General features: G+C 34.9%; 3 protein-coding genes across 5 annotated transcripts in view; all 3 read left to right on the top strand.

Moving 5' to 3' along the window:
* The first annotated feature begins 965 nt into the window (after positions 1–965).
* On the top strand, positions 966–15,244 carry LOC113767994. Of its 2 annotated transcripts, XM_027312240.1 has the most exons (14): positions 966–1,274; positions 1,668–2,342; positions 2,733–2,939; positions 3,035–3,346; positions 3,555–3,676; positions 4,013–5,200; positions 7,041–7,182; positions 7,294–7,453; positions 7,591–7,754; positions 9,693–9,778; positions 10,910–11,009; positions 12,704–12,765; positions 14,249–14,402; positions 14,625–15,244. In XM_027312240.1, the coding sequence occupies exons 1-14, from the start codon at positions 1,095–1,097 to the stop codon at positions 14,799–14,801; spliced, it is 3,729 nt and encodes a 1,242-aa protein (XP_027168041.1). In that variant the 5' UTR covers positions 966–1,094; the 3' UTR covers positions 14,802–15,244. The 2 variants fall into 2 exon arrangements, with proteins under 2 accessions (XP_027168041.1, XP_027168118.1); XM_027312317.1 differs by lacking the exons at positions 12,704–12,765; positions 14,249–14,402; positions 14,625–15,244 and adding an exon at positions 11,489–12,361.
* A 6,867-nt stretch (positions 15,245–22,111) lies between these two features.
* LOC113776726 (indole-3-acetaldehyde oxidase-like) lies at positions 22,112–31,511 on the top strand. 2 transcript variants are annotated; one of them, XM_027321793.1, is made up of 10 exons: positions 22,112–22,555; positions 23,904–25,592; positions 26,170–26,429; positions 26,536–26,745; positions 26,887–27,105; positions 28,139–29,104; positions 29,835–29,930; positions 30,153–30,251; positions 30,407–30,596; positions 31,081–31,511. In XM_027321793.1, the coding sequence occupies exons 1-10, from the start codon at positions 22,360–22,362 to the stop codon at positions 31,290–31,292; spliced, it is 4,137 nt and encodes a 1,378-aa protein (XP_027177594.1). In that variant the 5' UTR covers positions 22,112–22,359; the 3' UTR covers positions 31,293–31,511. The 2 variants fall into 2 exon arrangements, with proteins under 2 accessions (XP_027177594.1, XP_027177600.1); XM_027321799.1 differs by lacking the exon at positions 31,081–31,511 and adding an exon at positions 30,711–31,071.
* A 25,299-nt stretch (positions 31,512–56,810) lies between these two features.
* Positions 56,811–60,948, top strand: part of LOC113773388 (indole-3-acetaldehyde oxidase-like) — a 9,707-nt gene continuing 5,569 nt past the window's right edge. The window contains exons 1-2 of the mRNA XM_027318063.1: positions 56,811–56,982; positions 58,824–60,518. Coding sequence (XP_027173864.1) covers positions 56,811–56,982; positions 58,824–60,518 — 1,867 coding nt within the window. The remainder of the gene's footprint in view (positions 56,983–58,823; positions 60,519–60,948) is intronic.

Here is a 60,948-nt window from a genome sequence, read left to right as displayed (position 1 = left end):
TTTTACTATTTATTAGGGAAAATGAATATTTTATTTATTTTTAAAAATAATTATTTTTATATTTTAAAACTCTAGTAGACTTGAATTCAAGTTCTGCTGGATTCAAATTTGAGGTTCAAACTCGAATTTTATATTGAAAGTTTATTGAGTTTGAGATTGATAAAATTGAGATGATGTTCGGTTCGGTTAATGTCACCGCAAGAATCTGTGGCAGAAGAGTTCTTTGATTTGATTGACTTGAGGAAGGATCGAAGATTGTCTATTTGACTAGCATAATTGAAGCTAAAGAGCATGAAAAGATTGAAAAACAAGAGTAGTAAAACATGAAATAAAAATTTCGTCATCTCTGTCTAGCACAGAAAACCTAGACAAATTCTGCATCCTTTTTTTTTTTTCTCTAAACTCTGACCTCGATATTTAGACGCTTCATCTCAAACTATCTGTCCATTCAATCCACTGATGATATTGGACCCTAACTTGGCTTTTCTTTAAAGTATCAAGAAATTTTCTTTCAAAGATTATAAATTTATTCCGGACAAAGTCCAACAGAAAATGCAATGTTGGAAAGCCAAACTCCTGTCGTTGGCTGATTAAACAAGCCATCGTTCAACAATCTTTAGCAGCAATAACTGCTTACGTTACTCAATATCTCCCCTTCCCCCAAGAAACTTTGTTAGGTCTTAATAGAGTTGAAAGGGATTTCTTGCAGTCCAAAGAGAATCTTCGAAGGCAAATTCTTAACCAACATTTTAATTTTGATTATTCTAAAACAATTTGCTAAGCAAAATAGAATTTATCGAATTTTCTAACTTCATTGGCCAAAATTGTTTAAATATAATTTTTGGAGGGAAAATCAACAAAGTTAAAAACATACAAGTACTAATAATACAATACACCCCCTTCACTTTTCCATTCTTCTCTTTTTCCGCCACTGGCCTGAGCAGCAGATTTTTTTACTTTCCCAAAATTGAAACTTTTTGGTACCTTTTTCTTTTCTATAACAAATTGTTGGAAATGTAAATCAAAATTGAGCTGAATTTCGAGTGTGGTAGTATCTTGGTTAGCAATTAGCACCACCACCACCACCGGAGGCCATGTCAATGGCGGTGGAGGCGAATATGGTGGCGGCATTGTTGGAGAAGCTCAAGGTCGATGATCCATGGGTGCAACCACAACCATGGGAATCAATCCCTTCCGAGAGCGGCCGCCGCCAAAATCCTTCGACTTCTCGTTCTCAGTCCTCCCATGGCCTCTATCCCATTTCCAATCTCTCCGTATGTCTACATCCAAATTGTAAATGTATTTGGTTTCATTTTTTATGTGATGTAGAATATTGTATGGATTGTGGGATTGATTAGTTGAAAGTAATAGGTTTTAAGTTTTAGTTTTCATTTTGATTTCAGGCATTTCTTTTGAATTATCATTATTTTGCGAAATCATGTAGGTTTAGGTGGTAAATTATGTGTTTTTGCTTTCGTGTATTGATTGGTTTGAAATGTAGGTGATTGATTGGTAAAACTAGAGAAATTCTTGGCCTTGTTTGTTTACTTGGAAATATGGGCCTTTTAAAACTGGGATTATATGGAATTACAGACATGTAGTGTATTTTTGTTGTTTGGTATTTTTGATCTTTCTGATAATCTAAGTTTTCGATCAAATGGTTGCAGGAGTCTAGTTTAGTGAGGTTGGTACTGACTGCTCTGCAGGGGTTAGAATCGGCTTTGATTGCTGTTGACCAACTCTCTGCACTGTTTTGTTCAGTTTCAGCAGATAGAACTTTCCATAGAATCTCAAGTTTGTGGAGTCGGTCTTCGAGCACTCGTTCTTTGGGAAATTTACTAAAATCCATTGGCCAATTTGGCTGCATTGTTTTCCTCCTCCACAAATTTGTTGCATATTTTTCTCATTTAAATGCTGATGGAGATTCAGGATTACAAACAACTCCGAAGGAGGTTAATGGAGAGAATAAAGCACAGTCGGAATTTAAAGGCAGTGTTGTCAATCAGGCATTTGCAGTTGCTGTGAAAAAGATCTTAGATGGCTATATCTCTGCCCTGAATACAGTACACACTTCAGTGAGTTTGAGGCGTAATTTGAAGAACTCTAATGGTGGCTGTCTAACAAGTGTTGGTGATACTGAAGTTACAGTATTGGAGGTTTATTTGCATACAAAAGGGCTAAGAACCCAGATAGAAGCCCTTGGAAATATTTGTCAGATATGTGATACAGCTTATAGTTTCTCGCTATCATCTTTTGAAGATTTAAGTGCTAAAGCAAACCTGGAATTTGCCAATTTTCCAATAGGTGGTACTTTGTTGACCTTTCTGTATACACAACTAAAGGTCAGCGGTGTGTAACAATTGCATTAGTTTACCTTTCAGTGAAAGTTTTAATGCTTAAAGAGTTAGTCTTAGTTGGCCTAGTCCTTTATATCTGTTCTTGCTTTTTGATTGCTCTCTTTTGGTATGAAATAGGCTTTCACACTCCATTCTAGCTTATATATCAACTGCCAGACTACTTGAGATGGTTTTTACTATTCCAATGATCATGACATAATAGATATTTTGAAGCCCATTGATATTCTGGAGATTGCTGTTGTATTGATGATGGTGCTGTGACACTGGCATTTTGTACACTTACCATGATGCAGTAACAGAATTATCATGCATGATCTTGCTTCAATTTCATGTTTGCTGCAATGCTGCTTCATCTGATTGATATTTATATTGCAGGTTGTTGATCCAGCTCAGATTGTTCTACTCAAGTTTCTTTTTCTCCAGGCATTTGAACCATACTATCATTTTATTAGGTCATGGATTTATGGAGGCAGAATGAGTGATCCATACAAAGAGTTTGCGATGGAATATGTTGATTATCTACCGGGTTATGGATGGGCTAATGCTGGAATTTCTATAGAATTCCCATTAAGCACTGTCAGGGTAATGCTGACATTTGTTATTAAGAACCTTAAGATCCTGGGGCTTCCTTTTGTACTACCTCAAATTGATTGATGGTCTGTATCTTATTATATCAGGTCCGGGATGGAGTTACTTTACCATGTTTTCTTGAAGATTTTTTGATTCCACTTCTCAGAGCTGGTCAGCAGCTTCAAGTCGTAATGAAGCTGCTTGACTTGTGTTACAGTCTTGGCACATATAACAATGCTCAAGAGGAGATTCTTCCTTTCTTGGATGAGTTTTCAAATGAATATCCATTTTTTGCTTCCCCATTGACATTTGACAAAGAAACCATGGGAAGAATGGCACTTGCAAGAAGCAGTTACTACCAAAGGATGCTTGAAAAAGTGGACAATGTTCTAACTAGATTTGGATTTAGATCTCAAAAGGTATACATGTAGTCCTTCTTACATTTCCTTGCTTTCTGGTTATGGCACCATCTAAGTAGTTGCTTGTGTTGAACATCTTTTTACTTTTATACGGTATCATCTCATTCCTATTGTCATCTCAAATGCTCTGTTCAAGTAGGTTCTTGTGTTTCTATGTATCAGCCCTTTTTCAGGAAAATGATCTTCATGTAATTCGTTCCTTATTCAGGAATCTCCCTACACTATTCAGTTCTTTTTTTCGAAAAACCATGGAAGAAATCCAAAGCATGCAGAGGCTACGCTGGATGATAACTTGGTTCCTGCTGTAATGGAAGAGCGAGATTCAAATCTGTTAGTTTTCACCACGCTACATATGTGCATGCACATATACATATCTGTGTGAAACTTGTTTTTTTCTTCTCCTACCGTTCATCTGTTCAGTTTTTTTGCATGCACACATCCCTGCAAACAGTTCATTTTTTTTCAAAGGGTGAGATGCTTTGAATGTGAGTCTGATGCATTTACAAGCAATATTTTTTCCAATTATTTATTTATTTATTATTATTAGTATTATTTTTTAATTGATATTCTACTCCTTTAAGTGATAATGCTTGAGGTTTTCTGGAGCTGTAGCTTTTGCTTTGAGACATATTTCAGTTTTTAAAGGTAGATATATCTGATGCTCAGGGATGCCGGCATTTTTCAAAATGAGGCTTCTAGCACTGCAGACGAGTTGTCGTGTGCGGAGGATCTGTTGGAATCATCTGAATCATCATCTCTTAACAGTTTTGACGAGCACAATGATTCTGAACAGATGCCTAATGATAATATGGGATTTCAACCAAGTTATTTATCTTCTGTGAGCTTCAGCTTTGGTTTATCTGCTGAGAATTCAGTATGGAAGCCTTTCAAAAGTGAAATTTCATGCTTCTCAGAGAATTTTTCCAAAGTAGGTGAAAAAACACAGGAAGCTTGTCATGGCATGGATTCCTATTATGAAGGATCCAATATGAACAGAAATTCTTCCACTCTTCAATTTGCAGAGCAGAACTTGTTACTGAGTGCTGAGTCCAAAATTATCAACATTGAACCTGATGAATGCCTGCGAGCTGGCTGCATGGCTGACAGTCTCTCCTATTTGAATGGAGGAAACAATAGTGGTACATGGTTTGATATGACTGGTTCAGCACTGGAAGTGAGAAAGAGCATGCTTGGAGAGTGCAAGGCAAGCATGTTAAATTGTAGCAACACTACACTCCCAAGAATTGCTATCACAGAAATGACCAAAAATAGGCACCAGCATGGAGATGGAAATTGTGCTTCATCAAATTCGTTATGTGTGCAGCCATGGACCTCTAAATACAATACGAGTTTGCTGAGTATGAACCCAACTTTGATGAAAGGCTCTTTCATTAATAACAGTGACATGCTTGAAGAGAGAGGGTTGAAGTATAAAGATCCTTTATCTTACTTTGATTTCACATCTGTGAGAGATCCTTGTCAAGTTTGTCAGGAAAAGTTGGCTTCCACTTCTGGACGTGAGTGCGGATTCGGAAATTCAATACCAACTGAGACTACAGCTGATGCTGCAATCATTACAAGTGATTACTATTGTAAAGACTGCATTAACAAGGACAAAGAGGAAAGGATGAAAAGATCCCTGGTTTATCTCTCATCACATTCAGTGATGGATAGGGGGAAAGATGCCTTATGTGCCGACCTTACTGGTGGAAGTGACTGGGAAACTATACTTGCTTGTTTTGGCACCAACACTAATGTTACTGAAAAAGGTTACAGGACAAGTTCATCGGCTGTCTTTGATATGCCGCTGGATTATGTTATTGAAAAATGCCTCTGGGAGGAGATTTTGCTTCAGTATCCTCATGTTTATGCATCATACATTTTTTTTCTAACCAATGTCTCTCCTTATACTGCCAAAATGATTTATTGCTTTATAATTGTGTCCCCTTTTTGCTAATTTTAGGAGCTGCTGCTTCAGACATGCATAGAGTCAAATGTGCTTAAATGTTAGCAATGCTAGATTAATGACCTTATGTGGCATTGAAGTTTATAGAATGTTGCTATTATATGTTTGTGCTGTCAGGAGATCATTAACTCCATAACTCAACATAATAATAAGTAGAAAAATTGATTTTATTGGCTAGGTGCTCCCACTTATTCTCACAGATGAAATATGACTCCTAAACTTTAATTTTTAACTGTCCTCATTCCATATGGGCTACTGTATGCTATAAATTGAGATTTGATTATAATCACTTAATGGTGCATATTTCAGCTTCTTACACTAGGTGCATGAAATTAACTATGAATAGTAGTAATGTTTGCTCAAACATTCTAACATGTTGGGTTGCGATTCCAAAATTAGAAAATTATATACATATCTAGTGGTGTATACTCTATTTACCACTAGAAGTGACTGTTTCCATTTTTATTAATAGTAAATGAAAGAAATTCAACGAGTAATTTACTCTTATGGAGTAGATTAACCACATAGGGAGTCAGATTTGTAAACTGATTCTGTGCATAACTGTTCTTTGTATTCATGAAATCCAAGCAACTGAACAAGTGTCAAGTACCTTGTAGTTTGCATTGATTGCATTCATAACTGGAGCTGGTAGCAGGTTACATATTAGCCTTTTGAAATGAAGAGGGAAAGTTATGCTAATGATATCAAAAATATCTCCCCAGGTCTCAAAAGTGCTTCTTCATTATTCTCTTATACAGAAAGTTTGAATCTTTTTGCATAGAATGGTTAGTACATTATATGTTCTGATATATGAAGCATATATATTTCAGCATAATGGCCCTTTTAGAGTTTCAAGATTGATGATTTAGATAGCAGTAACTTAATATGGCCCCTGTACTCGAATATCAAGCCATAGGAGGCATTTTGATGTGGTAAAGTACTTTGCGTGAAGGTTTTCAGAGATTGCCCCTTTTTCCTTCCACGTTTTATCTACAATATTTGTTTAGTTGTTCCTCATTCACAACTGGTTTCTCCTTTTTCCTGTTAAGTATCCACTATAGAATTGCTATATACAGGCTCTCAAGTTTTTGTGCTTTGCTGAATCATACTTGCCAAACACTAAAAAGGAAGAAAAAAAGAGGGAAGAGGGAGCTTGGATGTTTTGTGGGAATATCTTCTTTTAACGTGCTAGAATTTGAATGAACGCAATTCATGGATTATAGAGCACAACATAGACCATAAGGCTGCAAATTTTTTGCAATACATAAAGAATCGTAGTCCACATGCAATGGATGTGCATTACAGAATGATTTGTTTGTCACTTGTTTAAAACTTTGAGAAGACCCTCTCACTTCTACCACAAAAGGATGAATACAAAGAAATGACCCATATAAAGAAGAAAAAGGTAAAGGACATCAACTTAGGAATGGGACTACTCCAATGTGCAGATTTGAGTGTTGTTTAAATTAATTGAACATGTCTGGATAGAATTTTCACAGAATTTATTCTGATCCGTCTTCAGTTCTTTGGAGGATTAAACAATCTTGGGGTAGGAAACTAAAGAAAGGAAGTAGATGTATCATTAAGGTCAACCTATTTTTCTATATCATTTATCACATCTTTCTTGTTACCCTGTCAATTTTAAATTCTGCCATCATTTTCAATTCCTGCAAGCATGGTGTTTCCGAGTCAGCTTGTTGTACCTGGTCTCTTCCTTTACATTACTAGGTATAAGTATGTAAGCAGGCTAACACTCAAGTTGCTTGAAGAAGGATTTGATTTGCAAGAGCATCTGTTAGCACTGCGGCGATATCACTTTATGGAACTAGCAGACTGGGCAGATTTGTTTATCATGTCTCTGTGGCATCATGTATATCCTTTTTATTGTACATTTAACATTCTGCTTATATCCTTTTTATTGTACATTTAACATTCTGCTTTATTATTTTCCCTTTCTAATTCCTTCTCTTTTACAAACCAGAAGTGGCATGTCATGGAAGTTGATAAAAGAATTCTAGAAATCCAGGGGATACTCGAGTTGTCAGTTCAGAGGTCTTCATGTGAAGGAGACTTTAACAAGGACCGTTTATATGTTTATATCAAAGGAGATTGTGTGATGCCACTTTCAGCTTCTGCCAAAGGTAAATGCCCTACATCCTGTATCAGTCATACTAGCATAGTTTCAGTTTTTTGCTTTTGCAAATCTTTATAAGTTTCTCCATGTTTCCTTGGTCATGGCTAACTTATATAGTGTTTTAATTATTTCTGTTTTGTGCAGGAATACGGTCATTTGATTTTTTAGGTTTGGGGTACAGAGTGGATTGGCCTGTTAGTATCATTTTGACGCCAGATGCATTGAAGATTTATTCCAACATTTTCAATTTTCTGATACAAGTCAAGCTTGCTGTTTTCTCTTTAAGTGATGCATGGTGCTCATTAAAGGTATGGGTTTCATAAATGACATTGTTCTGCATGCCTCGAAGTATACACTTAATGCTTCTTTTACTGTATCAATTGAAAACTTTGTTGTGTTACACCAAGTACCATTGCTCCACTTATTGAATACATTTGAATAGGCATAATTTCTGCTACTTTCTGTAAATTGAAGTTAGCCAAAGAGTGCACCTATCTATTTCAATTGGTTCATAATGTATATATCTGCTTGACTCGTTCTCGGCCAAGCTAAAGATCTTTAGATAGATTTCTTCTCTAAGCATAACAAGCCTAGCAAACTGCTTTTGCTCGGTCATGAAAATAAATTCTTATTTTCTCGTCTGATTTTTATTTCAAAACATTGTTTCTGGTGAATCTCAAATAGTTAGATTGGAATTGTTTACTACTCTTTGAAGAACAAGTAAGAATGTGGAAATGTACTGTGTATCCTCTAAGAAATTTCTGTGCGACCCTATCATAATCATTATAATGTCTCTATATATATAAAGCATCAGCCTGATGTTAAAAAAAGTTGTCACTTTATGTTTTGCCTGTGTTTTACCCTCCATTCAATGAATCGCTAAGAAACTACCATGACCCATGGCTGCTCACAATTATATTTATTAAAAAAAAAAAGAAAAACATCCATAGTCATATTTTCAAAATCATTACTACCAATAACTTCCATACATTTTTAAAATATTCATCAAATTTTCTTTAAATATGCATGCACATAGGGTGCGCCTTTAATACTAGTAGAAAATAAATACTCTACGTGTTGCATTATCAGTTATATAATGATCGCAAGTACGCTGGATGTCAATATAATTTGGTCAGACTTGATGGTCCACAATTAGTTGTCAATAATTCTGTCAGAATTTGGTCAGGCATGCAAATAGGGATGTGACTGCTAGTTTGGCATTATGGCCTGCAAAGTGATCAGTTCAGCAATTTAGGCCTAACTTTGCCAAAGTTGTGGAATATTTTAGCATTCAGGACAAAATTAGGAATGTGACATGCTATCCTTGATGGAATGCTGAACAGTAGAGTTCGGCTTCTCTCGAGCACTTAGGGAACAGAGTTTGATCACCCAGAATATGGAAATGTTTCTTTGCTACCATTTCGAATGAATATGAATAACCTTGTGCGTTAGTAAAGCTCTGTACATATGAAGTAGATAAATTAATTTTCTGATTGCTGGGATTTGTGTGCTATCATTTACTGATAGAATAAATGAAAACCACAGACTCTCTATGTGTAATTTAGTTTCAACTTTAGAATGCCAAGAGTAGCACTCGAAGTAGCAATGGTAAAAAATTTTCTGATTGTGCAACTCCAATTTGCTAACGCACTTAAGGATTTCTGGTAACATGCTTGAGGTACACACTTGAAGCAATGGATGGAAAATTGAGCAGGGGCACCTTTCTTGTCTTTGGTTAAGCCACAAATGGATTTTTTTAGGTTTTCTTAAATGTGAACCAGTTTCTCTACTGCCAAGTGGTTATTTCTTGCCCTACTTTAACAGTTGGTTCCAGATTTGGATCACAAGACAGCTCTGCCTAAGGGAATATGCAAAATACCACTTATCTCCAATTCGGAAACCCAAAAAAAAAAGGGTTTTGGAAAACCTTTTGGCATTTGTGTCAAAGTTAGCAGGAGGCGGAACACATGTAATGTTACGGAATTTTGGGTGACTCTAAGAGACTGCCAACAAAATGTCTGAAGCAACTGACAATCTGCATTACTGACTGTTTGGATGCATTGATGTGATCCTGGTTTGATAGATTTCATTGGATACTTGCGATTTTTGCAGCAGTTTTTGAACATTGAAAACTGTAAATGACATTAATAAAAGTACTTTTATGTCCATTAACAGATGTCACTGCAATCTAATGCTAGAGGTATTGATCATATGATCCTTAATGTTGTTATGAAATTGATTTGCAGGACATAGTAAAGTTGACTAGGCTGAGTGAACCTTCTGATCGGCTTAAGCCTACTCTTCAACATATTTCTGCTTTGACTGAAACCAGGTAAAACAGCTTTTAATTTGAATTTTGTATCTGCTTTAACATCTTTCAGAATAAGAAAATTTGTGGTATTGGAAAAACAAATTATCTGCATTATCAAAAGAGATACTCAAAAGAAGAAATAAGTGGGGGCAACTTCTATCCTAATCAATCTGTGGAAAAGATTCTGAGATTGAGCTTCATGCTTTTCCCTATCCTTGTTTACACTGATTGGATTGCTGTATGGTTGGCTTTCTAAATTTGTAGTTTTGAAAATTAAGCTGACAATAATGACTTCAGTTGGTGGCTTTTAGTTTTCTAGAGTCTTGTGATTATGAGGCTTCACAATTTGGATTTGGGACTGATGTTTTGGTGTAACCTGTAATTGACAGATTTCTCCAGCATAAAGTTTGCTTGCAAAATTCAATTTTGCTTTGTATCAAGCTGTAATTTTGTTTTCAAACGAGTATCATTCAATGAGGAAGACTGTTCTAAAGCAAGATTAGGCTTTTCTAGGCTAGAATTGTGAAGAGAATTTGATGTGATGCTATGTGTCTCTTTCTTTGGCATGGATGTTTCTTTAAGAAGTTCTGTTGTACTACAAAACAGATTCAGATGAAAGGGTTTTGCCTTACCCAATTGACTGGCCTCTTATTTGCACTCCTTTTCTTTTTGGTACCTTGAGTGTTTCTGTGGTTAAATAAGATGGTGGAAGGCTTCTGCTTCTCCTGTGGTCAAATTGGGGAGGTATCTTGATCATTCTTCTTCTCAGAGACCGGAAAATATGAGGCCTGTTTGTTGGGGCTATTCTGTTTAATTAGACTCTGGAGTGCAAAGTTACAAAGTTAGATAGTCATTGATACATTTTGCATTGATTCAGAGGAGTTAACATCTCTATTTTCTGCAGCCTGTCCAATTTATTGTTGATTGAGTTCAACGTGTGGAACAAAGAGGGCATTAATAAACAAATTAATCTGGTGACTTGTCACATATAATTGTTTATTTTAACCAAAGATTGAAAAAGGAGAAACAAAATTCTCAATCATGTTCTAGTGTCTACAAGAAATATGTTCATAATGAAATTTGAACTTATAAATGTGGTCATTTACTGTTATTTGCCATGCCTACTTATGTATATATTCTATTTCATTTCAGATATCAAGTTTTTCATTTCATAACCACACTGCAGCAATATGTTCAATCAAAATTATCCCATGTATCTTGGCGCAAGTTTTCAGACTCTCTTAAGCACAAGGTTTGTCTTAAGTTATTGTCCCTAAGTCTGAAATACACACATGTGCGTGTGCGCATGGATGTATGTATCTATTATGTTTTCAGTCATTAGATCTCCCTCTCACTGTCCATCTCTGTGTGTGACTGCAGTTACCTATGCATGCATACATTTTTAGTTTTCTGAGTGTATCAGAATCTAGTTATATACGTTTATAAAGTCATATGCTGTATTCATATACTTAAATGATTTACATGAAGTCTCTTCTATCTTTTCTGGAATGGCGTATAATAACAACTGAATTCTTCTGCATAATATGGACTTCTAGAAGGAATGGTACTCCAATATTTAGCTCTGCTTTCTTCTTTTTCTTGATGATTTTAATTTATTCCATCTTTGTTCTAACAGACATTTTTCATATATCTTATGAAATGTTATTAATTAATAGTAGATTATTCTTACAATGAATTGGCTCAGTTGGCTCAACAATGTGTCATGGGCAGGGCTTTTTTTCCGTCTTGGTACTTTAGAACAGTTTCAATTAAATGCTGGAATTTCTGCTAAGAATTTTGGAGACACTAGTTGTTGGAAATGGCAATCAATGCCAACCTCCGTGTAAACTGAATGTGCTGGTTGAGTTCTTTATTGTGTGAGTGGATACCAACATAAGGTGACGACAGCTATGAATTGGGTAAAAAGTTCAGTCTGGGCATGTATACAGTGCTATTTTACATGACATTAATGTGGCATGAGGTTGCTCAGAATGTTTAAGTCTTGAAGGGGGATTGGTTTTGTGCTTTGACCAAGGGTCTTTGGTCATGCATTTTTGTGGGTTTGACCAGCTTAGTCACCAGGAGCATAGGTGCAAATTATGATGAGCAACAATCAGTGACATGTGCAAGGTCTCAGTGGCTCAAGACTGGAGGAAATGGATTAGGCAGTTCATTCCATAGTGCCATTGCGGTTGTAAATATTATCTCAGATGTAATCCTCATAATTATTGGCAGGAAAATGAAATATAAGGCTGGTGGCTGTGTCCATGCTTCTTGCTGTATGTTGCCTTTTAAATCCTGTCTTGTTTGGTTTCTTGCTTTTGCTAAGTGCTGAAAAGCTAAGGCTCTGCATGTGTTTTAACCGTGTAGTTCATGATGAATCAGGTAGTCACTAGAGAATGTTGTTTGGGACATGTTGTAACAACTCTCATGTGTTTGACATCTTATGATAAACATTGACAAAGAAATATCATTAGCATAATAAGCCTCTCAAGAAAAAGGTCACTGAATGGAAGTTAGTCAATCTATTTTACCCCTTGTGTTTTCTTGGTTAATTTCAGATTTTTCTTTTTCTTTCTTTTCTTTTCTTTTGAGGTAAAATGGACTTTAAACTTTTAGAAAACAGTATGGAGCAATTGATTTCCACCGTATGTCTCTTTTCCTTTCCAACTCATAGAAAAGGTATATTTTATCTGACTGGTACCTGATACAAGTAGAAGCTTGTCATTTATCTGGTAAGATGTCCCTTCTTGTATATGAGCAACTTGATGGGGGCACAGCATGATGATATTCTGATAGTGGAAAACCTCTATTTTCTTTTTTGCACAAATTGTGCTGTCTGATTCTTATAGCAGCATGCTTTGACGTCAGTCTTCTTCTTGAATCATGGATGACTTTTATTTGGTCCATCTGTTGTCTATCTTATAGGATGCTTTGTTCAAACAGGTCAAAGATATTATCGACCTTGAGGCAGTGCATATGGAATATCTCACTGAATCACTGCATATGTAAGTTCACACAATCACACACCCCAAACACACATGCACCATTTATTGAATGTGCATGAAAGTATGTTTCTGTCTTGTCTTGTATTGCTAAAGCAGTAAAGCTTTGTTTACGGATGACATATAAAGCTTCTGGCAATAGTTCTTGCTTGTTCTTAGATGCTTAAACTCAAGTTAATTTTCTAGTTCTATTACATGCAGTTGTTTTGAGATAATGTCCTATGCCTCTTAACTTATGTTCTTAACTTTATTTAATCTTAGAAAAGATTACTTTGACAAGCTGCCTAGAGGTGCTATTGCAAAAGAATTTTTTGCTTGCTAAAATTTAAACAGAAAAATGCCTTTTAGTGGTTCAAATAATGTTTACAGAATCAGTTTTATCTGAGGAACTTTGAAAAACAGAGATATACAGGACACCACCCTTCTTTTTGTGCATAAGATGTTAGATTATAGTACATGGTTGGTTAATCAAGTGAGCTTGCTTTGACTGGTAGTTTTCATTCAATGAGTTTCCTGCTTTGAAGTTATTGCCTACTAGACGTGCAAAAGTGTATGTAGCACATCCTTACAATAAACAAGAATTAATACAAATAATGCTGTGTGCTTCCTCGGCAGACTCCATACTTCACCTCCTCGTACCCCCTCTGCTGTGCGCTCTCCCTCTCCCACTGCCCTTCTTTCTCCTCCATTTCCCTGAAGCCTTTTCCAAGTTCCCACTCAACTTTTGCACCCCTTGCCCATCCCTCTTTCGCTAGTGTCCCTCTTCATTATCTTTTGCTCTCTTGCTGGCTAGTGTGGTGGCACTGATAATGGTGATTTATTATGGAGGTGATGTTGATTTGTGAGGATGACTGGTGAGTGTGGTGGCAGTGACTGGGCAAACAAAAAATAAAAACAAAAAAAAAGGGAGGAAAGAATAATCCTGCTGCATAAGGTGCATTGACATCTCCTATTATGTTAGGCGTATTTTCTAGCAACATCTGACTAATAATATGCTTAGTTGATGGCAAATAAGAATTAAAAGTGGGACTTGCAACCTGCCCACGTAAAATGGTTTGCAAATTTCAAGTTATAACCACGTAACATGCACCTTGTTCACTAGAAGTTTCTGGTTAGGAGTTTTTGGACCTTTTGTAGCCCAATCTGCATGCAGTTGGGAGGAGCAGTGGTGTATAAACAGTATATCTATTTTCTTGATGGACAAATTTTGAAATAAAAGTAAATAATGCAATTTGTTACTTATCACTAGGTGCCATTTGTTTTTCTTTTCTATTTTTAAGGGACTCTCGGCTCTGGTGACACTAGTAATTTTGTTGTCAGTCTTTTGTGTTTCCAAAATAACTAATGTCAGCATGCATGAATGACTTTTTAGTGCTGAAAATTCATCAGCTTAGATTTTTTGCAACTTGTGTGGAAAAAGTTGGCAGTAATTAATCTTAAGTTTTGCATAAAACGGCCTTCTGGATTCATTGCAATGATTTTGCAGATGTTTCTTATCTGATGAATTACGGTCAATTGCTAAAATCATCCAAAGCATTCTACAATGTGCTGTTGACTTTCAATCTTGTCTGAGTCGGTGCACTTTGGAGGTTGGGCCCAGCGGAAAGGACCCAGAGCTTCCTCAAATTGACATTGTACAGGTGAATTTTCTTATTTTCATCCTTGTTCTGCCAAAGATAGTGATAATAATCTATGTTCTTTCATTTAATGACTAGAGCCTAGAGTACCAATGGAACTTGAACATTTTAGGACTTTAGATTATTAAATGGAACTGTCATATCATCTGGATATGAAACCAATTCAAGATTGTTACTTGTTTTTGGTGGTGAACTATAGATGAGAATCTGGTTATGTACTTGCAGGTGCTGAATATTAAGAAAACATTTGCAAAGAACATCAACGATTTGTTTTTGTGTTACCGCAAGTCACCAAAACATGGAGAATTTGGCCTTTCACGCTTCTGGGACTATCTCAACTATAATGATTACTACACGGAGGGTAGGGGTAGACAACTAGAGCATGGTGCTCTTTACGTTTAACACACTTGGATGCAGTTCTGAGCGACTAGTACCACAAAATGTCCGCTTTGACAGTTGCTCAGCTGTTGGCTAAGATAAGGAGAATAGGACAACCACTTTGCATTAGGAGCTTGCTTGGTAGTTGGTTGAAGAGTTTGCTAACAGGCTTGGTGAGATCAGTTTGCGAAGTTCCACTCGTTTAGTTATTAAGAGATTCGATCCATCGGAGGTGGGTAGTAAATGTCTACAGAGATGGGCGAGTACATATTACTAGGAAGATGTTATACTGTATTCTTTACAAAATAGGGATGAACTTAGATGCAAACTTGGAGCTTCGGAAATCAATTTTTTTTGCTTTAGTTTAAAATTGGATATAGTTGGGTTTGACATATTGTAACTTTGTTGTATTAGTGTGGACGAGCAGGTCTTCCATGAGACTTAACAAAATGTCTTTGTTTTTCCTACTCACAGTACTTGGAAAGCAGAAGGTGTAAGCTGCATGAGTGTTTGTATGGAATGTATCGCCTGCTAACTTACCACTTCTTTGCTTCCGTTCTAGATTTTCTTCTCATGTCTTGTTTTGCCAGACTTGTACATCAAGAACTAGCATGGCATGCTTTGCTCCCTTGCATTTATGCTAATGCCTGCATCCTGTTTAGGTATAGGGCTGTGGACGTATTTAAAGAATTTGACTGTAGACTTCACTAGGGTTTTGGGTTAGCAGGGTTAAAAGTAACTTTCAGATGAAATACACATCAGGATTGGGGATGAGAGCCACTGTTACCAGATGCTTAATCTCAGATACAAATAGATTTTAAACATTTAGATTATAACATTTTCTGCAATATAATATATGTACAGTGAAATTACAGTAATATGTTGCATTCATAATAAACGAGAAGTAGAGTTTCTCTACTTCAGCCATTTTCAATTTTAATCCATCCTATAGTTCTAAATTGGATTCAATACCAATCTGTAGCAACTGTTTTTGCTTTTCTTCTTTGAATATAGCACTTTTTCCTAATTATTCCTTGAACAAATGGCTAGAAAACATTCTGACATGCATCATGCTGGAAGAAATTCGCATCTCTGGTGGAGGTGCTTTAATGTAATTGTTTGGAGTTGGATCCCTCACAGGAAAAAGAAGCAAGAAAACAACAAAGATTGTCTTCTTCTGCCGATGGATTTGTTTGGATAGGTTATTATTTGCATAATTGTATTTACTTATATCATAAAAGCTTTTTTTGCTTCTGAAAAAAAATAAACACATTTTTCAATCATTTTTTTATCTCACTTATATCACATAAAAAATATTATAATATTTTTTCGAAAAAATTATCACAAATAATTTTCTATTCAAATATATTTCTTGCTTTTTCCTTGACGGACATGTCACGTGCATAATATAATATTTGCAAAGTTTTCTTGGTGAAAAATCTCATTATACGTTTTTTCATAATATTATTTTCTTGTGTTGATTAGATCAATAACTTTTCGAGTGATTTCAATGCTTTACTTTTCTTAGTCTTGATATTTTTTTTCGAAATGTTAAGATAATTTCATTAATAGGAAAAACTTTAAAGCACGAGTAAATGTTCAAAGAACTGTACAAAATGTGTTCAACAACATTAAGAAATAACCCCTTCCACATCCAAAAGAATGCCTAAAACATAGGAGCCAATTTTTTCCACATCCAAAAGAATGCCTATAATATTTTTTCGAAAAAATTATCACAAATAATTTTCTATTCAAATATATTTCTTGCTTTTTCCTTGACGGACATGTCACGTGCATAATATAATATTTGCAAAGTTTTCTTGGTGAAAAATCTCATTATACGTTTTTTCATAATATTATTTTCTTGTGTTGATTAGATCAATAACTTTTCGAGTGATCTCAATGCTTTACTTTTCTTAGTCTTGATATTTTTTTTCGAAATGTTAAGATAATTTCATTAATAGGAAAAACTTTGAAGCACGAGTAAATGTTCGAAGAACTGTACAAAATGTGTTCAACAACATTAAGAAATAACCCCTTCCTCATCCAAAAGAATGCCTAAAACATAGGAGCCAATTTTTCCCAAGTAAAAAGGGGCACAGTCGGAACAACGTTGTTAAGCTTAGGATGTCCTCAATTACAGTTGCCATTCTGCTATCAAGAGGTCTTCGGTATTTAAGCTGTCTCAGAAGTTCTTTGTTGCGAACTTGGGCCTTGTTTGAAAGTCAAGTTTTTTATCAAGTTTGTCTGTTATAAGTTTTTTAAAAATTTTAGTTGCAGTAACCTCAAAAAACTTTTCAAAGTTTTTAAACTATACATTTCAAAATATTTAAAAAAAAAAACACTTCAAAAAATTTTTTAAAAATTTCTACAGTATGTTACAGTAAAATTTTAGACAGACACCCAAAAAACTCACATTTCAAAGGATCTTGATTCTACTCCACTGTTTTTCCACTGCGTTGCACAAAACTAGTTTGATTGCCACAGCTTCATCAATATTTTTATTTCCTGAGCTACTCTCCTTTAATGCCCAAAAGGCACACTTGTGTGGGCAGCATCGTGGCTGTAACTCCAACTCCGGGTAGTGCTCGCCTTTGTTGACTTCTTGTTGCCACTCTGAGTCTTTTATATCATGTGACCAAAATGGAGTCAGATGATGTAGACTCTTCCACTTTATTTTGCTTCTTCATCTCATTGATTTGAACCTTATCACCTTTTCCTTCAAAAAAAAAAAAAAAAAAATTTTGTCACCTTTAAGCAACACTAGATCTTGGTAATATTTCGGTATTCAATATCCAAGAAAAGTTTGTGCAAGTGAAAGTAGAAAAGATGGGACAAATAGCAAGCCAACAACACTTACTTGGATTTAAGTTATTTTAGGGAAAAAAAAAACTTACTTGGACTTAGGGTGTCTTTTACGTTTTCATGTAGGATAAACACTCCACTCAAACATTTCAAGAGAAAGATTTTTTTTTCTAAAACAAAAAAGGTTGAGGAGATTTTGCTGCAAATTGTTGTTGATACTTTGAAAAAATCATTCAAAACGTCCCTTATATTTCGTCAAATGAATTTTTTTATCCTTCACTTTTAAAATATTAACTTTACATCGCTTATAAGTTCAAGTTAGCAAAATTTAGTCACCTATATGTAGTCATTTTTTATGGACAAAAAAATTAGATTCCACTTTTTTAGTGATAAAAATAATATAAATTGGGTCAAATCCCACTTTTTTAGAGAAAAATAAATATGGTTTGGATTAGATTCTGTTTTTTACGGATAAAAATGAATATGAATTGGGTCATTTATTTAATTATAAATGGAATCTAAACTTTTTTGCCCCTAAAAAAAGATTATGTGTGATTCATGTGATGAATTTGAGGTAAAAAGTAATTAAAAATTTATGTTGGAATCAAATTTTACTGACTAAGGCCTTGTTTGGATTGCATTTTTTTGATTTTTTGTAGAAAAATTACTGTAGCGATTTGATATTTGTGAAGTAAAAAGATGATTGAAAAATGTGTTCACGGTTCACGGAAGACGTAACAAATCTTTTTTGAAAAATAACAATCCAAACACATCCTTAATTTTATAAGAAACGTAAAATTATTATTTTAAAAGTGAATAATAAAAAAATTTATTTGGTGAAACGTCGTGAGGTTGTTTTGAACATCTAACCTAACACTGTTGACTTTCTCTGGTATTCCCTCCCTGATACGGTACACGTGCCGTGCTCATGTGTATTGACAGACCGACAAGTGAGATGTTTAGATCCGGAAATGGGGCAGGGACGGTCAGCAGTATGACCGTCCCTGAACGGTTAATGGCCACGATCTGGCCTCAAAAATTTGTGCGGCTGAGATTACAAGTTGTAACTCGATTTCCACGCCATGTGTGGGTCCCACAAAAATTTACTCTAAAGTTACGCGATGTGCAATAAAAGTTACACGATGTACAAAGAAAGTTACGCGCAGTTGAAAATGACCAAAACCGTCCGGGACGGTTGCAGGTGACGGTTGCACCTGCAACCGTCCGTGCCCCGAGTCCGATCCGATCCATGTTTATGTCTGACTCCCACTTTTTAAATTATGAAGTGACATAGCCTAATGATTAAAATACTAAAAACTCCCACTCTTTGAAGTTTTCTTTCTGGCAATATATGGAGTTTTTCTACGCCAAAAAAAAAGAGGTTTTTGTCTGACTAAAGTAAAGAGGTATCTTCTTGTCTTTTTTGTTGGTCTTGCCCTTGCACTTTTTTTTTTTTTGGTTTCAATTGCCTTGTTTACTGGTCTTAGAATTTAGATGTTCTATAGAATTTGGAGAAGAGAGGAAATATTAAATTCTCTTTTTCTTGGTTCATCAGCATGAATAAGAATAGAAGTTGAATGGTTAAAATACACATCTTGGCTAGTAAATAATCAGTCAGACAATAGGCACTGTATACTGCTAAAATATACTATACTATATAATCCCAGCAATATTCTCCAAACGGTTGAGAATTCTATGATCAATGTGACTACTATCTCAAATTTTTTTTTTTGGCCTTGCATGATGTGGAACAAGGCTCTCAAATTAGTTATGCTAGTAAACTTGACAATTATTTTAAATTATTTGTATCATCTCGTGATAAGAAAAAGTTGTTTTCTTGATAGAAGTCTTTGTTTCAAATTTGTCCTTAACCACATTTTTTTTGAGTTCTCTTGTATGGTTTTCTTAAGGATAAAAGAAAGAAGTGAAAGACTTTTTACTTGGAATTTCTAACCTAACCTAAGCTATGGTTTCTCAAAGAAATTTCTTTGAGTGCTGTGTTGTGCTTTTTCATGTGTGGTGAAAATCTAGTTTATGTACTTTTGTAAAGGGGATAATTTTAGAAATCTCTCCTGAGGTTTCTAATAATTTCACTGAACTTTCTTGAGGTTTGAAAAACTATACATACTTCTCTTGTTATTTAAAATGATAATTTTACCCTTAAATAATTTAATGAAATTCTCTTTTTTAGTATACTTATACTTAAAATGAATTTTTATTTTTTTTCCTTCTTATTCCTTTTTTAAAATTTTTCGCCAATAAAATTGTAGAACTACCACTATTGCCTCCAGGTTTCTATTATAATCAAATGTCGAGTTAGTAATTTTTTTGATGAGTTAATTTTATATGTAATTTAATGTTTTTGCTGATCTTTGTTTTCTATTTTTTGGTATTAAAATTAACAATAAATCAAAAAGAAATGGCCCAAAAACACTACTAAATTATAATAATCCCACTACTCCAAAAATTTATAAACTCAAAATGAATTATTGCAACATTTTTTTTCTATCTTATAAATCTAAATCCGTAATAAAATACCATAAAAAATATCATATCATAGTAATAAAATTATTATTATAGTTGTTTATCAAGTAGTAGATATGGATATGAAACAGTTGGCACCTTTTCCTTATAATTATACTAAATAATCTTATAATTGTATAGGAAAATAAATTAAAACTCATTCCAAAATGGCATATTTGGATATTTATTTAAAAAATTGTCCAAGTTAACATTATTTTAAGGTTTGGTTACTAAAACTATCAAATTAAGGGAGGTAAGTATAATTTTTTAAACCTTAAGGGAGCTCGATGAAATTATTAAAAACTTCAGGGGCGGTTTTTGAAATTATCCCTTTGTAAAGAGAAGAAAATGATATGAGGTGGAATTTTTGTGTTCAACCATAAATCATGAGCTGAGGGACTCTGAGACTTTAACTTCTGATTACTTTTTAACATTTGCTCAGGACAAATGGCATTGTGGGATTGACGGTTTACTGAGCTTTCTGTTGACATTAATTTTGGTGTTAATAACACTTTTCCCACCGGAACTGTAGGAGTCACACTTTGCTCCATTGAACAAAAAAAAAATATACACCTTACCCCCCATCCTAATAAATGTTAGGCCTCAAAATATGTGAAAATTTTCCTTCCAACTTTGCTTTAATATTATTCACACTTTGTCCCCTTCAACCAAAAATATGTAGACTTTGTTTTAATAATTAGCAACTCATATATTATATATTGAATTAATAAGAAAGTTATTATATAATTATAATACTTAAAATTGATATACTTTACACCAAAATATTATTAATAAATAAATAAATATATTATTAAATGTGCTATTATGAAGAACTATATATATATATATATATATATGATATTTGATTGTATGATACTTTTCATCAATAATGTTTTAGCATAAAGTATGTTAGTTTTAAGTATTAAAATTATATTATAACTTTCTTACTAGTTCAATATATTTTATATAGAGTTGCTACTAGTCAAAGCAAAGTGTACTTTTTTTTGGTAGAAGGGAGGATGAAAGTGTGAATAATACTTAGTGCAAAGATAGAAGAAAATTTTTCACATTTTGAGAGCTTAGCATTTAATACGATAGAGGGGGCAAAGTCTATATTTTTTTTGTTCTAGGGAGTGTGACTACTCTTATAGTTCATTGGGCAAAGTGTTATTAACCCTTAATTTTGTCTTGACTTTTATATGGGTCGAGTTAAAAAAAGGTATATATTGTGGGGATAATTTTAGAAACCTCCATTGATGTTTATAATAATTACAGCTGCCTCCCTTGAAATTTGAAAAATTGTAGAAACCTCCCCTAGAAAGTATTGCTTGGTAACCATTGATGATGTAAGCAAAAAGATCCAATGAATATCCAATATTACCCCTCTATTATATGTAAAACAAATTAAATGCTAAAAATTCAATTATCACAATTATCCGTTAGGTGAAAATTTGAAGTTAGTTTTTTGCAGGAAAATTTAAGCCAGGTTTTGAAAGCATTCCTTTTTGGTACTTTCAACATACTTTTTGGTTAAGTAATTTTGAAGATACTTATTTTAACAAATGCCTCCTTGATTGGTTAGTCGACTTTTTGTAAATTGATTAATAATTCTAGTTAGAAAAATTGGGAATGAAGTACAATATACTAGATTAGATGACGTTAGAGTTTTAGGATGAACAATTATAACTGAAAAGAATTATCAATTTTCTCTTTTAAACTCATTTGCACTTAAAATTTGTAAAGTTTGTGAAGGCTATCATGGTCTTTTCATAGAGTTAGCGGAGGTAAGTGTAATGATTCAAACATTAGCAGAGGTGGCTGCAATTGACGGAAACCTCAGGGGAAGTTTCTGAAATTATTCCACTGTAGACAAACAGTGGCTGAGCTGACTGAGCCTGAGCGCCTTACTTGGGAAAATCATACTGTCCTCAAGTTTCGACTGACAAATAGAAGTTCAATCTTGCATTTGTTGATCCACGTTCAAACATAGTGTACGGTACCCCAGTTCATTTTTCAACTGTAGATGTGATTAGTTAAGATAAACGCAATCGCTGACATCAAGCTAAATGGGACTAATCCCCATCATGCTGCAGAAATGTGCATATATTTAGGAAATTTGGTTCCACCTACGACCAAACAAAGTGTCGTATCCACTTGAGCTAGCATGCCTAGAAGCAGAGCCCTGCGCATGCCTGCTTTCTGAGATTACTCCCATATACAATCATCTGAGTCAGTCATTGAGCTTCTATTCCCAATGGAATCAGCTCAGCTAACGCAAATGGAGGTAAATAATACAAAAATCCCACCTACAGAAGCTGGCAATAGAGGCCTTGTGTTTGCAGTGAATGGAGAGAAGTTTGAGGTGGCAATTACTGACCATTCAACTACTTTGCTTCAGTTCTTGCGCTCTCATACTCGTTTTAAAAGTCCCAAGCTTGGCTGTGGTGAAGGTTTCTCACTGAACTGTCTGGATATTATATGTTTATGGAGGGATATATTTTTCTGTTTTTGCATCTTTCATGAACTTTTGAATTCTATTTTTGTCCTTGTATGTGCACTGCTGAGAATTGTTGAACTATTTTAAGATGGATTGGTGTCTTTGTATCTGTTTATCCAATTGCATATTGGGACATGAGCGCATCACTCAAAAGGGGGATCAGTTGAACTTCTTTTGAAACTTGACTAATGACCACCTTGCTTTGTTTTCTTGTTCTTTCAAATTATCCCCGAGTTTCTTCCTTGGGATTGCTAGATTTATGTTTTTCTTTAATATTTATTTTTGGTCAGCAGGGAAGGTGGGGAGGGGAGGGGAGGAAGGGATGTTATTGTAGGCTTACAGTTAAAGCAATCAGTTCTTGTTCAGAAGTATACGATCTTATAAATAAGTACTTATGAACGTCCAGATTATGTAGAGCTATGTTTTGCCACAAAAAATTGCTCCAATGTTTAAAAGATGGGATTTCAGCCATTCAGTCTCTAACTGTTAAGTCCAATAGATTAGAGTCATTCCCCTTCACTCAAGTCCTCTCTAACGGTATGTTGTGCTTTTTGCCTCCCAACAAAGAATAAAACAAGTCATGATTTTCCCCTATATATACATTTTAAAAAACCTTTCATGCTTTTCCTAATCTAGATTTGAAATTTGAGAGAGTTAACTTTTGACGTATTGAAGTTTCACATGATATTGAATCTTGAAATTTGTTGGACTAGAAGCTGCTTTTACTTTTTCTTTTTCTAAACTCTCCATTTCTAGTTTTCAGGGCACAATTTGGTAAAACAGATCTCCGTTGTAAACTTACATTATTTTTTGGTGCCCCATTTCTGAAGAAAAATAATTCTCTTGTAAATTGAGGTTCAGTGACATAGTTTTCTAACGTCGGACAATTCAGTGTAAGTTTTCACTTTTAAACTAGAGCTTTTTTGTTTGAGCTTCAGTATAGCAGACATTTGTGCTTCTTTCTACTGCATTTTAATCTGAAAATACTCTAATGGAATTGTGCCTTTCCATGTTGCGACTGACTTTATTGCAAGTTTTTTTTGACTCAGTATCAGCTTTACAGCAAAGTATTTACTTTTGAAATATCTTGAAAATATTGCTTCTCCTGTTTGTTGACGAACTTGCCAGCAGGTAAATGATTAAAGTCACTTCCTCATGATCAGGAGCATTCAACAGAATTTTTCTGATCTTTTAGTTGCTTGAGTGAGCTATTTGTTGGAACTAGCTTATGGTGAGTGCGTGAATCACTTACTAAAGTTGTTCATCCAACTAATAGCATTTGCATTCTTTTAATGGCACAGGTGGCTGTGGTGCTTGTGTTGTTGTGCTGTCTAAATACAACCCTGTGCTTGATCGAGTTGAAGATTTTTCTGTGAGTTCGTGTCTAACACTTGTTTGCAGTGTAGACGGCTGCTCAATCACCACAAGTGAAGGACTTGGAAATAGTAAAGATGGTTTCCATCCAATTCATGAAAGGTTTGCTGGATTCCATGCTTCCCAATGTGGATATTGCACTCCTGGAATGTGCATGTCATTTTTTTCAGCACTCGTAAAAGCTGATAAAACAAACAGGCCAGAACCTCCTCCAGGATTTTCAAAGCTGACTGTTTCTGAAGCTGAAAAGGCTATAGCTGGAAATCTCTGTCGCTGCACTGGATATCGACCCATTGCTGACGCCTGCAAAAGTTTTGCTGCTGATGTTGATTTGGAGGATTTGGGAATCAATTCTTTTTGGAGAAAAGGAGAGCCAAAGGAAGTTAAATTAAGGAGATTGCCTTCATATACTCCGGATGTTAGGTTCAATAACTATCCAGAATTTTTGAGAGGTAGGTCAAAGTCAGCAAAGAGCTTGCATTTTCAAAACAATTCTTGGTACAGTCCCACTACTCTTGAGGAGCTTGAAAGCTTGTTGAACTCTAATGCAACTGGGGATGACATGCGGATAGTAGTGGGTAACACTGGGATGGGTTACTATAAGGAATTAGGTAACTACAACAGATACATTGACCTGAGGCACGTACCTGAGCTTTCAATGATAAGAAAAAATCACCAGGGAATTGAAATTGGTGCTGCTGTGACAATCTCCAAAGTTATTGAATTTTTGAAGGAGGAAGGTCAGGTTAATTCTTCCTCTGATGGTAAGCAGGTCTTCAAAAAAATTGCTGACCATATGGAGAAAATTGCTTCAGGGTTCATTAGAAACTCTGCTAGTATTGGTGGAAATTTGGTTATGGCACAAAGGAAAAATTTTCCTTCAGACATAGCCACTGTACTTCTTGCTGTGGGTTCTATTGTTAGTATAACAACTGGTTACAAGCATGAACGTCTTACATTGGAAGAGTTCTTGGCAAGACCACCTATGGACTCTAGAAGTTTGCTGTTCAGTGTGCAGATTCCATTTATGGAGCCAAAAGGGAATGCTACCAGCATTGCATCTGATTCCAATTTGGTGTTTGAGACCTATCGTGCTGCACCAAGACCCCTGGGAAATGCTTTGCCTTATTTGAATGCTGCGTTCCTGGCTGTTGTGTCTCCTCATGTAAAAGGAGTTCTAATAAACAATATCCAATTGGCTTTTGGTGCTTATGGTACTAAACATGCAATAAGACCAAATAAGGTTGAAGATTACCTTTTTGGAAAGATACTAAGTGTTAATGTTCTGTATGAAGCAGTAAAATTAGTTAAAGTTGCTGTAGTGCCTGACTTTGGCACTTCCCATGCTGCTTACAGGACCAGCTTGGCTGCTACTTTCCTATTTCAGTTTCTTTCCCCATTCATCAATGTTGGTGCTGCTATTTCTGGTAGTTTATCCGATGGATTTACTGGCAGTTTGCAAGAGGATTCATCCAGAATCTGTAATGGTAGTTCTATTGGTCAATTGACAAATTCAACATCTTTGTCATCTGCAAAGCAGGAGGTGACCTCGAGTAGAGAGTACTATCCAGTTGGAGAACCAATGTTAAAGTCTGGTGCTACCATCCAAGCTTCAGGTTTGGTTTTCAATTAATTTTCCAGGGCACTTAGTCTATCTTATAATTATCTAGTTTAGCGATCATCGGATTTTTAGAGTACCAATGTGCTGGAAATGTATTATTTTCGTTTTCAAAGATTTCAATGAAATTCACTTTCAGCATATGTCTCCATGATAGCAGAGTTAGTGGACGTGGTAAATGAATGACTTAAACCCTTAACATGTCCTTTCTTCCATGCACAGCATATATCTATGGCTTCCAATCTCGTTATTTGATGCTCAGACCAAAATTTCATTTCAAAAGCCTTTGAAACAAGACCCTTCTTTGGATAGCTAATTGTAATCCATTTAGAAGTATGTGTACTGTGTTCTCATGAAATCTGAACTTTGGCTTCTTTCTTGCTGTTTCTTGAGTTTTAAAGACCTTTGTGCTGATGATATGTTGGTGTCAGGCCAAGTTGTTTCTAAATTGGTTCTTAACTTTCAATCTATCAGTTTTATTCTCTCGGACCTTATATTCTTATTCTTAACTTTCCCTTTTTCCATAATGATCATCATCAGTCTGCACGTTTGAATTTATGGACATTGATTTGCAGGAGAAGCTCAGTATGTTGATGACATTCCATCGCCTCCAAACTGTCTGCACGGATCATTTATATATAGTACAAAACCTTTAGCAAGGGTAAAAGGTGTGGACTTGTTATCAAACAATCAACTTAGTGGAGTTGCTGGTCTCATATCTTATAAAGATATTCCAGAAAGAGGAGAAAATGTAGGATCTGTGACAATGCTCGGTTTTGAACCTTTATTTGCTGATGACCTTACCAGGTGTGCTGGAGAGCCAATTGCATTAGTGGTAATTCTATGCTTTCATAATCCTCTCTGTTAATTGCAGATACTGCTCACATAAAATGCCAATAAGTCTCATCATTTCCTTTTATGTCTGTAATAAACATTTATAGGTAGCAGAAAAACAAAAATCTGCCGATCTTGAGGCGAACTCAGCTCTCGTCAAGTATGACACCGAAAATTTGGATCCACCAATTTTAACTGTTGAAGAAGCTGTTGAGAGGTCAAGTTTTTTTGAGGTCCCTGCTTTTTTGTATCCAAAACAGGTTGGTGATTTCTCCAAAGGAATGGCTGAAGCTGATTATACAATTCTGTCTGCTGAGGTATTAGTAGTTTCTCTCATTACATTTGTTCTGCCACAATTTCCTGAATTTGCTCTTCATATTCTCAGGAATACCATTCCATGTTTAGATGCTGAGAAAACCATGCTTATTTCCAAGTTTATCTGCTGATGTGATATACAGATTAAACTTCGGTCACAATACCATTTTTATATGGAGACACAAACTGCACTTGCAGTTCCGGATGAAGACAATTGCATAGTAGTTCACACTTCAACTCAGTGCCCAGAGTATGCTCACAGGACAATTGCAAAATGTCTTGGCATTCCTGAGCATAATGTCCGTGTAATTACAAGAAGGGTAGGTGGAGGATTTGGGGGCAAGGCAATGAGAGCAATTCCTGTGAGTATTATTAACATACAGATTAAGGTTTCTGTCAATGTTTTCGTACTATGTGAAGACTGAATGCCTTATTTTTCAGTCATTCTTCTGCCATTTCAAAGCGGTCTTGTCTGGTCTGTGTTACGTAATGGGTATTCAGGGACAGCAAATATGATTCTTTCTAAAGGGAGCTTCTGCATGCATTGATCCTATCCTTAAATGCACATGGTTAAGAACACAGAAAAGGTTGACTGTAGTTATAGCTAATCATGTGAAGGGATTGAGAAATTTATTTTAATTTGAATTGACAACCATTTGTTCTGATTGTTGCTTTTCCACAATTAAGTTTTCTCTCTGTCATCAACAACATGACAGAGGTTCCTCTATCTGCTGCTGCAAACTGACGTCTAACAATCTTCGTATAATTTATTCGGAGACTAAATTAGTTCAACTTTCATAAGGTATCCATGTCAAGACTGTAGTGCACTGAGTATATTCATCTATTCAAATGTTGTTTGATTGTGAATTTGGAATTAACATTTACAAGAGGAGCATAATGGCCTCTTTCTTTTCTTTTTTTTCCCCCTCTTTTTTGTTGTTGTTGTTGACAGTCAGTCAGTTGCTTAGTTTACTTTGGAGGACGAACTCCCATCCTGAAATACAATCATATCCTAATAATTTTGCCTCATTCTCTCTCTCTTTCTCTCTCTCCCCCTCTGTCTGTGCATGTGCACTTATGTTTGGTGGATGATGAAGCAAGAGAAGTGGAAATGCAGTGCTAACTTATCAGATTTGAGGAGAGCTTGAAGCCACATCCTGTTTATTTCTTATCTGTCTGATTAAGTACATCTCTCTCTCTCTCTCTCTCTCTCTCTCTCTATGTGAGTTTATGTGTGGGCAAATCTGTGCTGCATAGAAGCACGCGTACACCATATAAACGCTCAAATATCAGTATTTCATGATTGTTTGTGGGACTTCTTGTTGGAATTCTGGTATCTTGTATCTTCCTAGTCTGACTAGTTTTAGTACGAAAGCTTACAACTGTATCTTTCAGGTTGCTACAGCATGTGCACTTGCAGCACATAAATTACGCCGCCCTGTCAGGACATATCTCAATCGGAAAACTGACATGATAATGATTGGAGGAAGACATCCCATGAAAATCACTTATGATGTCGGATTCAAATCAAATGGAAAGGTCACAGCCTTGCACCTTGACATACTAATTAATGCTGGACTCTCCGCAGATTTTAGTCCCACCATGTCATTAACCATAATTAGTACCCTTAAAAAGTATAATTGGGGTGCTTTGTCATTTGATGTAAAAGTTTGTAAGACAAACCATTCTAGCAAATCTGCAATGAGAGGTCCTGGAGAGGTTCAAGGATCTTATATTGCTGAAGCTATAATAGAAGAAATTGCATCTGTGCTTTTGATGGAGGTAGATTCTGTCAGAAACATAAACCTTCACACATTTGAAAGCCTTAATGTGTTCTATGGGAAGGCTGCAGGTGAAGCAGTAGAGTATACGTTGACTGACATGTGGAATAAATTGGGTGTATCTTCATGCTTTGTCCAAAGGAAAGAAATGATAGAGCAGTTTAATCAGGTCAACAGATGGAGAAAAAGAGGCATTTCACGGGTCCCAATTGTTTATGAAGTGGTGGTAAGACCAACCCCTGGCAAAGTTAGCATACTTTGGGATGGAACTATTGTTGTAGAAGTAGGAGGAATAGAATTAGGCCAGGGGCTCTGGACTAAGGTAAGACAGATAACTGCGTATGCTCTCAGTTCAATTGGATGTAATGGGACTGAAAACCTAGTGGAAAAGGTACGGGTTATACAGTCAGACACTTTAAGTTTAGTACAGGGGGGTCTGACTGCTGGCAGCACGACATCAGAATCGAGCTGTGAAGCTGTCAGATTATGCTGCAACATCTTAGTTGAAAGACTAGCTCTTCTTAAAAGTAAGTTGCAGGAGCAAATGGGTCCTGTTAACTGGGATGTCCTGATTCTCCAGGTATCTTTCCTCACTCTGTCACATGCTTTTCCTGGCCTAACCATTTTATAACTTGAGATGTGCAGCTGATCAAAGCTTCTTTGTTAGTCAAGTTTGGTGTCTTTCCCAATATCCGTTTGCCATTTTGATCTTCTTTATTTGAAGATATATGTTTTGCCTTGTGTTTACCGCAATAACTAGTTCAATCCTACCAATCAAATTCTTCTAACAAAAATTTTCCATTTTGGGATTTAATAATAAGTTCTTTATTTGTCAAGTTATCAGCCAAAAAAAAAATTGGTCTACTTTCTGAAATTATGTGCCGTTTGAGACACCAAGACAGGTTTGACTGTTTGCTTGTCAAAGATTAATACTTCATATTGCAGATAAATCATAGTTAACTCACAAAATCTGTATTGATATGCTATATTTCCTTATGTTTAAAGGTAGTTAAATACGTTCAAAGATAATTTAATCTTCCCCCGTCAGACAATTGAATATAATCCAGTGTCTTAATGGTCTTTGTTACTTGCCATAGAATGAAGGTATTTTCTTTCTGTCCTCATTCCCTTTCTGGCCTCTTCTTTTCCAACCTGCCCATTCTTTGAAATTAAAAATAAAAAGGGATAGAAAAACAACTTTTTTAGCTTCTTTATTCAACCTGCTACACAATAATTGGATGCACTATTGTTTCATAAATGGGTGTAACTTCTTCCTTACATTTCTTGTGTGGGGTTTCGTTTGACTGTAGGCACATTCTCAATCTGTGAACATGGCTGCGAGTTCTTACTTTGTTCCCCAATCCAATTTCATGCATTATTTGAACTATGGCACTGCAGTTAGTGAGGTAAATTTGCTCCTTTCCGCCTTATCTCTATGAGACCATGAGAGGAAGTGTGATGTTACCTTATAATCTTTTCATTGAACTGCTTAAGTGATGCGAATTTCAGTGATGCATTGTTTTGATTGAGTGACATACTACGACATTGGCAAAATTATGAAATAGGCATCTTATGTGGTCTCATTCTCAAAATAAGGGTATGAAATGATGAAGCTGTTTTTATTGCAGGTAGAGGTGAATATACTGACAGGAGAAACTAAAATTTTGCAATCCGATATTATCTATGATTCTGGACAGAGCATGAACCCTGCAGTGGATTTGGGACAGGTTAGTGATTTGTTCCATCATACTTGTCAAATTCTACAGAAAGTATCCATATCTATGTTTAACTTTATAGCAAATTCAAAGTAGCTGTAAATTTATGAAGCAAGGTGAGCTTATAGATAGTGATATCATTGTGTACTGCAATTTTGTTCTTACAGATAGAAGGATCCTTTGTTCAAGGAATTGGATTCTTTATGCTCGAGGAGTTCCTCACCAATGCAGACGGTTTAACAATTACAGATAGCACATGGACATACAAAATCCCAACAATAGACACCATACCAATGCAGCTGAACGTTGAAATGCTAAATAGTGGACATCATAAACAGCGCGTTCTTTCGTCTAAAGGTATGTTTTCTGGTCTTTGCTGGTGTTCTTTCATCATAAACAGCGCGTTCTTTCGTCTAAAGGTATGTTTTCCCAATATGTCATAAGAAATACAATTAACTTTTCTACAAACAGGATGGCCTTTGCTGTTTTGTGGTGGTGCATGCTGGCTGAATCTGTTTGAATCCTAGTATGTTGACTCTAAAGATGTTGAGAGTAAACTCCACCTGTAATCCCTGTCTGGCTAGCTGTTATGACAAAATAGACTAAAATGAATCAAAGAATTTGCTAAGAATGGAATTGAAGACTTACTGATGAAGTTAGTATAATGAATAGTATGATCTAAATTAGTTCAAATGGAAGAAAACCTCTGGCAGGAAAATTCAGCATTGCGCTCGACCACAGAGTTATTGCTTACAGAATCCCCGGTAGACTTGAAAAATTATACATGCAAAGCAAGATATGCATATATTGGTTCCTTACTGGGATTTGAACCATTGTGTAGCCTCCGGAGAACCACCATTGCTTCTGGCTGTCTCAGTACATTGTGCAACAAAGGCAGCAATTAAAGAAGCCAGGAAACAGCTAAATACCTGGAGTGGAGTTGATGGACCTGATTCAGCATTCCAGTTGGATGTCCCAGCTATTATGCCTGTTGTGAAAAGCCTCTGTGGCTTGGACAATGTGGAGAGGTACTTGGAAAGCTTGCTTCACTGATCTACATTGGCATTTGGAAAAGGCAGTAAACTGTGTTTATGTCTGTAAAAGACAGTGAAGAATCAGCTAGTTTATGTAGCAATAGTTGTTTCTGGTTTTCTGCAGATATGTACACGTTGTTAATCTCCTTGAAGGCAACATAATAATCCCCAATCACTTAAAATTTTCAATCATGAAACAAAATTAAAATGGTATCTTGCTTGTGCCTGATCAATTTCATTACCGGATTTTATATATAGTGCCAACCTTTTTCTACTTCTTATACATTGGGAGTTTTTTGTGCCAAGAAAGAGGCGTTTGTCAAACAAAATTGCAGGATTTAATCAAAGTTATGACAATGGTTGTCAAGTTTTTTTCTTTTTTTTTTTTAAAAAAAAAATCATTTGTAAGTAGCAGAAAACCAGTTTTATTCAATAGTCATATGGATCAGTTATATGAATGAGGGGTGATTACATCTTCGATAATGACAACATTGTAGTTGAACTATTCATCAAAATGTGTAAGGTCAGATTTTTTTTTTTTTTGGGGTAGAAGTGATTTATCAGTAAAGGGTTGTTTTAAATTTTTAACAACTTCAATTTCAAAAGTTTCACGTATGACCAAGAGTGTTGTATGCCAAGAAAGGAATTCCTGTCAAGCAAAAGTATAAGAATTCTAATTAATTATTAAACATAGACGATCATAAACCACAATCAACCGTCACTTTTGATCCAAAAAAAAATTTTGTTTAAAATTGTCATTTAGTTTAAATCTATCTTATTTTATTACCTATTTGTAAGTACAGTGAGTCTCAGTTAATTAAGTGTGTAAGTAAGATTTGGTTTTAGTTTTTCGGATGTCGGAATTGCCTGTTTTTAACTTATTTGTTTTAAGAGAAGAGAGGTGGGATTTAAGAAGTAGAATGAAAAAATGAACATTTAAACTCAGTATCTTTAACTTCTAAGGCCAAAACTAAGTTCCTCTCCAATAATTAGATACATTTACTACATGTTAATAATAATCAACATCAATGAATATAATTCATGGTAATAGCTACAAAAGATAGTTGTATAATTGAAGACAAGCCATTATTAACAGTAGACAAAACAACCAAATATATATATATATATATATTTATATATACTGTAGGAGGTCAACCAAAAAATTAATTGTTCTCTCTTTAATAGTAATATTCCATGGCTGTTAATCTTCTGGAAAGATAATAATCTACAAAAGGAGGATGGAGAGGTTAATTTTTCGATTCCTATGTGTAGGACGTATAGTGTCTACCCCTAGTTTTTTTTAATGCGCCTAACAAGCTTAGTATATATGCAAGACTTTCTAATCCTTGTGTGGCATATTTGCTTAAATAGTCCACTATTAACACCAAGGCTTTTCTATTAATATGCATTTGATATTCATTGATTTTGTTTGGATATGTGGATATCAAACAGAACAAAAAAGAAAAGTACAAGACATTTTGGGAAATAAGTATTGGAATTTGTAATATGAAAGCAGGACACTTTAGGTGGTTTAGCAAAATAATATTAACATGCTTTTTCTCCTTCTGAGGAAATTTAAGCCTTTTTTGGATTGTCATTTTTTCTTAAAAAATTTTATGTTTTCATAAACATATTTTTTAATCACTTTTTACTTTATATATATCAAATTATTATAGTACATTTTTCTATAAAAATTCTAGAAAATAGCAATATATGCATGGAAAATGGAACTTTTAAAATTCAAAATAAGGAATCAAGTTATCCACAATTCATAAGTAGGGAATAGTGAATTGTTCATGGATAATAAACAAAAGAGATATTGTAGAATGCTGTGACAAAGCATCTTGACAGAATAACGAAGGAAGGCCGTGTTTGGCAAGCAAGTTTTTGGCCAAATTTATCTGTTACAAATTTTTTTAAAAATTTATCTAACTTTTCAAAATTTTTAAACTATACACTTCAAAAAATTTTCTACAACAATTCGTACAATGTAAGTGGGAGGTCTACCTCGAATCCGAAATCTCTCACATTTACTTTCTTTTTGGTACCAATAAACCTATCTCTTATCCCATAAAAGTGACTTTGAAGAGGATCCTGCAGCAATTAAAACAGCAAATAAAAAGTTTCGAGGTAGACCAGGGATCCAAATGATTGTCATAAAATATAAAAATAAAAGATAATCTACTGATGAAAAGATGAATAAGAATTCACAGAATAACTAGCGATACCCAAGGCTGTTCTTATTAATTGGAGATGTTTTTATTATTACTTTTCATCAAAATTAAGATTTTAAATAAAATTTCCACACTCAAGGGAGTGCAGGACTTTGTTTTTACTTAGTGATTTCATAACCTAGACTTCATGGATGGTAATTTTCTTGACTTTTTAAATCCATAATCAATGAGTATTAATAAATTTTCACTTAGACAATTGCACCTAAGAAATAAAAAATAAATAAATTCACCTATTTTATGCACTCTCCTGTAAACTTTTATACAAAATGGCTTTTTTTTCCCATTACACGTGCACAAATATTTTCTTACATTGTTTATGTATCATAAATAGTGCGTCAAAATGTAGTAATTTCGCCCAAAAAATTTGTTGAAAAAAATGCTCGCAAAAGAAAGGATAATCTATTGCATGAAATAGTATTGTACATATTAATTGGTAAAAGAGCTTGGCTGAGGAGAAAGAAAAATTTTGGATTGTAATTTTCTAATGAAAATTTTTACATTTTTCATAGACATATTTTTAAATTATGTTTTTTACTTCATATATATTAAATTGTTACATGATATTTTCTTACAAAAATTTCAAAAAATAACGGCCCATGTCTTGCAACTACTTAAATAATACGTTGTCTTCTTTACCTGCAGTCTGATGGTAAGATCAAGGGATAATTTTAGAAACCCCCCTGAGGTTTCTAACAATATCACTAGCCTCCTTTGAAGTTTACAAAATTACATAAACCTCCTTTGAGATTAAGGTTTTGATAACAAATTAGTCCAATTAGAAAAAATAATATTAAAAAAATAATTTATGGAGAGAGATGAAACTTGAATTCCATAAATGCCCCTTATGCATGTATATAAGTTGCATTAGTAATATATATATATATATATATAAGTTAAAAATAATTAATACACACATTTCATCACTCAAAAAATTCACATTTAATAAATTAGATAATATAAATAAGTAATAAAACTACACTAATGATCACAAGATTTAACAAAATGAACTAGTCATCTCTTTTAACATGATGTTTGCACTCTCCCTAAGGCCTAACCTGTCAATTCCTTGGAAAAAGTAATAAAGCCGAATGAGGGAAAGGGGCAAAGATTGAGGTTTTTCGTTTTTGAGGGCCCAAAAGAGGGAAAGACTAAAGAGTGATCATTTCTTGTTTGACGTTAATAAAGCCAAACACAACCACTAATTCATCAATGGTTGAGGGCATCTTTTGACCAAAAAAAAAAAAAAAATGGTTGAGGGCATGTTTGATCTCTCTCTCTCTCTTTCACTTTGGGTTTTGGACCTTTGCAGCATATGGTACGTCAGGAGATAAGTGCAATCTTAAAATTTCGTGAGAGGTCACGTGATATCATTAGAATTTGTAGCATTCTTGACCAATTGAATAAGTTGGTCGGTATTCTATATCTTCTGCTGTAGCATATGTATACATTCAATTTTCTCCTGTGAGGCTCTTAAAAGTTGCCGGTTTTTGTGGGTTCTCACGAGGTTTAGGTTAGTAAAAAAGCGTCCAAAAGTCTGCTGATTTTGACAAAAAAAGACATCAGTCTCATTCCAGGGGAGTATGGGGTCCTCTTTAGGTCTAGCAGACTCCCTTGTGGAGGTTGATATCCCACATCGGGGTTAGGAGGGTTTGAGTGGTTAGTATATTAGTCTCCTGTGAGGCCCTCAAAAATTGCAGGCTTTTGTTGGTTCTCACGGGGTTTAGGTTAGTAAAAAAGCGTTCAAAAGTCTGCTGACTTTGACAAAAAAATATGTATACATTCAATTTAGTCCAGTTACTAAGATAGTGGCTCGTTTCTTCAAAAAAAAAAAAAAAGGTAGTGGCTCGTAAATCCATATGTTGTTGGTGGGTGTGTTTGGATTACAAGAATCGCAAATATATATATATATATATATATATATATATTTTGTTTATATTTTATACATAATTTTTAATCTTTTTTTATTTCACATCACATCACAAAAAATATTTGAGCAATTATTTTAAATAAATATTTCAAATAACAAATAACCTCCTATCCAAATTTATTTGAGATTATTCTTTGTGTGTGTGGGTTGTTATTTGACCATCCAATTTTTCTTAGACGTAATTCATTTGTGCTCCTCACCATTGGGTTGAATATTACAATAAATTATCTCAAGAATATTACAATAAATTATTGTGGTCTTGCACTCTTACCCACAAAATAAAAATAAAAATAAAAATAAAAAATGGTAACTCATAAGGAAAAAACTTTTTAAAAAAAAGGCAACAAGATAAGAGGGATAGACGTATGCAAGCATATCCTCTGACAGTACTTCTGTGTCTTAAAATCAAGTTGAGGCTTGAAATTCAACATACAGCTTTGCTTTGAGACAAAATCCACACGAAAAAAATTTTCCTTACACCCTTTTTTTGGGATAATTTCAGAAACATCCCCTGAAGTTTATAAAATTATACAAACCTCCCCGAATCTAAGGTTTTGGTAACAAAATTAGTCCAAGTCAGAAAAAATAACATTAAAAAAAGTATTTTAAGAAGAGAGATGAAAGTTTTATTCCATACATATCTCTTATGCATGTATATAAGTTATAATAGTAAAACAATGAAAATAATTAAAAGTTAGAAACAATTAACATGTACATTTCACTATTCAAAAAGTTTACATTCAATATATTAAACAATATAAATAAGTAACAAAACTACACTAATGATCACAAAATTCAGTAAAATAGATCAGTCATCTCTCTTATCAAGAGGTTTGTTATGATTCCTGTGGTTTTGAATAGAAAATTTTTGAATTTTGCCTTTCTTTTCCTTCCTTTCTCCTTTTCTTCCACGAATTACTCTACAACTATCATAGTTTTAAGAGTTTCAAAGAAAATTTCCTCATCAACAACCTTCTTTTGTCCAGTGTTTTCTTCTTCTAACAAAACCCTTCTTTTTACATTGTGTACAACTGATTTCTAGTCATTGTCAAATTCTATCAATAACAAAATAGCTTTATTTGGTATATCAATTTGCGTTATTTTGTAATTGCAAGTCATCAGTCATCATTAAAGAAATGCTTAACATTTATTTTCATTAATTAGTTGCTAATAGTTAATTAGTACTCTAATTACTCAATCGTTAGATATTAGTGTCTAATAAGACATAATGTCTTAGGGTATATGAGTAATTTCTCCCCTTGTGATGTAAATAAATGGTCCATAATTCTATCAAGGGAGGTAAGTGTAATTCTATAAACCTCAGGGGAGGTCAGTGAAATTGTTAGAAATCTCAAAGGAAGTTTCTGAAATTATCTCTTTTTTTTTTTAACTTTTAGCAGGAGACAAATGGAATCAAGAAACGGAAAAGGGGAAAAGGGTTAGAATTCAGAATTTCTAAATCTTTAGAATCTCTCCTCGATGATTACGGATGTGAAGCTAAACTAAAAGATCTCTCATTATTGACGTTGATGATAGATTTTTCATAGCACAGTTTCACAAGCCTCATTTAGTAATTGCAGTAACAGGCCTTTTATTCTTTTAGCATTTAGTATATATTGGCACAAATCATGTTGGTTTTGAAAAACAAAGAGATATTTCAATTAGCAAAATTTCTAGGCTTACAAATTTTTTTTATCTTTGACATTTTATACCATTTTTTTTTTTTGAGACTCTAAGCCTTACAAAAGTTAAAGGGGAGAAAGGAAAGGGTTTGAAACTCATCTTGGGGACCTTAATGTTACTTGACTAATGTCACTACCAGCTAAGTTGAACTATGGAAACTTTTTCTAATTAATTTCTATTAGATACTGGAATTCCTTGACCATTCACTTGTTCTCAATCCTTAACATTTTATGTTCTTAACTAATATTGACTTCTGATTAAGAACATTTTATGCTCGTAACTAATTTTATTTTCAGTTGAAAGCAAGTCCAAATAGGTATGATGACAAAAATTTCGATATTAACATAGCCATTTGGATGTGTTACAACAGATAATTTTGAACGCAATTGGATAAGATATATGATACAATCACAACCAAGAGGATTAACTAAAACCATATCACACTCCTGAACAAAGATGTTATGTTTCTCTTCACATGCAGTAAGCTTGAATTTTATTTTGGAAGTCTCAATATTGTAATACTAAATGTTTTTTTCTTTAATGAGACTGATAATGCTAGAGAACTCAAAAAGAAAGATTTTTGTACATTTTTTAATAACCATTGCTTTTTTGAAGTACGCATGTCTCAAAGATCAACCTCTTTCTTTATTTTCGTATATCTATTTATTTTAGAATAGTTATTTATCTTTTTGTCATTTTTTCTTTTCCCTCGCGAGTTTTTTTTGTCTTTCTGCGGATAATTTTCAAACTAATAAATATTCAAGTATTGAAGACATTCTAAGCCAACCTTATGAATAAGTAAATGACTTGGTATATAAGAGGATCTTGCTTGTTCAAATGATGAGATGCATGACTAGTTGGGTTAACGTTTATTGCAAGGGCTTCCAGAATTTCCCACTGAATTCTCTGTACTCTTTTATGTCTAACTTGTAATCCAGTTTAGTCTTGTTGGACAGGCACAGCCTTTAATTTACGAGTAAATCTTATATACACTGACAGTGTATACATAATTACTATTGGTTCTATAACATATGCGCAAAAGTTGATTTTTAAATTTAAATTTTATATATTTATCATTTATTCAACGCTAATAGTGTATACACTGTCAATGTCAGTATAAAAAAGATTAATCTTTAATTTAGAGTGATTCCACTACTCTTCTTTTGCAATTTTATATTAAGAGCAAGTTGTATTTATCAACTGTATTGCTTTTATCAATCTTTACATATGTAGAGTAGTATATAAAATTTAATGATATACAGTTCTTGTTGATTTATCATGGCATGTCTTTGGTCAAGTTCGTTATTGCCCGCATGCTTTTTAATTATTAAATGGAAACTATAGTATATCCTACAAACTATTCATGCCTTTCATGGTGGGATATCTTTAAAATCCTCCACTCTACTCAATAATTTTGTCCATTGGAATTTTTGATAGAGAACTCCTTGGGATGCCACTTCATTTGTTCGAGTAGGTTTGCAATCATTTCTTGTTATTTCTTTTGAACGTTCTCAAGTTACAACCTAGTTTATAGATTTCAACATCTCTTCTAGTGCTGTCATTCTCGTTTTGGTAGTAAAAAGAACCCTCGAGATTTCTAACAATTTCACTCGGCTTTCTTGAGGTTTACATAATTACGGGAACCTCTCTTAATGTGATGAAAAGACAATAATGCCCTTCATTAATTGTCAATTCATTGAAAAACTCTATTAAATATTAAAGTTTTCTCATCTATTATCAACCAATAAGTCAAATTATAATTTTTCTCATTTAACTCTCTATTCTCTTTCTCCTATATCCATTTTCCTTCCAAACTCATTTATTTATTGTTATCAACTAAATATGTATTGTCGACACTAACAAAATCACTATACATACCAAACCACCAATGCGTACCTATCTTGGTGTCTATTCCTAATTCTCTCTTTTTCATTATTATTAAATAGTTTCTTTGCGCCCATTTTTGTTTCCAATTTTTGATAGACATTAGCAAATTAAAATTGTCAAATGATAAATTGAATAATAATTTCATTATGAAACTAATGATGATGAAGACAGTGGCAGTGATAAAAGAATAAAAAATTAAGGATAGGAAGTGGATTAGAGACTAAATATAGGTTATATTGGTATGGTAGTTATGAAAAACAGTGTTCTTGGTATATTTATAACTGTATTGTGTTTCTATTTTTGATTTACAATTATTGATATTATTCCTATGGAGAGAATTTGATTGGTTTTGAACTCTGTACCAATAGAATATATTGGATATTGATATTGGTAGTAATGACTTAGATTATTTTGTATTAAAAAAGTGGTAACCATGGAATTGAAATTTAGGGATATTCGTGAATATTGTTGTGTATTAAGCAAAATCTGATATTGATATGAGATTGAAGGTAAGCTTTTCGGATATCTGATGTAGCATTTATAGTTGATACAATGGTCTGCATCGGAAACTTTTAGGTAAAATAGGAACATTAGAACTAAGATAAGTGTTTATTTAGTAGTAATTTGGATTTTGATGAATAGACAATAGTGATAGCATGTAAGGATGAATGAAATAGAGACTATGAACCATTTTTTCCCTTTCTATTTTTGTTGTGAATTATAACTGAAGGGCATTCTAGGATTTTTAAGAAAAAGTCTAGCCTTTTTGGCCTACAATGTTACTTAAACAATGAAAATAGGGGAGGTGGGTGTAATTTTTAGAACTTGAGAAGGGAGATAGGTCTACTATTAAATCTTTAAAATTGTCACATATCCCCTGAATTGCAATACTTTGCAGATTGTATTTGCCTCTCGCAAAAAAAAAAAAAAAAAAAAACACTGAGTCCAGTTTTTATTATTTGTTCTCAAGGCACAAAATAGACGAACCTTAGTTATAAAGGTAACCATAGATATGTTGTTTGCTTCCATTTACTTCCCTTTGAAACCAAGAGTTTGGTCATTGCTAATTGGTTAACCCTATTTTAGTCTCTTTTATTGGTAAACTACTAACCTAAAGGGTTAAACTTATTTTTCAAAGCATTATAATAAAATTATGAAAGCTGCGATTTTTAAAATTCATAGCCATTTATGTAAACTCAATTTTCTTATTCTATAGGATGATGATATGATTATATGAGTGTCCAAAAGATAGAAGAAATGGATATACCTAAAGCTTGGAGAGAAGGAAGGAGAATGGTGTTTGATTTGCGAGATTAAGCAAAGTTTCAACACTTTTAGCTATCGTATCCACTTATGTTGGGGAAAAAAAAAAAAGCATGTTAATATTATTTTGCTAAACCACTTAAAGTGTCCTGCTTTCATAGTACAAATTCCAATAATTATTTCCCAAAATGTCTTGTACTTTTCTTTTCTTTTTTCTGTTTAATATCTATATATCCAAAAATATATATATCAATGAATACCCAATGCACACTAATAGCGAAGCCGTGGTGTTAATAGTGAACTATTTAAGCGAACATGCCACACAAGGTTTAGAAATTCTTGCATATATACTAGCTTGTTAAACAAATTAGAAAACCTGGTAGTAGACGCCATACCTCCCACAGATAGGAATCTAAAAATTGATCACTTCATCCTCACTTCCTAGATTATTATCTCTCTAGAAGATTAACCATTCTGGAATATTGCTGTTGAATGGAAATATACTAAAAAACAAAAATTGTATCAATGTACTTTTTCTTTCAAACTAAAAATTTCTTGTCTAGTTGCTAATACTAAGGGAAAATGAGAAGAGTAAAGGTTTGGGGCTTGTATAATTTGATCAAAGGATTCAACCATAAGAGCTGTCGAGTCCTTGCTTCCTTAACTTGTGGAATTTGTGTCTAAACACAAATTTGTGATTTCTTGACAGGTTGTCGAAGCCTGTGCAATAATAAAACCTACTCAAACTAAAAGTAATTTCTGTAGATAGCGGTGAGTAGGGTCAAATCCACAGAGACTGGAAGTAATTGTTTCTTTTCAAATTCATAGTGACAAGGGGGTGTTTTTATATCAGGGGTAACAATTTAAACAATTCAACTAAAAGTAAAATAATAAAAATAAAATAGCCAACTAGAAATTAAATAACAATTTACTAAAATCAAACGAGTGATAATTAAGGATCTAGCCAAGGAATAACTTTAGCAATGGTTCACCTAATTGATCATTGAAACAAAGGCAATTCCAATTATTTACTAATAAATAGGTTATAACTGCCAAACAAGCGATGACAGTCAACCCCTCCTTACTGTGTCGGTGATTAAGGTACGCCCGTTAATCACTGCTCTAATTGAGAAATAATCCTAGGTACGCCCGTAAGATTTAATTCCCCAATTGCCTTACGTATTAGAGGAGCCCTATTCTAACCAAATAACGCACTACCAGGATTATTTTAGATTAGCCTGCGTATTCCCCTGGCACAAACCTAATCATGCCAGTTGTCACCATATTAGGGCAATTAAACAATTACGGATTTAATACTCTAATTGACAATAGATTATTAAATCAACTAATTATCCGGATCCAAGACAATCAATTAATTAAATAACCATAAACACTGCAATCAGGAAATATGCAAATACCAATAAATAAGAGAGAAAGATAAAATTAAATCAATTTCACAATTTTAGGCGAGTCAAAACCTCCGTTGTTCCTTGACTAGACAAAGAAATTTAATTCATCCCTTGTCTACTCCCGCCGAAAAGAAAAGAAAAGCAACTAAAAGATGAAAGGAAAAGTCAAAGGCTCTACCCTTTGCTCCTGCCATGCGTGAGAATCAAAAAGCAAAAAGAAATCCCATGGAAAAGTCAACAAAAGCTAAGCTAAAGAAGAAAAAGAAGTCCCTGCTACTAATTCTAAATCCTATCTAATTGCTAACTCTACTGTGCGGCGCCCCTTTTATTGCTATGCTTTGCGGCGGCTCTCCCCTTCCAGGAAGACTTCGGCCAAAATGACTAAAAAGGCCTCGAGTCTCTTTTGTTCCAAAAATGTCCCCGGACGCCTGCTCTTTGAGCTCTTTCCTGATAATCATCAAATTGGCTCTTGTTATGGTATTTTCGATCTACTCCCTGAAATAAATGCAAATTATGAAAAGTGAGTAGAATCTAATAATTAATTCACATCGGGTTAGGTAATAGAGGAAATTAATAATAAAATAAATGATAAAATTGCACCCTATCATTTCTAAAAGAAATGATGACCACAATAAAACATATACAAATTAAGTTATGACTTCTTACTACTAATGGAACCAAGACTAAAGTTTGGGAAGAGGGAGTAGGGGCAAAATTATTAAAGATGTGCATTTATGAAAGTACCCTCGTATATTTCGAAAGCTTTGGGGGACAAACTCTATTATATATATGATATTTTTAAAGTTTTTAAGGGAATGTTGAAAATTTTATAATATTTGGGGGGGGGGAATCTAATTTTTATTAGGACATAAGTAAAAAGTTTGATTTTTTAAAGAGTAAATCTTATATACACTGACGGTGTATACATTATCACGGTTGGATATATGACACATATGCCAAATTTGAGTTTCAAATTCAAATTCGAATAATATATCATTGATAGGGTGTTAATTGTTGGTTATTTTATTGTTAATTTTCCCCTTTATCCTTGCCAAATATTGTTTTAATTATTAATATTTACTTATATTTGGTATTTGACTCAATTTCAGGAAGTGAAACAGAAAACTACAAAAATGAGGGACTTTTTGGAGATAATTGGGATTTCAAACAATCGGGCCCACATGGTACTACAAAGAGATTGCATTTCCTTTGCTGATTAGGAGATTGGAGTCCTACGGACAATAGGAAACTAAAAGCAAGGAATTCGATAGATTCCCACTTTTGGTTTGATTCTCAATTTCAGCAGGGGACCACAGGGATAAGATGCTTTAGTCATTGTTGGCTTTAAAAAGGAGACAAACATACAGAGAACGGGGATCAATCAATAGTTTTAGCTTAGTTTTTAGCATAGTTTAGTTTTATTCTTTCCTTTGATGGCCTGGACCTCAATTAAATTACTTGAAGATTTTCTCATGAGGCGTGGCTAAATTTGTCTAGTCAAGAACAACGGAGGATTTGGTTCTACTAAATTTGTGAGATCGAAGTAGTTTTTATTTATTCCCATTATTCACTGGTATTTGTCTATCTTCTGCTTTATGTTCATATGGTTGTTTTATTATTCGATTATCCAGGGCCCGGATTCTAGATTAATTCAATAACCTGAAGCCAATTAGGGTAGTTAAATCCGTAATTGTTTAATTATTCTAAACTGGTGGCAACTGGCATGATTGGATTTGTGTCAGGGAGATAGACAGGCTAACTTAAAGAGACCCTTGTAGCGTGTTGATTGGTTAGAATTAGGCTTTTCTAATTATTCATGCAATTAGGGAATTGAACTTCTATGGTCGTACCTAGGGTTATTTCCTGATTAGAGAAATAGTCAACGGTCGTACCTTGGCTATCGACAAATTGAGGAAGAGTTGGTTGTTTATCGCGTGTATGACAACTATAACTAATTTATCAGATAGTAACTGGAATAATCCTTGCATCTGTGGTCGAATTAAGTGAACCATCTCCGAAGTTGTCTCTTGGCTAGAGTTCGTCCATTATTATTTTTATTGTGATAATTAGTTATTTGAGTTGTAGTTATTTTATTTTAATTAATTTATTCCAAGTAATTTAGTTACTATCATTTTCAAACCCCCCATATCTGGAACTTGAGAAGAAATTAAATTATCTCCAGTCCCTGTGGATTCGACCCTGCTTACCGCTATATACAGAATTTGTATTTTATTTAAGCAGGTATTTATTATTGCATCTAATGGTGAAAGTATATACACTGTCAGTGTATAGAAAATTAATTCTTATTCAAATGGCAAATCTTTTATGCACTAATAGTGTATATACTAGTGAGTGTCATATATACAAAACTTGATATTCAAATTCAAATTTAAATGATGTAACATTAATCCAACCTTTTCAGAGTATACATTAATAATGTCGAAAAGATTAATTCTTATTTAAAAGAGTTACAAAAGGATTTTTAGAATCTTGGATCCACTATAAGGACATGCCAACCACTACAAGGACATGCCAACCACTACAATTATTTCCAAGACGATCTGTCTTTTCTAATGGCAGGTACAGAATTTTTTAATCCTTGATGATTTTGCAGCGTGCTTTTATACAAAAAATTAACATAAAAAGGAACCCAAAAAAAGCTTATTTGTTATTGAATTCATCATATTGTTCAAATTACTATTTTTGGCCTTTCAGTTAACTTGAGTAGCATCTAATGCATATTTTGGTTAAATATGAGAAGAGAAAATCAGATTTGGTGCAAATAACACTATATAGCAAAGCAAACCAACAAACCTTTATTCTTTAGGGATTAAACAATTTTACGTGAAAATGTTGAGGACCAAATTACTATTTAAGGAAAATCTTAAGGACTATACCACCAATTTGCACGTTCGAGAAAGTGCTACTTTCTCGAACGCGCAAATTGGTGGAATGGTCCTTAATATTTTCATTAAATTGTAAATTAGTCCTTTATTTTTTCAACTAAAATTGCTATTTAAGGAAAATCTTAAGGACTATACCACCAATTTGCACGTTCGAGAAAGTGCTACTTTCTCGAACGCGCAAATTGGTGGAATGGTCCTTAATATTTTCATTAAATTGTAAATTAGTCCTTTATTTTTTCAACTAAAATTGTTTAATCCCTAAAGGTTTGTTTTGGCTTGCTTTGCTTTGGTATAAAATATTAATAGGATACGATTGTAGTGGTTGGCATGTCCGTATAGTGTTGGTTATTAGCATATCTAGCGGACCCAAGATTCTAAATATCCTTTTGCAACCCTTCGAAATAATCAAACTTTTTACTTACGTCCGAGCAAAAATTAGATTTTCCCTCCAAACTTTTATAAATCTTTCAACGTTCCTTTAAAACTTTAAAATTTTCCATATATACATATACATATACATATATATATATATATATATATATATATATAAGAATTGGCCGGGAGGACCCTAGAGCTTTTAGAATACATGAGGGTTCCTTCTTAAATGCACATCTTCGATAATGTTGTCCCTCACCCCTTTCCCAAACTTTTGCCTCTGGTTCCATCAGTAGTGTTAAATCATAACTTAATTTGTATTATTTTATACATGTTTCATTGTGGACATCGTTTCTTTTAGAAATTACAAATTTGTGTCCATACAAAAATTTCACAAGTTACAGATGAAAGGACTTGATAGCTCATATTGTTGAATCCTTTGATCAATTTATACAACCCTAAAACCTTTAATCTACTCATTTCCCCCTAGTATTGGCAACTAGGCAAGAAAGTTTTAGTTGGTAAGAAAAAGCACACTGATATAACTTTTGTTTTTTAAAATGTTTCTGTTTAACAGCAATATTCCAGTATTGTTAATCTTCAAGAGAGATCATAATCTATTATAAGTTGTCTAACAAGCAAGTATACTAGTATAGTGTCTTCCACTAGGTTTTCTTAAGTTGTCTAACAAGCAAGTATACATGCAAGAGTTTCTAAACCTCGTGTGGCACGATTGCTCAAGTAATCCATTACTAACACCAACGCTTTACAATTTCACGTACACTTGATATTGATTGAGTACATGCATTTCTCCTATCCTTGGATACTCATATAAATCCATCTCATCCTATAGAATAAGAATTAAATTTGTGTAAATGGCTGTGAATTTTAAAATCACAATTTTTGTAATTTTATTGCAATGCTTTGGAAAATCAGTTTAATCCTTTATTAGGTTTGTCGTTTACCAATAAAATAAACTAAAATAGGGTTAACCAATTAGAAATGACCAAACTCTTGGTTTTAAACGGAAGCAAAGAACATGTATGCTTACCTTTGTGACTAGGGTTCATCTATTTGGTGTTCTAAGGACATACAATAAAAAGTGAATCCACTTTTCTTGTTTTTTTTTTTATTTGCTGAGAGGGCAAATTCAATCTGCAAAAGTATTATGATTCAAGGGGTAAGTGACAGGTTGTCGAAACCTGTGCAATAATAAAACCTGCTCAAACTAAAAGTGATTTCTGTAGATAGCGGTGAACATGGTCGAATCCACAGGGATTGGGAGTAATTGTTTCCCTTCAAATTCACAGTGACAAGGGGGTATTTTTATATCAGGGGTGACAATTTAAACAATTCAACCAAAAGTAAAATAATAAAAACAAAACAACCAACTAGAAATTAAATAACAATTTACTAAAATCAAATGAGTGATAATTAAGGATCTAGCCAAGAAATAACTTCAGCAATGGTTCACCTAATTGATCATCAATGCACAAGCAATTCCAATCATTTATTAATAAATAGGTTATAACTGCCAAACAAACGATAACAGTCAACCCCCCCTTATTGTGTCGGTGATTAAGGTATGCCTGTTAACCACTACTCTAATTGAGAAATAATCTTAGGTACGACCGTAAGATTTAATTTCCCAATTGCCTTACGTATTAGAGGAGCCCTATTCTAACCAAATAACGCACTACCAGGGTTATTTTAGGTTAGCCCGCGTATTCCCCTGACACAAACCCAATCATGTCAGTTATCACTATTTTGAGACAATTAAACAATTACGGATTTAACGTCCCAATTGACAATAGATTACCAAATCAACTAATTATCCGGATTCAAGACAATCAATTAATTAAATACCCGTGAGCATAACAATCAAGGAATACGCGGATACCAATAAATAAAAGGAAAAGATTGAATTAAATCGATCTCACAATTTTTAGGCGAACCAGAGCCTTCGTTGTTTCTTGACTAGAGTGAAGAGATTAGCTCATGTTTAATGCGAGGAACCCACACAAAATTGAAGAGAGAGCTGCGGCTAGAGCTGTTAATCGAGCCGAGTCGAGCCGAGTATTTGGCTGCCGAGCTCGACTCGAGTTTAATTCGAGCCGAGCTTGACTCGAGCTCGTTAGGAAAACGAGCTTTAAAATGTGTTCGAACTCGGCTCGTTAAGTGTACATGTGGCTCGAGCTCGAGCTCGAGCTCGACTCGTTTATCACAAACGAGTCGAGCTTCACGAGCTCGAGCTCGAGCTCGTGAAAATTAACCTTAATAAAAACCTATAATTTTTAATTTTTATAATTTTGATTTCTAAAATGACAAATATGCCCTTCATTAACGAGCTCTAACGAGCTACTCGAGTATCAAACGAGCCGAGCTTACTCGGCTCGTTAACTAAACGAGCATGTTTCGAGCTCGAGCTCGACTCGTTAACCAAAATTAACGAGCCGAGCTCGAGCCTTAACGAGTCGAGCTCTAACGAGCTTTCGAGCTACTTGATTGACTTAACAGCTCTAGCCTGCGGCCATCAATTGAGGAAATGCCCAAGTTCAATTCGATCAAAGAAATAAAGAAAACCGAAATTGCAGCGGATGATTTAATGCGTTAACTTGTCTGCTCATACCAAGGAAGAAAAAGAAACTGCTATAAGCTAAAAGGAAGGAAAGTTAAACTTTTCTCCCAATTCTTTCTCCTGACATCCGTGGAGAATCATTACCCCAAAAGCTAAGGAGAACAGTCAAAGATGAAGCTAAAGAAAAAAAAGGTACAGCCGCTCCCCTCCCCTCCAATCCTCTGCCCTTTTTTTTGGTTTTTATCCCCTGCTTCTCTAATGCCTTCTGCGGCGGCTCTCCAGCCAGGAAAGGAACCAACCTTTCTTCGGTTCAGCCCATGCCCAAAAGAAAAGGCTCAAAGATTTTTTTCTTTTCCAAAATTGCCCCTGGGACAAGCGCTGCTACTTGCAGTCTTTTTCTGTCAAATTGGTATTTGTTATCATATTTTTGTTCTACTTCCTGAAATAAATGCCAAATACTAAAAGTGAGTAGAATCCAACAATTAATCCACATTGAGTCAGGTAATAGGGGAAATTAATAATAAAATCGCACCCTATCAATTCCCCCACACCTAAACCATGCTTGTTCTCAAGCATAAGAACAGTAAACAAACACCAATATTCGACAATGGCTATTGCTCTATCTACCAAATTGCCAAGATACCAAGAAAAATATATATCAAGCATCAGTGATCAAGATCCAAGAAACATCACTTCGGTTAGCTTCTAAACCATAGACACCTCTAATTTCAGATTAACTAATCTAAGAAAAAGGAATGACGTGCAACATTTATCAGCAAATGGTCCAACTATTAACCAAAATCTCAACATTAAATCCATAAATCGGCAAGCTGACTTTTATTATACACTAACACAACATTCACTTTTTTTTTTATGTTTTTCTATTTTTCTATTTTTTCCTCTATTTTTTTTTTTTTGCTTTTCTCAATAGTAACAAAAGATTTAGTTGCTAGCCATTAGAGCATTTTGACGCGAACTCCAACAGTTGCCAGATGAAGGAGTCTGGTTACTCAGTTCCTATCGCTATACGACCACGTACTCATAGGAATTACTACCTTTTGACGCGAGAATCAACACTTTTAGGTGCAGATCCCCGGTTACTCAGTAGTAACTAATAGCGGATTACAGTCAAGTTTATTCATAGCTAAAAATCACAAAAACTCAATATAACACAAGAACCAAAAGAAAACTTGCATCAGCTAGCCTCATTTTCAAACATGGAGAACTAAAGTTAATAACTGGACCAATTCACATGAAAATGCCAACAATCATTCCCTATGCCTAGGAAAGTTAACCAAAAATTATAAGAGTAAAACAATCATTGATATTCACCAAAGAGATGGTTTTGGATTTAACCATATTAACTTGATACCCTTTTATTATTAAAACTTGGCAAAAGTAGAAATAGAGGTAACAATCCAACATCAAACCATGGCATGCACAGAAGAGCTATGCAGATAAATGATAAAAAGTAAGCGACAACTAGACAAATAACAAACTAAAAATAAAAGAAAAATATCTGAAAACTAAGAACTAGAAAAACTAACACCATAACTGCTCCCCCCCACACCTAAATCCTACATTGTCCTCAATGGAGGTAATAAAGTTATTAAAGCGAAGAGAACAATGAAACTTCCCTGTTGAACAGCTAAGGGATAGGAGGGAACAGTGGAGGGAAGCCGAGTTCTGAGACATCCTTGCCACTTGGCGGGTGATGTTCGTCACTCTCTCAACTACGTGATGAATCTGAGCCCGCAAGTGGTGCGACTTAACATCAGAGGCCATCGGTGGGGGAGGCGTAGAAGAAGAGGGCTTGGGTCTTACCATTTTCTCCAAATGTCATTTCAATCAACAAGAGACAAGAATTGCCCACAAATAATGTAAACAGCAAATTCAAAGCAATAACAAATAAAAAGCCAGCTCAATGAACAAAATGCACAATTCAATCACCCCCAGGTTATACAAATACTCCAACACGTATAGCAAATAATCCCGCGTAGATTACCCCAAGCAAATTAAAATTGATGGGCAGATTTTCCCAAGCAAGTCAATTAGACACAACCGATAACCAAAAAGCAAAGGAAGGGCCACAGTAGCCCCCCAATTCAACAATCAGGCACAGAAAAATACCCAACCAACGGCACTTCAAGGGGCACAAGACAGAAACTAACAAAGCAGCAAGTAATACCCACAGGGATCCCAACAGAGCAGTGAATTCAACTAATTTGAGCAAGTGAAACTCAACAAATGTCACCAAGTGGACAATCAATTACCCAATTCAAACTATCAAAATTAGCAATGGAGCCAAGCAGCAGGCAATTCCAGCAACCACCGTTTAGAATTCGAGAAACAATTCAAGTACTAAAACTCAAAAGTCAAATAGGCAGTCATGCACATAGGATTAAGAAATTTAAAGCAACACCGCAACCAGTACCACTGGTGTACACACAGGGAGGAGTTAAATCAAACGGACAACCCAAGAAACTAACGCCACTAAATTCCAGCAGAGGAGTCCTTTAGTGAGGCCAATAAGGAAACCCAGCAAAGGATATTCAAAACAGGCAGGTAATAGGTGTAATGGTACCTCCACCGTGGTGATAGAGAGAAGGAAAGAGAGAGACGTAACCGTGGGTGGAGAGGAGAGAGTTGGTGGAGGTGCTCGACGGTGGCCGCAGGCGCGCGTGGGCAGCGGTGGCGGGCTATGGGAGTAGCGCTCTATGGATGGTTGCTGCTGCATCAGGGACTGTTAGCGGCTGGTAGGCGAGCTGGTTTGCGTGAGGGAGGAAGCGGCGCGAGCAATGATGGCAGTTGGTGGACGCGGCATGCGGCGTTGGCGAAGTGAAGCTAGTGGCACGCGGTCTGGTCTCGAGCGGGTGTCGTCGAGGTGGGTCGGACTGGAGGGGCTGCGCGCGAATCGAGGTGAGGTTGGGGAGAAAGAGCTGGTGGCTTGGTGCGGCGCTCGATGGTGATGCGCGCGAGGTGGGCGAGCGCGAGTGGACGGTGGGCAAAGGGATTCGGATGACATAGAAGGAACAGGGGAGAAGGAAGAAAGAAGAAGAAAGAAAGAAAATTTTTTTTTTTAAAAAATTCGTATCTTGAAAATCTAAGCTACGGTGAAATAAGGAAAATAAAAAATTTTTTTTTAATTTTTTTTTTAAATTGAGAAACCTAGCTACGGTTGAAAAAAAATTTCTTTTTTTTTTGTTTTAAAAAAAATATTCTGATAAGTTTTTTTTATTAATTTTTTTTTCAAATTTTATTTTCAAAATTCAAAATTAGAGATTGACAAAAAATCAATAACCGTTCTTGAGTTTAGAATACTTACCTTTCCCGCGAACGTGACGCGGGCACGACATGAAGGCATGGAATCTGGAGCTTTCCAGGTTACTTGATGCGGGCACGTCAAGAGGGTAAGAACCCTTTCTGACGAATCTGACCGTGAGCTCTTCATATGTCATGACGCGGGCGCGTCATGTCAGAGAGATACCTATGAATCATCAAAAATGAAAATTGAAACCAGAAATCAGTCAAATTCAAGAAAAACATATTTAAACTAACAAACAAAATCGAACAAACAACTGAAAGAGATTGGGTTGCCTCCCAATGAGCGCCTCTCTTTAATGTCTTTGGCTAGACATTATCATATTTTGTTCATGGAGGATAAAATCTTGTGGCTCGTCTTAATGCTTCATCCTCTATATAGTCCTGATAGCCCTCGTAAATAGAGTAATCCTTGGGCACACGAGTTACGGTCTTCCATGGACTAGTTGATGGCGCCAAATAATCAAGCAGTGATCTCCATTCTTCATCCACTCCTCCATCAAAAGCATTCAACGGTTCAAGATATTTGACCATAGCTACTCTTAACTCATTTTTGCAATGAGACTCAAATACTTCCGGTATAACAAAATCAATCTCATTAACAGAAATTATAGAGTAAGAGTCAGGGGAATATAGATTAAGGGATGGGGTGGGTGTCATCGCATTTAGTAATTGCTCACTGGATTCGTTCACTAGGGTAATTTGATGTTGGAGTCTCATGTCTTCCACTTCAACTTTCTTTTCAACTGCATCTTTAGATCCTCCTTCTTGAGACTCTTGCAGTTCCATATCACTTGTCAGGATAATTGCACTCTCACCTTCCTTAGAGTCATTGACGGTCTGTGAGGGCAATTCTGACATGAATGACGATTGTTGAGACTCTTGCTGTTGAAAACTCATTGGCCCCTTTTCATAATTAACGTTGGAGTTATCCCACCATCCTTGATCATACCGGTTTGAATAAGGGTCATACCATGTTTGAGATCGAGATGAAGAATCTTCAAAATTTTTTTTTTAGATAGTCACTCAGGTAGTCTTGATATTCGGGGCACATACCGGTTGAATGATCCCTAGCATAACAAATTTCACAGGTTGCAGCAGCCATTCTTTCTCTAAGAGAGTTTAGTGCCTCTGAATATGCAAACTTAGAAAAAAAATAAGCCTTATTGCCTTCCCTGGAAACAAAATCCAGTCTATCACCAAAATACGGAGTTGTTAGAAGCTATAAACTATATAAAAAAAATTAGAGAAAAAAAAATAAAAACAAGATGAACTAAAAAAGAAACAAATTAATCTGGCACAAGTCCCCGGCAACGGCACCAAAAATTGGTAGGTTGTCGAAACCTGTGCAATAATAAAACCTGCTCAAACTAAAAGTGATTTCTGTAGATAGCGGTGAGCAGGGTCGAATCCACAGGGATTGTGAGTAATTGTTTCCTTTCAAATTCACAGTGACAAGGGGGGTATTTTTATATCAGGGGTGACAATTTAAGCAATTCAACCAAAAGTAAAATAATAAAAATAAAACAGCTAACTAGAAATTAAATAACAATTTACTAAAATCAAATGAGTGATAATTAAGGATCTAGCCAAGAAATAACTTCAGCAATGGTTCACCTAATTGATCATCAATGCACAAGCAATTCCGATCATTTATTAATAAATAGGTTATAACTGCCAAACAAACGATGACAGTCAACCCCCCCTTATTGTGTCGGTGATTAAGGTACGCCCGTTAACCACTACTCTAATTGAGAAATAATTTTAGGTACGACCGTAAGATTTAATTCCCCAATTGCCTTACGTATTAGAGGAGCCCTATTCTAACCAAATAACGCACTACCAGGGTTATTTTAGGTTGCCCACGTATTCCCCTGACACAAACCCAATCATATCAGTTATCACTATTTTGAGACAATTAAACAATTACGGATTTAACGTCCCAATTAACAATAGATTACCAAATCAATTAATTATCCGAATCCAAGGCAATCAATTAATTAAATACCCGTGAGCATAACAATCAAGGAATACGCGAATATCAATAAATAAAAGGAAAAGATTGAATTAAATCGATCTCACAATTTTTAGGCGAACCAGAATCTTCGTTGTTTTTTGACTAGAGTGAAGAGATTAGCTCATGTTTAATGCGAGGAACCCACACAAAATTGAAGAGAGAGCTGCGGCCATCAATTGAGGAAATGCCCAAGTTCAATTCGATCAAAGGAATAAAGAAAACCGAAATTGCAGCGGATGATTTAATGCGTTAACTTGTCTGCTCATACCAAGGAAGAAAAAGAAACTCCTACAAGTTAAAAGGAAGGAAAGTTAGGAGAAAAAGAAACTGCTATAAGCTAAAAGGAAGGAAAGTTAAACTTTGGGAAAATCGCCAATTTGGTCCCTAAACATTTTCATTAACACCAATTTGGTCCCTTAAAGTTTTTTACTATGAAATTAGTCCTCAAAGTAAAATATATACGCCAATTAAGGACTTGCATCGCAGCGCCGCCCCAAACTTGTCTCTTATTGAAGCAGACGGCGGTCCATTCAGGGGCTTTTTGGGCAGTTCATGCCAAAATCATTTTAATGCTTGGATAGAAAATAAAAATGCGTCCAATATTTGCCGAAATTAGGAAAGCTTCTGAGAGAGTGTGTGTGAAACCAATTTTGGGCTGGGCTGTTGCTGATGCTGCTGCTGCTGCTGATGTTGCTGCCGAAAGAACGCATTAATGATTCATATTTTTATAATACAAAACAAACAAACAAACAAACAATAAAAAAAAAGACATAATCATCCATATGATCATGTATTGTCTGCAAAAAAAACAAACCTATGGAAAGAGAAAATATAATTCCATGTATGCACCTCTGCTGACACAAAAATCCCTTATTTTTTGTTTTTTGGTTGACTCAAAAAAAACCATTTGTTTCTATTAAGTTATTGATATTAATTTTAGGGAGGTACGCTCAAAAAGAGGAGAAAGATAAAAAAAAAAAAAAACAGAAGAAAGAAACGAGGGTTTGGCTTATTTGGGGTTAAAGATCAACACATTATTGTACCTGAAAATTATCAGTTGGGAGCATGAGTCTGGAGCCATCGTCGAGAATGACTGAAGTGTGATGAAGGGGCGGTGGAGAGATGATGGTTGAAATGGAGTGGGAAGGCCGAGTGATGTGGAATGCTGTTGTTGCAATCTGCTGATGATGATGATGATGGTGATGAAGCTCGTGAGTCATGTGATGTTGCCTCTGGTGTTCAGGGATGCCACGCTCTTCGCATGTGCCCACTGTTGCTGCTGCTGCGGCTGCTGCAACTCCTGGACCTTCCCTTACAATTGAAGGCTCCCAATTCCCCTCTTAAGGAACTGGTGGTTTCACCATCACTTGAACAAAACATGAGAGTCAGGGGCTCAGTGGGATTTACATGTCAGCCAATGGGAGAAATCAATTTGTCTGCTGGCTTCTCAGCAGATGCTTTTGTGAGTGTAGAACCCCAGGAGCCATTTGGAGGGATGCTAATTGAGGATGCAGGAAGTTCACATCATTTACCCAAAAAGACCCTGAATGGACCGCCGTCTGCTTCAATAAGAGACAAGTTTGGGGCGGCGCTGCGACGCAGGTCCTTAATTGGCGTATATATTTTACTTTGAGGACTAATTTCATAGTAAAAAACTTTAAGGGACCAAATTGGTGTTAGTGAAAATATTTAGGGACCAAATTAGCGATTTTCCCTTAAACTTTTCTCCCAATTCTTTCTCCTGACATCCGTGGAGAATCATTACCCCAAAAGCTAAGGAGAAAAGTCAAAGATGAAGCTAAAGAAAAAAAAGGTACAGCCGCTCCCCTCCCCTCCAGTCCTCTGCCCTTTTTTTGGTTTTTATCCCCTGCTTCTCTAATGCTTCCTGCGGCGGCTCTCCAGCCAGGAAAGTAACCAACCTTTCTTCGGTTCAGCCCATGCCCAAAAGAAAGGGCCCAAAGATTTTTTTCTTTTCCAAAATTGCCCCTGGGACAAGCGCTGCTACTTGCAGTCCTTTTCTGTCAAATTGATACTTGTTATCATATTTTTGTTCTACTCCCTGAAATAAATGTCAAATACTAAAAGTGAGTAGAATCCAGCAATTAATCCACATTGAGTCAGGTAATAGGAAAAATTAATAATAAAATCGCACCCTATCAGTAAGTGATAATTTTAAAAATTTAGTGATGAATCTATCTTACTTCCTTTAGAATGTCCTTATTGTACGCTCTTAAGGAGCCAAATACAAGTTAATAGACATTTTTTAGTGAGTTAATCTTATATATACTGACAGTATATATATTATCACAGTTGGATATATAACACGTATGCAAATTCAAATTCATATTATATATCATGCATTCAATGATAAAAGTATATACATTATCAGTGTATAGAAAATTATTCTTTTTTTAATAAGCATTTAACTGCACATTATGTTTAAAAATTAGTTATAAACCTTATCTCGAAATCAAGCAGCCGCTATGGGAATCCGCAATTCATTCCCTCCTGCTTCAACCTCCCTCTTGGGTAATACGAATTGTGTGACGAAATATTTTTGGCTTCTGTTGCAGGAAACAAGGAGAAAATGTTAAGAAGTTGGACCTTTTTCCAGCTTACCGTTCATAAGTTTCAAATGTTTTATTTCGCTATGCCTATTGGGAGGAGCAAGAGAAGGAAGATTAAGCATTTTTTTCAATTTTAATTCCTTCATTTTATTTTACAAAACTATAGGGATTTATGATTTTTGAGAGAGATATTTTCGCTTTTGATTTTCTTTATTTCATTTTTTGTTAGTCAAACGTCCTCAAGTTTGGTTTACTTTTTCTCTGAGCTTGGTAAACTTGTGCCAATTTTTGTACAAGTTGAAATCGACCGTGTTTTTTATAAATCTGAGTTTATGTTGAATTCGAATAGCCTTATTCGTAACAGTTAAACTCTTTATCATTTTTGATATAAGTAATTTAGCAGAGGTGCATAGCTTTCAAGGCTATGACAAATTGGCAGAAGTTAATGGGTTAATGATTTGAAATTGTTAGTGCAAAAACATGTTCTCATACTAATGTGTTTGAATGCATGCATGGCATATTACGTGGACCAGTATTTAAGGCACACCCTAATGTGTGTGTAGTTGACTAGAAATGTATTTATCAAAATTATCATTTTATAAAAAAAATTTTATTGGTCAAATTTTATTATAATCTAAATAATTGTATAGAAAGATGATGGAAGTTGAGGGGATATGTAGACATTGGTGTGAGGAAATTGTAATTAGTGGGCTATCTGCTCATGGTGGAGAATTATTTTTTGGAAATGAACTCAGAAAAATTTGTCCTTATAATTAAGGGTATTTACACAGCATATTTTTATCACACAGTGACTCTCATTCCTAAGTGAAATATCAGCAAAAGGGTTAAATTCTTTTTTTTTTTTGGGTTGAATTCAGTTTCTCAAAAAAGAAGGAAATTGAAGTTAATTTGAACAAAATTTAAGGATACGAGAATGCAATTATTACTAAGTCTAAGGCGTCCACAGCAATAGATGATGTAGGTTCCACCATTTGAGTCTTTTAAGTCTCTTTGTAGGAAAGAGTACAGTGGATTCGACTCCGATTATGATCCTCACGTTGGAAGTAGGATTCAAACACATAATTTTTTTATAAGAAAATAATCCATTATTATGAATTGAACTAACTTGTGTAGAATTCAAACACAAACTTTCGTAAGAAAATAAGTCATTGTCACAGATTGAGCCAACATGCGTCTGACCAATGAGTCATTATTTTCGTTGGCCTCACATGTCTAGCAGTTAGTCCTACTAGAATGCAGAAAGCTACGTGCTTGTTGAGGGTTCTTTAGCCTATACATGTAAGCTTTTGAGTTCTCTGTCATTCACTTAGCTTCCATTTCCACTTGGGATCGGTTCGTTTGACTCAGAAATGGAGGAAAATGGGACTACAACTCCACCATCAAAAGCTGGCAATAGCAATCTTGTGTTTGCAGTGAATGGAGAGAAGTTTGAGGTGGCAAATATTGACCCTTCAACAACTTTACTTCAGTTCTTACGTTATCATACTCGTTTCAAGAGTGCCAAGCTTAGCTGTGGTGAAGGTATCTACTTCTATCCATTGATCCGTTTCTTGAGTTCTTAATGAATTTTTTAAGTCCCTGTTTATCAGTTTCTATTTGCTGCGGTGATTTGTTGAACTGTTTTAAGGTGGATACAGAAAGCATTAAAAAAAAAGATCCAAAATCAGAATGAATGATTGAACATTTTTGTTCCCCTTCATATGATGAGTGAACTTCTTGTTCAGGCTGACTAATCATTATGTTGCAGTTTTTCCTTCCTTTTTTATTAATCTCTTAGTTTCAGCTTCTGATAAGTTTTTGAGGTTTCTTTTGTTGAGGCTGGTGTTGTTGATGGCTAGGATTCATAGGTTGGTTCCATTGTAGGAATCGCTAATCAATTATACTTCAGAAGCAATGATCTTCATAACATTTAAGGTAAAGTACTTTTTATCCGTGATTTGATGCTTTATTACATTACTCTATGGTTTAAAAATCTATATATGATTCTCTCATTTCTTGGATTAAAGCATCACGGTTAATTTTCGTGTTAAACTTAATGGTCAATATTAGATAGCCAAACAAAAATTAATAAATTTACAAATTCACCTTCACTACTTTTTCTTTTTCCATCGGGAGAGAAAAGATGATTTTAACAAATTGTACTTTGGCCTATTAAATCGTAAAAAATCTTAATTTGCCCCAAATACAAAAAAGAAGAAAGGAAAATAAAAAATAGAAAATTTGGTTTCCCTTTCTTCTTTTTAGTATTTGGGGTACATTAAGATTTATTACGATCTAGTAAGTCAAAGTACAGTTTTTATAATCATCTTTTTTCTTCCGAAAGGAAAAAGAAAAGGGGAAAGAGAAGGGAAAAAGAAAAAAATAGTGAAAGGGTGAATTTTCATTTCTAACTGTGATGCTTTAGTCTAGACAATGAGGTGGTTATGCATAGATTCTTAAACTGTAGGAACATTATCTAGTAAAGCGCCAAACCACGAGAGGGTAAAAAGCAATTTATCTTAACATTTCATAACCAATTAAACAGATTCTCTAGAATTCAATTTTTGGAGTTCAAATTGAATAAGCCAATGCTCAAATTGAATAAGCCAATGCCGAACAGAATGGTATGTTATTGGATGCCCTTCTGATAGAGAACAGAGGTTAGACTATGTTAGTAACAAGTAAACCTTTTATCTGTATGAACAAATATTTTTAGTGTTTATTGTCTTTCATTCAACATGTTATCAAGGGCAAATATTACGATATTCTGAATTCTATATTATGATTCAGATTAAAGTTTCAAGTATCTACCGGCTTTACAGGATCTTTAACTTCTTGGTGACATTAGCTGCTTTCCTTTTGTTAACTGCAAAGATTCTAAACACACCAACTCTAATTCACTGGACATGATCTTCGCTGTCGTGGAATTACATAATTATTTTTTGGCGCATTGTTTCAGATGAAGTACATTAAATTCTGGTTCTCTGACATAGTTGCCTTACTTCAATGTAAGTTTTTTTGTGATGAAAGTTGAATTGCCTTCATACAACGTTCAATGCCGGGACGTTCTGCCACAAAATTTGTATGCATGGTCATTGCAGTGAATCTGAAAAGACAGAATCCGAGAGAACTGTTTCTAGTGCTTTAGTGCATTTGCTTTAGAAATATTTTGACAGAATTTATTTCGCATTTTCTTCTACGGAATTGGTAGCAGCTTAACATGTTCAGTTTTTCTTCTAGATAGATATATTCAACAGAATTTAACTTAGTTTTTAGTTGCTTTACGTGACTATCGTGTTAGAAGAAAGCTAATGTGGTCACATGCATTGCTTGTTAAAGCTGTTCACCAAACTGATAGTCTGTTCATTTTTTTAATGGCACAGGTGGCTGTGGTGCTTGTGTTGTTATGCTGTCTAAATATAACCCTGAGCTTGGTCAAGTTGAAGATTTCTCTGTGAGTTCATGCCTAACACTTCTTTGCAGCGTAGATAATTGCTCAATTACTACCAGCGATGGACTTGGAAATAGTAAAGATGGTTTCCATCCAATTCATCAACGATTTGCTGGATTCCATGCTTCTCAATGTGGATATTGCACACCTGGAATGTGTATGTCATTTTTTGCAGCACTTGCGCAAGCTGAAAAAGCAAACAGGCCAGAACCTCCACCAGGATTTTCCAAGCTGACTGTTGTTGAGGCTGAAAAGGCCATAGCTGGAAATCTCTGTCGCTGTACTGGATATCGACCCATTGCTGATGCCTGCAAAAGTTTTGCTGCTGATGTTGATTTGGAGGATTTGGGACTGAATTCCTTTTGGAGAAAAGGAGAGCCAAAGGAAGTTAAATTAAGGAGATTGCCTTTGTATACTCCAGATGGTAAGTTCAGTAGATTTCCAGAATTTTTGAGAGGCAGGTCGAAGTCAGCAATGATCTTGCACTTAAAAGGCAAGTCCTGGTACAGTCCTACTACTATTGAGGAGGTTAAAAGCTTGTTGAACTCTAACATGATTGAGGATAATATGCAGATAAGGCTAGTAGTTGGTAACACTGGGATGGGTTACTATAAGGAACTAGATAACTACGACAGATACATTGATCTCAGATATGTACCGGAGCTTTCGACAATAAGAAAAAACCACCGGGGAATTGAGATTGGGGCTGCTGTGACAATCTCCAAAGTTATATCGTGTCTGAAGGAGGAAGGTAATGTATATTATTCCTCTGATAGCAAGCAGGTCTTTGAAAAACTTGCTGACCATATGGAGAAAATTGCTTCAGGGTTCATTAGAAACTCAGCGAGTATTGGTGGGAATTTAGTGATGGCACAAAGGAAAAGTTTTCCTTCAGATATAGCTACTATACTTCTTGCTGTAGGTTCTCTTGTTAGCATAACAAGCGGCCACAAGCATGAAAGCCTTACATTGGAAGAATTTTTTTCAAGACCGCCTATGGACTCGAGAAGTGTGCTACTCAGTGTCCACATTCCATCTTTAAAACCAAAAGGAAGTGGTTACAGCAATGAATCTAATTCCAAGTTGATTTTCGAGACCTATCGTGCTGCACCACGACCCCTGGGTAATGCTTTGCCTTATTTGAATGCTGCATTCCTGGCTGACGTATCTCCTCAAGTAAATGGACTCATAGTAAATGATATCCAATTGGCTTTTGGTGTTTATGGGACTAAACATCCAACACGAGCAAGAAAGGTTGAGGAATACCTTTCAGGGAAGATACTAACTGCCAGCATTCTATATGAAGCAGTAAAATTAGTTAAAGCAGGTGTAATACCTGAAGCTGGCACTTCACATGCTGCTTACAGGACGAGCTTGGCTGTTGGTCTCCTTTTCCAGTTTCTTTTTCCATATGTCAATGTTGGTTCTGCTATTTGTGATGGTCTATCCAATGGATTTGCTGGCAATTTGCTGAAGGACTCTTCTGAAAACCATAAAGAGAATTCTCTGCATCAATTGGCAAGTTCAAAATTGTTGTCCTCTGGGAAACAGGAGGTGAAATCAAGTAAAGAGCACTATCCAGTCGGAGAACCAACGACAAAGTCTGGTGCTGCCATCCAAGCTTCTGGTTTGATTTTCTTTTCATTTTACTGGGATACTTAGTACATCTTTGAATTGGTAGGTTTAGTGATTTGTCAGATTTTAGAGTTATAATATGCTGGAAATGTGTTAGTTTTTCTTTTCATTTTTAAACATTTTACAAAATTCACTTTAGGCACATGTCTCCATATTAGCAGAATACACTGGCTGTGTCAAATAAATGTTTTAACGTGTCCTTTCTTTTCACAGTAGTTATGCCTATGATTTTCAATCTTGTTATTTGATGCTCGGACTAAAATTTGGTTTTCAAAAGCCTTCAAAACAAAACCTTTCTTTAGATAGCTAATTGTAGTCCATCTACAAGTATGCATACTGTGTTATTGGGAAATCACATTTTTGCTTCTTGGGGTTTAAGGGTCTGGTGTTGAAGATTTTGATGGTCTCATGCCAAGTTGTTT

The sequence above is a fragment of the Coffea eugenioides genome, chromosome 1, assembly GCF_003713205.1.
Source record: "Coffea eugenioides isolate CCC68of chromosome 1, Ceug_1.0, whole genome shotgun sequence".
Classification (NCBI taxonomy): domain Eukaryota; kingdom Viridiplantae; phylum Streptophyta; class Magnoliopsida; order Gentianales; family Rubiaceae; genus Coffea; species Coffea eugenioides.
The sequence above is the reverse complement of the archived record's forward strand: the minus strand, read 5'-3'. Positions and strand labels throughout refer to the sequence as shown.

Excerpts from the sequence above, each read along its gene's own strand:
- LOC113767994 (XM_027312240.1), top strand. The coding sequence starts at position 1,095 with ATGTCAATGGCGGTGGAGGCGAATATGGTGGCGGCATTGTTGGAGAAG. Across the intron at positions 2,343-2,732 it reads TTCTGTATACACAACTAAAG|GTTGTTGATCCAGCTCAGAT; the intron begins GTCAGCGGTGTG and ends TTTATATTGCAG. Across the intron at positions 11,010-12,703 it reads CAGACTCTCTTAAGCACAAG|GTCAAAGATATTATCGACCT; the intron begins GTTTGTCTTAAG and ends TTGTTCAAACAG.
- LOC113776726 (XM_027321793.1), top strand. The coding sequence starts at position 22,360 with ATGGAATCAGCTCAGCTAACGCAAATGGAGGTAAATAATACAAAAATC. Across the intron at positions 25,593-26,169 it reads TGCTACCATCCAAGCTTCAG|GAGAAGCTCAGTATGTTGAT; the intron begins GTTTGGTTTTCA and ends ATTGATTTGCAG. Across the intron at positions 29,105-29,834 it reads GGGATGTCCTGATTCTCCAG|GCACATTCTCAATCTGTGAA; the intron begins GTATCTTTCCTC and ends GTTTGACTGTAG.